This window comes from Podarcis tiliguerta (genome assembly GCF_965153285.1).
Source record: "Podarcis tiliguerta genome assembly, chromosome: 11".
NCBI classification, from domain to species: Eukaryota; Metazoa; Chordata; class Lepidosauria; order Squamata; family Lacertidae; genus Podarcis; species Podarcis tiliguerta.
The window spans coordinates 63,112,689-63,181,736 of NC_139544.1; the positions used below are offsets into that span (position 1 = coordinate 63,112,689).

The following is a 69,048-nucleotide window of genomic DNA, read 5'->3' on the forward strand; positions in this document are numbered from 1 at the left end:
AGATTTTACTTTCTTGGGCTCCATGATTGCCTGCTTCTTGGGAGAAAAGCAATGACAAACCTAGACAGCATTTTAAAAAGCAGAGACATCACCTTGACGACAAAGGTCCGAATAGTTCAAGCTATGGTTTTCCCAGTATGGAAGTGAGAGCTGGACCATAAAGAAGGCTTATCGCCAAAGAATTGATGCTTTTGAATCATGGTGCTTGTGCCCTCCATCTTTCCCAACATCAGGGTCTTTTCCAGGGAGTCTTCTCTTCTCATGAGGTGGCCAAAGTCTTGGAGCCTCAGCTTCAGGATTTGTCCTTCCAGTGAGCACTCAGGGCTGATTTCCTTCAGAATGGAGAGGTTTGATCTTCTTGCAGTCCATGGGACTCTCAAGAGTCTCCTCCAGCATCAGAATTCAAAAGCGTCCATTCTTTGGCGATCAGCCTTCTTGATGGTCCAGCTCTCACTTCCATACATCACTACTGGGAAAACCATAGCTTTTACTGTATGGACCTTTGTTGGCAAGGTGATGTCTCTGCTTTTTAAGATGCTGTCTAGGTTTGTCATTGCTTTTCCCCGAAGAAGCAGGCGTCTTTTAATTTCGTGGCTGCATAGTTGGAGGAGCCAGCCAATGGGGAGGACTCAGAAGAGGTGTGGAGAAAGGGAGGAGGAGGAGCCAGCTCTCCCATTGCCTTCTGGGAGTCACTGTGCCTGCTGCCCATTCCCCCCTACAGACCAGCCACCGAAAGGAACTGTATGAAAGGGAGAACTGCGTTTCCCAAAAGCCACCGCGGTGCGGATTCTGAGCTACGGGTTGCAAGAAGAGGCAAAAGACGTTCACCTGGTGCTGTTCCCCCTTTGGCTGCGCGTACAGGTGTGCAGGCGCAGGTGGTCAGGGGCTGATGCGGGAGGGAGGAGGAAGAGGATGGAGGAGGAGAAGGCCCTGAGCAGCGTGGCAGCTCCAGCAGCACCAGGCCCCATCTGGAGAAGCTCACCCTGGGGAGGCGGAGGTGGCATCCCTGGTTGGCATGGAAACGGCCAAGGGATGGAGCCACAAAGAGCCTTTCTTCCCTCTCCTGTTCATTGCATGGTGCTTCCCTCTCACAACAGCCCTGCGATGGAGGCCAGGCTGAGAGGCAGAAACTGTCACCCACCTCCCTGATCTTTTCCTGTTTCCATCCTCACAACAGCCCTGGGAGGGAGGCCAGGTTGACTGACTGCCTCCCCTAAGGACTCACCCAGTGAACTTCATGGCCAAGTGTGTTTTCTGATTGATTGTTTGTTTTGTACCCTGCCGTGTCCTATGACGGGGACTCAGAGAAATAAGAGGGGCTGAAGACAACAACTCCTATCTCATTCTATACAATTTTACTAATTTAGTTGGGTTCAGATGCCATCTATACATCATTTTCATTAAATTTTCTTTCACTGCCGTGCATGCAGTAAACTTCACCCCCACATTTCATAACTTTGTCCATGCATCATATTGAATATTATGTCCAATATCTATTGCCCATTTAGACATAACTTCCTTAATTTCTTCATCTTTTGTATGCCGTTCTAAAAGTAAATCATTAATTTTTAATAAGATTTTGGTTTTATTTTCTAACAAATTGGTTCTAGCTTTGATTTAGAAATTTCAAAACCATTCTTAATTTTATCTTTTTTGAAAATGTCATCAATCTGGTGATAGTGAAGCCAACCTGTTAATCTGTCCCCTATTTCATCATATGTTTTCATTTTTAACATCTGTCAGTTTTCTGTTAATAACTCTTTTATATGTTGGCGAATTATAACTCTTAATATGTTGGAGAGCCAGTGTGGTGTAGTGCTTAAGAGCAGTAGTCTCGTAATCTGGGGAACTGGGTTCGCGTCTCCGCTCCTCCACATGCAGCTGCTGGGTGACCTTGGGCCAGTCACACTTCCTTGAAGTCTCTCAGCCCCACTCACTTCACAGAGTGTTTGTTGTGGGGGACGAAAGGGAAAGGAGAATGTTAGCCGCTTTGAGACTCCTTAAAGGGAGTGAAAGGCGGGATATCAGCTCCAAACTACTCCTCCTCCTCTTCTTCTTCTTCTTCTTCTTCTTCTTCTTCTTCAATTACCTTTCATATTTTATCTTTTCTCAGAAATAGCTTCTGCTGGGGAGACCCACCAAGGAGTTTTAGGTTCTAATATATCTTTATACATCATCCAAACCTCATAAAGTGGTTTTCTTATAGCATGGTTCTTGAAACCTCTGTGTACTTTAACTTTGTCATACTATAAGTATGCATGCCAACCATATCTATTTCCATAACCTTCTAAATCCAATTCTGTGTTTTCTAGTTTCATCCAGTCCCTTAGCCATGTCAAACAAGACGCTTCATAGTATAACTTTAGATCTGGCAGCGAGAATCCGCCTCTTTCTTTCTTATCTGTTAGAAGTTTATACTTAATTCTAGGTTTCTTTCCCTGCCAGATACATCTTCTTGTTTAGTTGTGTCCGCCTCTTCGTGACCCCCTGGACCAGAGCACGCCAGGCACTCCTGTCTTCCACTGCCTCCCGCAGTTTGGTCAAACTCATGCTGGTACTTTCGAGAACACTGTCCAACCAGTACAGGGACTGGAAGCCATCATTTCTAAAAGGTAAAGATACCCCCTGACCGTTAGGTCCAGTCGCAGACGACTCTGGGGTTGTGTGCTCATCTTGCTCTATAGGCCGAGGAGCCGGCATTTGTCCACAGATAGTTTTTCAGGTCATGTGGCCAGCATGACTAAGCTGCTTCTGGCAAACCAGAGCAGCACATGGAAACACCGTTTACCTTCCCGCTGGAGCGGTACCTAGTTATCTCCTTGCACTAGCATGCTTTTGAACTGCTAGGTTGGCAGGAGCAGGGACTGAGCAATGGGAGCTCACCCCGTCGCAGGGATTCGAACCGCCAACCTTCTGATCGGCAAGCCCTAGGATCAGTGGTTTATGCCCAAATGGATAGAATTGCATTTCTTGAAGGGTAAGCTCTTGCTGCAAGGGAAGACCATGTTGCAACTCTCCAACCAATGAGACCGCCTGTCAGGGAACTGCCATCAGTGCCGGAGGGAGAGAGCAAAATCCAGAGGGATTCCGGAGAGCGTCCTGGGATTGGGAGAGGCAGTCCATCTTCTGGGGAAGAGAATCAGCGTAGCACCAGTGGAGAAGGGGGGCAGATGGAAGCGGCAAAGCGGTCCCATGACTCCTTGCCGGGGACCAGCAGGGAGAGTAGAGGTCCTCCGCTGCCTATGCCCTCCTTGCGCAGAAGGCTTTCGCGCAGAGAGAGTAGGAGGAGACTAGGCATCAAAGAGCTTCTTTGCTGGAAGAAGTTTAAGAAACGGCCACTGACGGATTTTGCCAGCGATTGAGACAGCCACGGGTGAGTGGCTGTCTGGACAGAAAAGGTTCACTCAGGCAACCCAGCCAGGTGTTTGCACCGGCTTACGCACGAGCAACCCCTAGAACCACTACACCGCCCTCCTGCAAGCTCTGGGGGCGCAGCAGCTGCAAGTACATAAGCAGAGTCTGCTGGGTCCAGCCAGTCGCCCAACTAGTCCAGCCTCCTGTTCCCACAGTGGCCAGCCAGATGCCCCTTATGGGAAACCCACAAGCAGGAGTCGAGCCCAAGAGCAGCTTTCCAGCAACTGGGATTCAGAAACATGGCTGCCTCTGACTGTGAAGGCAGAGCTGAGCCATGCTGGCCCGGAGCCCTTGGGAGCCGTGGCAGAGCTCTCCTGCCTGGGCTGCCCTGAGGAAGGGAGAGGCAGAGACCAGGACTGGAGTCAAAAGGAAGCTGGTGGGCAAACTCTGCAAAATAGCTTCCATTCCTTGAGGTCGAGGGAGGAGACCCTGCTTCAGAAATGCCAGCCTTGAAACATGTTGTTATAAATATAGGACAAGATGCCAGGCTCCTCCTTGGTGGCAGGAACAGGGAAGTGGCCAAAAATATCTGGGCTGAGAAGGAAGCAGATTGAAGAAGGAAGGAAACATTGCAACAGACGCAGCCCCAGATGCTCTGCAGGGAGATGGGGGCGCAAGTGGCTGGCTGGCTGCTTGGCAGCATCCTTGGCACTCAGCCCTGCGGGAGTCACACCAGGACCACCCAGGAGTTTCAGAAAAGGAAAGTTCTTTACCCCAGGCCTGCAACGGATGGCAGGGATGTCTGTGAGGGGATTAGTTGTGGTGCTGCAGGTGGCGCTGTGCTCTAAACCACTGAGCTTCTTGGGCTTGCCAATCAGAAGGTCGGCAGTTTGAATCCCCGCAACGGGGTGAATTCCTGTTCCTCTGTCCCTGCTCCTGCCAACCTAGCAGTTTGAGAGCACACCAGCGCAAGTAGATAAATAGGTACCACTGCAGTGGGAAGGTAAAAGGTGTTTCCGTGCGTTCTGGTTTCTGTCACAGTGCTCCATTGTGCCAGAAGAGGTTTAGTCTTGGTGGGCACATGACCTGGAAAGCTGTCTGTGGTCAAACGCCGGCTCCTTCGGCCTGAAAAGCAAGATAAGTGCTGCAACCCCATAGTCGCCTTTGACTGGACTTCACCGTCCAGGAGTACTTTACCTTTTTTTTGAATTGGAGGGCCTCAGAAGAGCCTGCTGGATGAAGCCAATGGCTCATTGAGTCCCGCATCCTGTTCTCGCAGGGGCCAGGAGGCTGGACCAGATGGAGCATTGGCCGGATGCAGCAGGTTCTTCTTATCTTCTTACCCTCCAAGTTCAGGGTCCTGTCCGGGCTACCAGTGCCATCACTGTGCACATTCTGCCCTTGGAAACATGCTGGGCACCAAGACTGGCATCCTTTGGACTGGACCCAAGAGGCCTTTGTGGGCATTGACAGAGGAAGAGCCCAGAAGAGGAGCAGCTCCAGGTAGATTCAGGGCTCATATGTGTTCTGTGTGGTTTTAGGAAGAGAAAAAGTGAGACTACAGACAGTGTGTTGCCTGCACTGACTGGCCACATCTCTCCAGGCACAGCTCTCTCCCAGCTGTTATAAGAAAAAACTGCTCCTTTTCCCATCGCGGGGTACCCAAGAGCCCAAATAGAGTCCTTAAGTGGGTTCCTTAATCGGTAGGAGAAAATAACAGAGGCCAACCAGAGTATATTAAAAGTAAAGTGGCTAGTAAGCCTGATTTTTATTAAAGGAACTGTTGCAATAGGGTCCCCATTCATCATACACAGAAGGGAGAACCGTGAAAAATGGTGCACAAGCCCTTATATAGACTTTTGAAATTGCCCACCCTGTAGCTCAAGACCACCCCAAAAACATCATACATACATCAGAAATCCTGCCTGCCAGGTCACTGATTGCTTCACCTGGGCATCCTGGCCATTCTTTTGTGATGGTAAATACTTTAGTTCCTGAATCCAGGCTCACCCTATTCATACACAATTTCCGCCCTCTCTTCCCTACAGGTGGGCAAGTTTGCAGCACCAAGCAGGGGCTTACCTGGACGGGTGCCTCCCACCTGCTTGGGTTGACCTTTGACCCGCCCTCGGCCAAGGAGGACAGTGGCCGGCTGGCCGGGGGTGGGGCTAAGGCCAAAGAAAAGAGGCTGACCCCTTTGTCCAAGCCTCACTTGGATCCAGTTCACAGGCTCACCCTGTTGTTGTTGTTGTTGTTTAGTCGTTTAGTCGTGTCCGACTCTTCGTGATCCCATGGACCAGAGCAAGCCAGGCACTTCTGTCTTCCACTGCCTCCCGCAGTTCACCCTATTCTTACACAAATACACCCTTAAGACAGGATTTGTAAGCGAAAACACAATGAGAAGGCTTTCCCCATTTTCCTCCCTTCCTGCAGAGAAATATTTGAGGTCACTGGGAGAGTCAAAATGGCTTCAGGATTGCTCTTCTTTTCTATTTCAGACACGTGGTTTATATACTTATGTATGTGTTGGCCTCGTACATTTATGAACATTTAATTTATATATTTGAGACTTTAGAATTCTGATAACACAGCCGGACCTGGAGATGAACCTAGGACCTTCTGCTTGAGAGACAGGCGCTGCGTCACTGAGCTCGGGCCCTTTGACGTCATTTGCGTTCTGTACCCCAACCTGAGATCTCTCCTGATGAAGAGCTGGTTATAAATGGTCCAAGTTAATTAATAACAGGAGCCAGAGGCATTGCAGGGTTTCCATTTCACACTTCAGTCTTGCAGGGGGCTCTGCAAAGGCAGCCTCAGTCGGGCTCTGGGTGCTGCTCTGCACCTGTGCTGGGACCAAGGCACCCAGGGATCCTTCGTGAGGAGTCCAGCCCCCCCACTGACAGTTTCTGCTCTGCCTCTGTGGGTCCCCCTCCATCCCAATGCACCCGAGGGGGAGGGACCTCAAACAGGCCTGGAGGGATTTCACAAAAGGTTTAAAATACACACAGTCAGCTTAATTAATCCATTTAATAGAAGACTTTCATGGAGAAAAAGATGAGGGAGTGAAAGTGAAGAAGAGAAAGAAATCTCATATGTTAATATACAGATGTGTCTAAGCTTATTATTGTAATACAAATATATTTATTGATAACTGTCAGGGTACTGCCATCGGAAGGGGGGCAGAAGCGTACAGGGAGCCTCCAATGTTGCCCAGCAGTAACACTTTGTCAGGGGCTGGGGAGAGGGACGCTTCCGGGGAAAAGAGGGGCGAAGTGAAGCAAAAGCTCACAGAGGGTACGGTGAGCCCTGGCACCGCTTCCAGCCAGGCTGGCAGGGAAACAGACATGCAGCTTCCGTCACCCAGTTTTCGCAAGGGAGTCAAATGTAAAGGTAGGAGGCAGAGACTTGGGGTGTCTAAGTTCTTATGCTGGGGGGACGGGACCGGAAGAACCCACTCCCAGAATCTGCAAGTGACTGAGACAGACATGAACTTTGGGTTCCTGCACTGCACATAGTTGCGCACTTAATGAAACCTGTAAAAGGCAGGTCGGAGTCCTGGCTGTTTACTTGTGAGCAACCACCTGCATCCCTGACAATAATCTAATATATTCTGGTCTGGTCCAGGCAGGGCTCTTCTGGCACTCATCCTTCCTTGTGCTGGGAAGGGGAGAGGACAGATCCTGGCTGGCCTCCCCACTTCCTGGGCTTCCTGTGGGGCTTGTCTGCTGCCCTGGGGCTGCCTGGAGTGGGAGGCAGGCATGGCAAGGACAGTGAGGAGCCAGGGAGCCACCAGCACCCACAAACGGTGGCCTGACCCGTGTCCCTGAGGTGCTCCATCCTGAGCTCCATCAGCTGGGCAGGGCTAGCTAGAAGTCACAGGGCAAATGGGGTTCCTCTTCCCAGCTTGATGGCCTCAGTTTCTCTGCTGTTGTTTGCATCCTGCCCCTGAGGCTGAGAGGCTCAGCTCCAGGTCCTCAAGGAAGGAAGCTGAGCCCCAAGAGTGGTTTTCAATGAAACAGGTCAATAATGTTTTTGATTGGATAACGAGGATCATTTTAGATGGTTTTCATCCCAAAGGCAGGGGGCTCCACTTTTCTAAGTTATTCATTTATGGCACCTGTCTCCTGCCTTTTCCTCCATGGAGCTCAATACACGCCCCCCCCCCCCCCATTTTATCCCCCACAACAAGGTGCGAAGTGGGTGAGGCTGAGAGGCAGGGACTGGCACCTCAGGTCACCCCCAATGCGCTTCATGGCCGATAGGGGGGGTTTGAACCCTGGTCTCTCCCAGGCCCTAGTCCAAATACTCCAGCCACTACACTGCACTGCCCAAGTGGGGCCAAGGGGAAATGCCAGGCCCCTCCTGGCTAGCCAAAGTCATGACCCTCAGGAGAAGGAGGAGGGGCAACCCCAGACAGTTTGCTCTCCACTATATATAACCCAACGGGACGCGGGTGGCGCTGTGGGTTAAAGCCTCAGCGCCTAGGGCTTGCCGATCGAAAGGTCGGCAGTTCGAATCCCCGCGGCGGGGTGCGCTCCCGCTGTTTGGTCCCAGCGCCTGCCAACCTAGCAGTTCGAAAGCACCCCCGGGTGCAAGTAGATAAATAGGGACCGCTTACTAGCGGGAAGGTAAACGGCGTTTCCGTGTGCTCGCCAGATGCAGCTTGTCACGCTGGCCACGTGACCCGGAAGTGTCTTCAGACAGCGCTGGCCCCCGGCCTCTTTGAGTGAGATGGGCGCACAACCCTAGAGTCTGGCAAGACTGGCCCGTACGGACAGGGGTACCTTTACCTTTTATATATAACCCAGATATATATGTGTGTGTGTGTGTGTGTGTGTGTGTGTGTGCGCGCGCGCACACACACACACACACACACACACACACACACATAGAAGGCTTAGTCCTTATGTCAAGGACTCCAAAGGGGCCCAAACAACAGCACAGATGCTGTCCTATAGCCAGGGCCCTCTTGACTGGCAAAGGGGGCTGGCTGCTCCTGTGTGTCTGAAACAGGCAAGGGGTGCCCAGGTATAATGGGCAGCAGCCTGGGCTGTGGGAATTGGGCTTGAACCCAGGTCTGAGAAGAAGACAAGAAGCAGCCGCAGCAGCAGCAGCCGCCTTGCATTCATTGCAAAGGGACAAACTAGTCCAATAACTGAAAATGCCCCTTATGATCCTGGAATTGTACAGTTGTAAAAGATGGACCTCCTCCTATCTTCTGAGAAGAAGTGTGACCTGCAATCTAGCGCTGTGTTTTTTATTTTGGAATTGTATGTTGTGAACCGCCCTGAGATCTGCAAGTAGAGGGAGGTGTACAAATTTAAGAAATCACCACCGTGGTCATCATCACCATTTCTCCTGCCTCTTCCTGGCCTGACTGGCGTCTGGGCTGAGCTCAAGATGATGCCGCCTGCTCAGTGCTGCGGAGCCCAGTGCCGCCCCCCTTGCCCCCCTCCTTTGCCTGCTAAGGAGATGAAAATGTCAGGGGAGAGATTCTGTTCCCAGCCCCTACTTGGGTCTAAATGAACCATGGCTGGAAGAAGCACTAGCAGGGTGAAGATTAAACTGACCATCCATCCATTAACCCACCCCCACCCCTGCGCTGCAGCCAGGACCCCAGGCTTGATGAGTCAGCGCATGGGCCCAGCTGCGCATGACGCCTCTGATATTTCCAGGCCCAGAAAGGTCATGGAGGCTGCCTTGGTGGAGAAGGAAGGCTGCGTGCGCAGACCCTGGAGGAGTCTGTCTGCAGGGGGCTGCCGGTGCAGAGGGCGAGGAGAGGCAGCCCTTTGGGAAGTGGTGCAGAGGCGCAAGCGAAGCTGCCATGTGCATGCCCTCCAACATTTCTCCTGTGGAAATAGGGATGTCCCATTCCATCCTGATAGTTCGACTATACCCACCCATCTGACTGGGTTGCCCCAGCCACCCTGGGCAGCTTCCAAAATATATAAAAACATATTTATACATTTTTTAAAGTCCCTATACAGGATTGCCTTCAGATGGCTCGGGGTCAGAGAACTCCATACCCTCCAGCATTTCTCCCATGAAAATAGGAACATCCTAAGGGAAAGTGGGACATTCCGGGATCAAATCAGAAACCGGGACGGCTTCTCTAAATCAGGAACATCCCTGGAAAATAGGGGCCCTTGGAGGGTCTGCATGGGTGGTGTAGAGATGGACCTCTCTGCCCTGGGAGTCCCAGATACGGCTCAAATCACCCACTGCTCACAATGGGAGTCTCCTCACACCCTCCAGGGCCACTTGCTGGAACAGCCAGAACAGGGAAATGGTGCCAGGACTGATCCCAGAGTTGTTTCTTAAAAGCTTTTGTTGTGATTACGAAACACAAGATGATAGAATCAGCCCTTGAAATGGGCACTACAGAGCACAGGAGTCATTGTTCCCTTGTGAGATAAAGTGCCCAGGTACTCTTCTGGGCTAACAGGTGCAGAGCTCACCTTGCCAAAAGGATCACAGTGAGGAACTGGCACCTTGGGACACAAAACTCAGCCTGGGGAGGGGAGGGGTGGACACACAGGTGAGAAATGGGGAGCTAATGATCCAAACCTCCATTTTGGGGAGTTTCTCTGGCCTATTTGTCTTGGTGAGCAGTTGCTCCCCCCCCCCCAAGTGCAACTGCTGGACTCCAGAGTGCCCACTTTCCAGAGAGAATTTGACCACCCTTTTCCAAGTAGGCGGGACACGGGTGGCACTGTGGATTAAACCACAGAGCCTAGGACTTGCTGATCAGAAGGTCGTCAGTTCGAATCCCCGCTCCTGTTGCTCGGTCCCTGCTCCTGCCAACCTAGCAGTTTGAAAGCACGTCAAGTAGATAAATAGGTACTGCTCCGGCGGGAAGGTAAATGCCATTTCCGTGCGCTGCTCTGGTTCGCCAGAAGTGACTTAGTCCTGCTGGCCAGATGAACCGGAAGCTGTACGCCGGCTCCCTCGGCCAATAAAGCAAGATGAGTGCCGCAACCCCAGAGTCGGCCACGACTGGACCTAATGGTCAGGGGTCCCTTGACCTTTACCCTTTCCAAGTAGGCAGCCTTGCCAATTGTGTGAAGCAGTTGTCTTTGTACCACAGGGTTGGAGTTAGAGTTAGAGCCAGGTGAAGCAGCCTCCTGAACCCCGTGTCTGACATTGTGTGTGGTTTGCACCCGAGAACGAGATGCAGGGCATGAGGCCTTGGACTGGGACGTGGGCAGAGCGCTCCTCGCTGGGTGCAGAACACCCATCCCCAAGCCCAGACTGAAGCCATTTTACGGCGCCTGAGAAGACCTTTCGCTTGGGCCGTGAGGACAATTGCCTCTGTCAGGCGAAATGGCCGAGTGTCAGCAGCGGGTGAAGGGCAGCTGTAAATCTCCCACAGGCAGCCCTGTCCCAGCGCTTGCGGCTTAATGGGGTGGAACAAGCAGGCCTTGGCTTGGAAGGAGTCTCAGGGTGGGGGGAGGGGGGCTGGCATTGCCAAGGGAGAGGCTGCAGCAAAGGGGGCATGGACTTCCACATGGCTCCTGCATTGCATGGCTTTTCTAGGAATGTATTGTCCTTGCCGGAAGAGAGACACCTATCTACATAAGGGAATGTGTATGTATGTGTATGTGTGTATATATATATATATATATATGCGTGTGTGTGTGTGTGCGCGCGTGTGCATTGGCACCAATTGTTCAAAATTGGGAAAGGAGTACGACAAGGCTGTATATTGTCTCCCTGCTTATTTAACTTATATGCAGAATTCATCATGCGAAACGCTGGGCTGGATGAATCCCAAGCCGGAATTAAGATCGCTGGAAGAAATATCAACAACCTCAGATATGCAGATGACACAACCTTGATGGCAGAAAGTGAGGAGGAATTAAAGAACCTTTTAATGAGGGTGAAAGAGGAGAGCGCAAAATATGGTCTGAAGCTCAACATAAAAAAAACGAAGATCATGGCCACTGGTCCCATCACCTCCTGGCAAAGAGAAGGGGAGGAAATGGAGGCAGTGAGAGATTTTACTTTCTTGGGCTCCATGATCACTGCAGATGGTGACAGCAGCCACGAAATTACTTTGGCCACTTCATGAGAAGAGAAGACTCCCTGGAAAAGACCCTGATGTTGGGAAAGATGGAGGGCCCAAGGAGAAGGGGACGACAGAGGACGAGATGGTGGGACAGTGTTCTTGAAGCTACCAGCATGAGCCTGACCAAACTGCGGGAGGCAGTGGAAGACAGGAGTGCCTGGCGTGCTCTGGTCCATGGGGTCACGAAGAGTCGGACACGACTGAACGACTCAACAACAAACAACAGGCACCAGTTGAGAAATAATTGCTGTAATTTAAATAGAAATACAGTACAGCTCAACACAGTGGGGAGGACACCAGGCCACTTCTCTGCTCCCTGGGCCTCCCCCACTCTCCCCCTTTTATGGTTCCTTGTCTTTAAATTGGATTTAGATTGGACAGCCTGTGAGCTGTAGAAGTTTGGGGAAAGGCCATAGCTGAGAGGTGGAGCAGCTGCTTTGGGTGCAGAATGTCCCAGGTGCAGTACCTGCTTGGCAGCATCTCCAGGAGCATCTCTCTCAAATCCCAGAGAGGCATTGCTGCCAGCCAGTGTGGACATCACTGAGTAAGTAGACCAATGGTTTGATTCTTCATTAGGCAACTTCCCATATGGGCCGGACTGAGGTTTGATGTGGCCCTCAGCTCCTGAAGGTAATGGGGCCCTTGATATGTCCAGCTGTCCTTTGTCAACAACAAATTGTCGCTGTTTTTTGTGTTGAATATATGCTCTATGGCAATTTATGAACCTAATAGGTATCTCAAGCCATTTGCACATAACAAAATATGTATTTTATTGTTGAACTGAAATACAATTTTAGGGAGCAGGCTAGCAGGCGGGGCCCATTACTTATATATTGTGGGGGCCCAGGTAAGCCCCACCCTGCAAAATTGATCACATTATTATTTTTATTATTATTTTATCATGTAAAGTTTATTATTATTACTACATGACATTGATCTGCGCACACACCATGTGAATGGGAATGCACACCAACTTTGTGGGGGCCCAGCGCCCTCAAATATTTTATTGTGGGGGCCGAAGCCGCCACAGCCCCCAGTAGTTGGCCCACATGCCTCGCTGCATCTCAGGCAAAGGGATTCTTCAGAAGGTTCCTTCCTTCACCTGCTCCAGCTCCAAGCAATGCCCGGGTCGGAAGCTCCCCACCCCACGCATCGCCATGGCTCTCCACAGCACATTTATTTACTTAGAGACTTGTCTAGTGGGAAGGGACCCTGAGGGTCATCTAGTCCAACCCCCTGCGATACAGGAATTGTGCACTTATTCCTTAAAATATATGTGCATACCGCTGCATCATATCGAACTGGTATACAGCAATAAAACCATAAGGAGGTAGAAATGTTAAAAATGCCTGGGGGAGGAGGGGCTGGGGTGGGAAGGCGCAGGAGGCGCTGGTCTCGATGGGAGCCGCGACCCTCGCGTGCCTCCTGCTACGCGCGGCGAGGGCGCAGAGGAGCCTCCCTGTCCCGGCGCAGTCTACCCCGGAGAGGCGGCAGCCCAGCGGGGCATTTCCTCGGCGTCGCCTCCCTCCCCGCGCAGCCCTCGTGGGGGCAGCTCCTTCTGGCCCCCGTCTTTCTTTTGGCGGGATGGGCTGGGGGGCCGCTGCATCAGGCCCCCTCGGTCTTGGGGGGGGGGTCAGACGAGGGGAAGGCGGAGGGGCAGCGCGCTGGCACCGCGGGGCGACTGGGAGAGCGATGCGCCGCTGCGGGGCGCGTCCGTCCGGGGCGCTGCAGGGCGGCCGGTCCGTCGGGGCTGCGCGGCTCGTGCCCGCGCGGCGGCGGCGGCGGCAGGCGAGGAGTTAAGGGTGGCCCCGCCCGCGCCGCCGCGGCTCCGCCTCCGCCGGTGCCTCCGCTCGCTCCGGGGCCGCCGCAGACCAGCCGCGATCGCCGCGCCGCGCCCGGAGCCCCGACGCCGCCGCCGCCGCCGCCCTCGCTGCCCGCCCGCCCGCCCGCCCGCGCCCTCCGGCCCGCTGCTCCTCCCGTCCGGCCCGGGCTGGCCCGGGCGCCCCGCCCCGCTCTCCCCGCGCCGCCGCCGCCCGCCATGTGAAGGGGGCCGGGGGTGCTGCGGGCCGCCCCGGCGATGGAGCGCGAGAAGGCGGCGTCGGGGGCGCGTCGGCCGGCGCTCTCGCTGCGGCTGGACGAGGCGGGCGAGGGCGGCGAGGGGGCGGCGGCGGGCGGGGGCGGCGGGGGCTGGGCGGGCGGGGGGCGGCTGCGGCCCTCCTCCTACCGGGCCCTGCGCAGCGCCGTCTCCACGCTGGCGCGCATCGACGACTTCTACTGCGAGAAGATCGGCGCCGGCTTCTTCTCCGAGGTCTTCAAGGTGAGCGGCGGCGGCGGCGGGCCGCGCGGGAGGCTGGCGGGGGCCGGGGGAAATCTGACAGCCCCGCGCTGGGCGGGCGGGGGCGGGGTGTCCTCTGTTGGGTGGGCAGCTCCGTCAGAGCAGCCCTGTCAAGCCCTTGGGGTCCGCAGGCGGGGGGGGGGCGCTGTGCCACTTGTGCCCCCCGCCGCCTGCTCGGGCAGTTGGCACGCATGCCCGTGGTCTGGGCCAGGCCCTGTCATGACAGCTGGGAGGCGTGTTGTTGTCATGGGGCTGGCATGGCGCCCTGGCACAGTGTGCTTTGTTCTTTGGGGTGGGGAGAGGGTGTCCCTTCTGGGCGCCCCCACCCGTGCCTGTTCTCCTCTGTCAGTGTGCGAGTGGGAGGGTCCCGCTCTCTGTTGACAGCCTGGGTGAGGTGGGAGGGGACGGTGCCAAGGGGCAGGGCTGGCATTTTTCGGCCACTCCGGAGGGTGCAGCTGGGGCACACTTGGAGAAGCAGCACCCCCTCTATGAGAGTGACCATGTGGGCACTGCCCTCTAGCCCCAGATGTGGAGGCTGGGGTGCCCTGGGGCAGAGAGGAGGCGGCGGCCAGCCACCTGGGGCAGCATGCATGAGGCCCAGGTGAGCTGGGCAAGGATTTTGAGGGGGCCAGAAGGTTGAGGCCCCCACGAGAGACAGGAAGGCAGGCTTGGAACAGGTGGCGGGTTGGTGCCCGATGGCTGGCAGAAGGAAGGCTGCCCCTCTGTGGAGCCTTTGGCTTGCAGGGAGCTCCTCTGTCCTGAGGGCTGGCGAGGCTCCCGGGTTTCACCCTCACACTTCTGGGCCCCTGGCACGAAGTAGCTGGCACAGTGCCACTGCTCGGGGGTCAAAATACCTTCTGTTCGCATCTCCCCTTCCTCCCACTTCCCACTCTGCTCAGAGCATCTGCCCGGCATGCAGAAGGCGCAACTTCCGTCCCCAGGAGAAAAACATGGCGAGCTGATGCTGCCAGTCAGTGCTTGCAATACTCAGCCTGGTGGGCTGTTGCTCTGACTCTGTGCCTGAGCCCTTCTCTCTCAGCTGCAGTGCTGGCCTACCTCGCAGGCTTCTTGGAACATCTCCTGAGGCGTGTGAAATGCTGTTGTCCTCTGAGGGGGGAGCCGAGGGGGGCAGAGGGTGGGCCTGGGAGAGCCAGGGGGTCTGTCCTGCCCTGGTGGAGGAGGAGAGTGGGGCAGGGTGGGGAGGGGCCCGCTCCTTCGGCTGAGGATGCCAGGGTCAGGCTCCGTCCAGCGCTCCCTCTTCCAGAATAGCCAGAGTCTCTGCTGTGCCCGCTCTTCGGTGTGGGACCCCGAGTGACTGGATAAACTCTGCCTGGTAGATCCATCCCTCTGGCCCTGGGGCTCCTCCAGAGTCACCCACGAGGTTTCGGGCACAAAGATGGTCCTGGCTGACAGCTGCTGCAGCCTGGGTGGTGTCAAAACCCTCTCCCCCCACTTTCACCCCCTTGGCAGTGCTCCTCTGCTAAAGGCAAGGCAAGCCGGGCAGGGGCTGAGGGACACATCCTGACTTGGGAGTGGAGACCCGCTGTGTTCTGGACTGGCCACGTCCCTCGCAAGAGGCCTCAATGCAGGCTGTGATCTGACCCTGAGCACCGTCCGGCCTCCTGCCAGTCAGCTGGCCTTCTGCCCATGTGCAAACTTCCAGGAGAGATTCAGGACAGGGAAAAGAAAGCCCTTCTTCACACAGGGCATCGCTGAACTGTGGAACTCCCTCCCACTGGAGGCCACCAACTTGGGTGCCTTTAAAAGAGGATTTAGATTAATTCAGGAAGGGACACCAAGCTCTCAGCGGTTGGCAGCCGGGATGGCTCTGCTGTGCCTCCACGGGGGCAGCCAGGCCTCTTCTGGATCCCACTTTCTGGAAACTTGATGAGGGGTGAGGCTTCTGGTGCTCAGATCCGTGGTGAGGTGAGTCCCCTTTGGCCTGACCCAAGGCTTTCTGTTGGTCTTAGGGGAGCCCTCCTTGCCTGCCTGCCACTGCCACTGGCTTGCCCTGTGGCTGCTTGGGAAGGGGGCACCTTCCACTGCCAGCCCCGGTGCCCAGGAGGCCCCCCCCCGGAGAGGCTAAGGAGGGCGCTTGGCCAAGAGCCACCCTCCCTCCCTTCCCAGGCCTCTCCTGGCCGGGCTCTTTGCACTCAGCCCTGAAGGTGTCCCAGTTGTTGTTCTCTGGAGGGAGCAGTGCATGCTGGGATCCTGCCAGTTCTTGGCAGGACTTTGGGAAGGAGCAGAGGGAACGGCAGAGCGGCAAAGTCCCCGTCGGTGCCCGGGCAGGGGAGGAAGTGGGAGGGCTCTCAATTAGTCCTGGCAGCTGGGCTGCGGGGAAGGGGCAAGGTGCAGTTGCTCGGGAGATTGCATTCTGCACGTGTGTGTGTGCGTGTGTGTGGCATGCAGGATCCCAGGCAGGGCCAGTTGGGCCGGCCAGGGCTTTGCCTCGGCTCCTGAGTCATCCGGCCTGGCCTATCCAGCTTCTCCGCTGCCAGGCAGATGCCACCCGCTTTTCGGCCAAGGACAGAGTTGCCACACGTGCACAGCCTTGCTTTGCGGACCTAGGGCAGGGGGTTCCCCCTGTGTCGGTTCTTGCCAGGGCAGCCAAAGGCCTTTTGACCCTTGAGCTCCTCTCGGCCAAGAGGGCAGGCCAGGGTGCCACTCTGTACAAATCCGGGTGCCCTGAACTCCTGTGTGTTTGGGCTGCCCCAGAGATTCTTGCAGCTGGCCTCCCTCGGGGGATTTCGACCCAGGGTTGGCTGATCACCCCGTGGGGCTGGCGGCTTTGTGGGGTCCTGTGCAGGAGGGTCTCCAGTCACCAGGACAGAGGCAGCTGCTGCTGCTGATCCTTTGGCCTTTTCCAGCCCCCAATCCCCCAGATTTGCCCCACTGTCTCCACAAAGGCAGCTGCGCCTGAGCAAAGGCCCCGTCCGCTTCTCCTCCTCAAAAAAGGACTTGTCCTCTGCAATTCCAGGAGCAGCTAAAAGCGTCACATGCAAATTAAAGCGGCAGATACAGAGTTATGTGTTGTGTATTTTGGGGGGCGGCTGAAACTAGGAAAGGTTTTGCAGGGCTGCGAAGGCCCCATCGAAAGCCCCCTAACCAGAGATGTCTCTTCCTACGCTGAGCCCCAAGGCCTGTAAACTGAGAGCAGCCGCTCTGTGGCGCAGAGCAGGATTCACCAGACTGGTGCTCTCCAAATGTCCTGGACCACAGCCCCCCACCTGATGGGATTTGTAGTCCAGGGGAGCGGCAGGGCGCCCGGTTGGCAGAGGCGCTGGGTGCAGGGCATGCATTCCTCTCTTGGGCCTCTCTGAGCCAAGCGCATTTGCTCCTTGGCTGAATAATCCTGGCACTGGGGAGGGCACTCTGGGGCAGAACCCCAAGAGGAGGGTGGACTAGATGACCGCTGAGGTTCCCCTCATCCTGGGTCCCACAAGAGGCTGGCTTGCCCCTGCCTGCATTGCGCTTGCCAGCCCAAGGGGGCTCTTGGGTCTGATTGGGTCCCCCCCCCCCCCCGTGTCTGCTGGCACTGATCCTGAGCGCCTCCGCCTTGGCTCCTGCCGGCCAGCCAGCGCTTGTTTCCAGGATCCGCCCTTCCTTCCGTCCCTCGCTGGGTCTCTCCTTGGCCTCTTGCGCTTCCCCCACAGAGTGGACCCCACATGCCTGGGCTGCTCTGTGTCTCTGGGCCAGTCCCAGCTTGCTAAAGTATTTTGTAAATACTGGAAGAGATGCTCAGGAGCCCTGGCTTGTGTTTGGGGTCTGGCGGCTGCCTTGGGAGTCAGGAAGGAGGAATTGGCCAAGCTCCAATCCTGGGCCTTTCCCGGCCCCTCGCGGCTTGACTTGCTCGCTCGAGTCACCTGGAGGTCTCTGCCTCTGCTTGCTCTGGGTGGCTTGCTATGGGTCCCCTGGATGCAGCGATGAGGATGCAAACCTTGCCTTGGGGGCAGGGAGGGGGGTGTTCTGGTCTCTCTCGCCCACCCCCAACTACATACAGTGGGGAGCCCAGATTTCTGCCTGGAGGTTTTCTGCGCAAGCCGTGCGCAGGGTTTGCATTCGTGGATTTGTGTCTCTGTGTTGCACACGATCACACTGGCATTTGCTGAAGGGACGCTGCTGTGGGGCTTGGAGGCGCTGCCTACCTCGCAAGGCTGGCGTTGCCCCACAATGAACAGCAAGGGCTCAGCCCTCCACCTCCGGATTTGGAAAACTGGAGCAGAAGCGAAAGCTGAGGTGGTTATTTCCACCATCCAAGAAAGACAGAAAAATCCAGTTGTGATCCCTGCGTTGTGGTGGGTTGGACGAGAAAGATGACCCCTGGGATCCCTTCCAACAAGTAGTCAAAGGAGGCTCCCAGCAGAGAACGGCATTCACAAACACACATGCACTGCACAGCCTCTGCCCCCCCCCCAGGCTCCCCTGCCCCCCTTGGTGCCTGGGCCAGAGTTCTGGGGCCCCTGGGGCCCCAAATGTCACTCGGTTGCTGCTTCCCACTGGGAGGGGTGCCCCAAGTTGCCCAGGCCTGGCCTGGCAGCTGTGCCCTGCGCTGCGTGTGCCCGTGGGCTGGAGTTTGGTCTGGAGGAGGGCAAGGCCTGGTGTAGCCTCTGCCGCCTTGAAGGCTGCCCACCCACCTGCCGGCCGCGAGGAGTGGGCTCGGAAGCCACGGGGTGGGTGGGGAGGCCCAGCTGGGCCCCAGCTGCTGCCGGGAGGGAGGTGGGTGGCCGCAGCAGCAGAGCTTGGCTCTGGGAATGTGCCCGGATTGCAGGCCCCGTGCCAGGAGTGGGTGGCATCGCTGCAGGAATCTCTGCCTGCTCCTCTCGGAGCTGGAGAACATCAACAGCCCCCCCCCCCAGTCATTTACAGAGGAGCAGGCCAGCTCGTGACTCCTGCCTGCCAGCCAGCCAGGGTGTCCCCAGACCGGGTGCCATTTCGGATTCCCCCCCCCCCGTTTGGAGTGTCTTGGCAGGGACCCTGCCCTCCTCTGTGCCAGGGGCCGCTTTGAGGAATGAGCACTGGCCTCTGAGCCTTGTGTGCGAGGTGCCCCTGCCTCTGCCCTCTTGGAGGGGGGCACCCCTCCCCCACTCTCCCCTCCTCAGGCAGACTCTCCCAGCCTGGCCTGCCGCCTCTGATCTCCTTCCCGGCTTGTGCAGAGGGATTATTAGGGTCATTAGGTGCCGCACCCAGCCCAGGGCTCATTAGAGGGGAATTAGAAGCCGGCTAATCTGGGTTTGCCCCTGCTTTGCCCTGGCGGGCAGCCGAAGCCACTCAGAGGGTGCCCACCCACACAGAGGCACCCAGCGGGGGGACCAGGAGCAATAGCAGGAGGCATGGATTTTGGAGTGGGGTGTGTGTGTGTGTGTGTGTGTGCGCGCGCGCGCGTGTGTGTGTGTGTGTAGAAGCAACCCCTTGTGATCTCTGGCCCACTCTGTAGGGTGTGCACTTCTTTGCAATTTGTGGGGCCTGCTTTGGCCTTTTCAGCTGTGATTCCTGCATTGCAGGGGGTTGGTCTGGATGACCCTGAGGGTCCCCTTCCAGCTCTCCCATTCTAGGATCTCTGCTGACAGCAGGACAGACGGAAGAAAGCTGGGGGGGGGGGGAGAGAGAGAGAGACATGCGTGGCTTTTCTAGGACCTGCCGGTTGCTCCCCTGATCTGGGGGTCCCTTTTTCTGGGGATTCCCCCTGCCACCCCCAGCTCTTTCTGTGCTGCCCCTTTGCCTCTGGGGCTGGCTTGCCCCACTAGGAAGGTGCCAAAGTCTGCAGGGGCACAGAAGGCCTTGCCGGGGGTGGGAATGGGGGGTGGGAAGCCCTTCCTGAGCCAGGAGGAGTTCTGAGAAAGCAGCTGGAGGTGAGAGGCCGTGGGTCTTGGCCGAGGGCCAGCCAGACTGGGGAGGGGCTTCCACGCTGCTCTTCCTGAGCCCAGCCCTCCTCTGTTAGCTGCTGCAGCCTGGGCCTGGCCCCTGGGGGGTGGGGAGGGCTGGAGCGTGTGGGGAAGCACAGCCTTCGAAGGGGTGGGGGTGGCAGCCGTGTGAAGGTCTTTGTTAGAGAAGCATAGCACTGGCAGGGACCACGAGGCAGGAATCTTGCAAGTGTGGCCACCTGCGCCCTTTGGAACTCCCTGCCTCTTGACTTCAGGGAGGCGATTTCGCTGCACCCTCTTTTTCGGCGCCTGCTAGAAACAGGTTTTGTTTTGACAAGCCTCCCCAGAGACTGAGAAGGTTGCTGCCGGTTTTAATCCATTTTTATTCCGTTGTTATTTTAGCTTTTTGAAAGTCTTAAATTATAGCTGTCGGTTGTTATTGATAATTTTATTGCTTAATCTTTTTTTTGTAAATGGAGGCTTTCTTGAACAAACAAGCAGTGTATAGATTTCATGAAATAAAGGCGGAATGACTTGACGCAGGAGGCTGCCTTGCCCTGCCTACCCCCTGCCCACTAGCCCCTCCTCTGGCGGCCAGAAGCTCTCCCAGGCCAAAGAGCCTGGCATCTTTTCCTGCTGAAGGTTGCACCCGGGGCCCTTCTGCGGGCAAAGCAGAGACTCTCTCGCTGGCCTGGGGCCCTTGAGCTGCCCTCCGAGGCAGTTTGGCCGCTGGCCCACTTAGCCCGGGCATCTCCTGCTTGGACTGGCAGCAGTGGCTTTGCAGGGTCCCCAGGCCAGCGAGAGACACCCTTCGCCAGCTGGAGAAGCTGCCAGGGCCCTAGCGGTGTACCAGCCGAGGGAGGCTCTGCCCTGTCCTTGCCACCCTCCGCGAATATCAGCGGCTGGATCAAGCCAGCTGTTCATCAGGTTCTGCCACATCCTGGTTTCAGAAACAGGCTGGGCTGTGCCAGTATTTGTCTGCTCTTGCCAACGCCAGTGTGGCCGTAATCAGGTCAATGCAGGCTGGAGCGAGGGGCCAGCAGTGGCAGAGGTTTGCGAGGGTGGCGGAAAGGGGAGGAGGTTTTTAAGCAGAGCTTGGAGGGCCGCCTGAAGGCGATTTTTGAGCTGTGATTTCTGCATTTCAGGGGTGGGCTGGATGACCCCTGGGGTCCCTTTGGGCTCAACGATTCTATGATTCTTCCGCTGTGGTTTCTGCATTTCAGGGGTGGGCTGGATGACCCCTGGGGTCCCTTCCAGCTCTGTGGTTCTAGGCCTCTTTCATGGGGGCTTTTTCCTCACTGTCGCTGTGGCCAGAGCTTCACATGGCAAGACCCGTTTCCCATAATCTTATGCAGGCTGCTAGCAAAACATTTCTCTGTCATGGCAAGTTGATGATCTCTTGGTTTTAATTTTCCTCTGCGGTTTTTATTGCATATAAATACCGTTGCTATAAGCCTCTTTGATTTTTTTTTTAAATGATGTAGCAGTATATACTTTTTTTTACACAAATAAATGAATAAGCTGGTCTCTCCAGAGGCTACTGCCCACAATGCCCATGTTTCACCTCCCCGGTTGGAGGAAGTCCATCTCTGCCAATTATGCCATTTGCTGGGAATCGCATGGTTGGAGAGAGCTGCTTCTGCTGTGCTCAGATCCTGCTTGTGGGATCCCTTTGGAGGGATCTGGTTGGCCCCTGTGAGAACAGGGTGCTGGACCAGATGGGCCTCTTCTGGCCTGATCCAGACTCAGGCCTCTTCTGATGTCCTTATTTTGCCACCAGGGCTGGAGAAACACCAGGGACAGGTTTGAAGCGTCTTTCAGACTCTTGCTGCTCATCGACAGCGTGTGTTTTTTAGTGTCCTGCCATCTTTTCCTGGTTTGTCCTCAAACAGCGACCCAGTAAGGCAGGCCAGGCCCCTTCTATTGTAGGAGCAGAAGAAAACAGTAACTTTATTGCCATAACTCTCGCTTTATTTTGTATTTGTGTACTTAAACCTAGATTGGTTTCTTTCCCTTTTTTTGTTGTGTAATGTTGAATTTATTCTTTGTTTGCTAAATTGTTGGTTTTTGAGTTTACTAACATGCTCTATTTTTGTGTTTTGATGTTTTGAATGTCTGCTGTCAGCTGCTTTGAGCAGAGCTCGTTTTGGAAAAGCGGCATAGAAGTAAAATCAACCAACCAACCAGCCAACTAAGGCTCTCCCGGCTGAGAGCTGGCCTGCCTGAACAGTTTTCACTTATAGCCCACCAACCCAACTCTGCAGCTGGGCAGAGAAAACTACACTCTTTCATCTTCTCACATAAAAAACCAAGAATAAGCCCCAAATACCTGCACCTCCCCAGCTCAGAAGGAGGATGGGGAATCCCCAACATAGAAGCATATTACATTGCCAACCAAATACGCCATATAATCCCATATATACTAGAAGATGAGACAAAACAATGGGTACACCTAGAGAGGGAAACATTTAAAAATACCTGCCCCACAGCATACCCACTCCTCCCAAACAAACAGTTTTCACTTAATGCTTCCTGGATGCGAACCCATCTCCTTCCCGTACGCTGCTGTGCACTATGTTCTGGATATTCAAAGTATTTGCACCAATGTTCAAAATTAGCCAGGCACATGTTGCCCCTGGCTCTCAGCCGCTTGCGACCAAGAGAAGATGCCCATTTGCCCGGATGGCGCCTGACGTCTCCCCCTCTGGAGGCGCCTGCCAGGGCATCCGTGGATCTGCTCTCATACACTAGCAACGCATCCTGTCGAATTTGATCAGTTATACATTATCTGCAGAATCAGAACGAATGTATTGAAAATTACAACTTTCACGTCATCTGGCCCCCAAAGGGCCACCGGGCACTCCGTTTTGGCAGCTGTAACCCTGGTTTGAGGAGCCATTTGGCACCTAGTTTCTATATCTGAGTTTCTATTTTTGTATAATCATTTTTATTAGTTTTACATATAATCACATTGTGTAACATCGTATCTTCTTATTAAATCTTTTTGGCTCAACTGAGCTTAATGGCTTCCCACCCACCTAATAGTTTACAAACTTACATTTTGCATCTTTGTATTTCACTTCCTTTCCTATTCTTGTTATATCAAGTTATTACATTGCTCATCCTGAATAGGTAGCAATTTTATCTTACAAATATTCAGATAACCCTGCTAGTGATGTTAATTGCTTACAGTTGTCTTTCAAACATAATATAAATTTATTCCAGTCTTTTCGAAATGCTTGATCTCGCTGGTTCCGGATTCTTCCCGCCAGTTCTATATCTGAGTTCCTAACTCTGGTTTGCACTGAAAGTCTCTCCCAGAAATGTAAACGCTAACATGCAATAAGCACATCAGTAGGTTAAAAATTCTCTTCTTCCAACTGTTTTGAAATCTCCCCCCAGCTGCGAGGGAAAGGGCACCGTGGCCCAATCCTTTTGCAATCCTCCCAGCCCAGAAGTGCTGACACTCGGCTCCAGCTGGGCAGGACTTCCCTAAGTGAGCGTTGGGCAGCCACCACAACCTCATTAGGAGGCTTGCCTGGCTCCGAGGCTGGAACTTATCTGGGCCAGATCTGCCTCCCTGGTGCCTCCCTGGCATTACAGGAGGTGCCTTCAAAGAGACCTTGCTGGGACAGAGGGGGCCACAAACTGGAGCGGGTTCCTTCTCTGCTGCCCGTGAAGCCGCCTTGTTTAGACGTAAACAGAGGCCCCAATTGTTCCCTCTTGCATGCTTTTGTGTTCCTTGGTGCTCACCTGGTCCCTGGGTGGCGCTGGCTTCGGACGACCTTGAAATGGGACCGAGGAGGGGAAAGGGTCAGGGATGAAGGGAGGTCAGGAGCCGGCAGGTCCCTCTCTCGGTATCTGAATGATAATCTTGGTCATTTGATTGCCCTTTTTACCCATTGTCTTTTTGATTGTATATATTGCTTGTTTTATGTTGCTATGGGACGCTGCGGGTAAAAGCCTCAGCGCCTAGGGCTTGCCGATTGAAAGGTCGGCGGTTCGAATCCCCGCGGCAGGGTGAGCTCCCGTTGCTCGGTCCCAGCACCTGCCAACCTAGCAGTTCGAAAGCACCCCTGGGTGCAAGTAGATAAATAGGGACCGCTTACTAGCGGGAAGGTAAACAGCGTTTCCGTGTGCTGCGCTGGCTTGCCAGATGCAGCTTCGTCACGCTGGCCACGTGACCCAGAAGTGTCTGCGGACAGCGCTGGCTCCCGGCCTCTTAAGTGAGATGAGCGCACAACCCTAGAGTCTGGCAAGACTGGCCCATACTGGCAGGGGTACCTTTACCTTTACCTTTATGTTGCTATGGCCATTGGCTAACGCGAATAAAGTTTATCTATCCGTCTGGCAAACGGGCCTTTCCTCCTGCGTCCGAATGCTGGAAGATTCAGGACAGAGAAAAGACAGTCCTTTTGCACATAGCGCAGAGTTGAACTACGGAACTCCCTCCCACATGAGACGGGGATGGCTGCTGACTTGGGTGGCTTTAAAGAGGATTAGACCAATTGATAGGGGAGAGGGCTACTGATAGCTCTGTCTCCAGGGCTGAATATCCGCAGCTGGAAACCACAGGACTTGCTCTTGGGCCTGAATCCTGCTTGGCGGTTTCCCTTTGGGGCGACTGCTTTGCCACTGCAGGATTAGAGAGCAGGGCTAGGAGGGCTCCCTCTGGCCTGATCCTGCCGCCGGGCTCTTCTTCTCATGTTCTGCTACAGCTAGAGTTTGGGTCAGCTCACATTCTTGACTTCCTTAGGCAAAGTTCTCCCGCTGCTGTTCTGAGCCCGCTCTGCCACATTTATTGATTCTTTTTTCTGCATTTATATTCCACCTTGAGCTCCTTGGAGAAAAGGTGGACCATAGAATTGTAGGAAGGGAGACGCACAAGGTCATCCGGAACAACCCCCTGCATTTCAGAAAATGAAGACAAGGCAACCTGCTGGATCCTCCCTGCCTGGGCTTTTATGGCTGGTGAGGGCTTGACCTCTGGTCCTGCTGGCTAGCTTCCGGCCTGGCTTTGGCACAGCAAGGGGCTGTGCGGGTTGGGATGGATGAGCCCTGGGTGTCCCTTCCAGCTCTACAACTCTATGATTGGAAGGACGAGCCAGATCAAAGTGTCTGCGATCGAGGAACATTAACTCTGTTATCTGGAGCCTGATCAGCCAGGCTGGATTCTGGAACATGCTTGGTTTTATCAGCCCTGCACTTTGGAGCAAATCCTGGAATGTGATTTACGGTTTTTCTATTCATTTCTGTAAGCCCGGAGGACGGGCCCTTCCTCCGAAGGGAGCTGGCAGAGGGGAGGTTCTGGAGAAGTCTCTGCTGCATAAATGTCAGGCTCCAAAATTGGACATCCTGCCTGAATAAACAGGCTGGGAAGGAGGCCTTAACCCTTTCAAGGCACTTGCATTTGAGTTTAGGGGTAAAGCGCCAGACATGAGTTTGGGGTGGAGTTTCCTTCCATGCTGCTGAGGGAGGGGGAGGCCTGGGGAGAGGGGAGGGGAATTGAGTTCACGTGTGTGTCATCTGTCGTCCCCCCCCCCCCCGCAGTCCCAGGAAGATCTGCGTCCTTTAGCAGAAAGGGGGGGGGGGAATCTGGTAGCATGTTAGAAGGTAGTCCTGCTCCATTACTGAGGACTAGAAGGCTGCTGCATGGCTTTTCCTTTGGCCAGACCCAACGGCTGGAGGGTCTGTGGGGCTGGCAGCCTCCTTAGTCCTCCGTCTTGCAGGGAGTCCCTGCCCTGAGGTGCTTCCTCTCTGCTTGCGGGGGGCAGTGGCAGACTCTGATGAAAGGCGACACCTGTGACAGGTGACCTCTGGGCCACCATTTGGTGAGAGAGAGCTCAATAATTGAAGGACTTGGCGGAAGGGATGCATTAGGGAGGCTGGGCTATCGCCTTTCACACACCAGGCCTTGGCAGCAGTTGGTGAGACACACACTCTGCCCCCTCCTCCTTGCCTGGCACCCGAGAGACTCTGCCCTGCTGAGCTCTGGGGCCTTGCAGGACAATGGTGGGAAGAGCTGGCATGGCCAAGGAGAGTCTTGGGGGTCTGTCTGTCCGGGGCACGGAAAATCATTGTGGAAGCACAGAATGGCTGAGTTGGAAGGGACCCCAGGGGTCATCTAGACCTACCCCTCGCAGTGCAGGAATAAATGCAGGTGGCAAACTCTCCTTCCTTGGAGGTTCTTAAGCAGAGGTGGGAGGGGTTTTTTAGCAGTGATTCCTGCATTGCCGGGGGCTGGACTAGAGGACCCTTGAAGGTCCCTCTGTGAAAGGCTGATGGCAGCCCTACGCCCAGCCCCACCCCACAGCATCCCCTGACCTGCGCTGGGGGGGTTAGGCCCTAGCCGATCATGCTGGGGTCGAGCCTTGGCCCACCTTGAGCTGCTCTCACCAGGCAGCCCTGCGCTAGGGGCAGACTCAGCCCCAGAACACTTCCAGGGTGATGTGAAGGCGTCACAAAGCAGAGGGTCCCTGAGCATGTGAAGAGTGCACCTGGGATTTGGGGGCATGGCGGCTGGAGGATGTGCTCTTCCGCTCGGTACAGGGCAGCTCAGTCGGTAAAGCATCTCCGGTTCGGGGGTTCAAGCCCCACATGGGGCAAAAGATTCCTGCATTGCAGGGGGTTGGACTAGATGACCCTGATGGTCCCTTCCAACTCTGCAGTTCTGTGATTCAGCTGGATGGTGCTCTTCTTTAGAGATGGGGCTGCTGTGAGGGGCTTCCTTCCCTCTGGGGTCCTGCAGCCACCAGCCCTGGGTCTCTCCTGCCCCCCACATCTGTTCTGCCCAGACCCCCTTGCCCCCTTCCTCCTCGCCTTCCCTGGGGCTGCAGGGGGGGAAGCAGCAAGAGGCGGCACAGGAGGAGCAGGCAGCCTCGCCCGCCGGCCTTGGAGCATCGACTAAAAAGGGCAAGAGCAGCAGCAGCTGATGGCAGCGGCCAGGAATCTGGGAGGCTGCCCCTCGGAGGAGGACTCCCTGCAGGGGGGAGAAGCAGCTGCTGGGCCTGGCTGGGGGGGGCGGCTGTCTCAGAGGCCTGCAGGTGTGGGCTGGCGCAGACGCCTCTCTCCCCTCCCCATGCCAGGAAGCCCGGGGGGGGGGGGGTCCTTCCTTGGGAGCAGCTTCTGGCTGGGCAGTCATGGAAAACCTCCCTTTTGCATAGCCCTTCTCCCCCCACCAGCTGCTTCCGTGGCATATGGAGAGCTGCAGAACGTGGGGGGGGGGGGCAGTGGCGAAGCTACCTGCTCTGGCTCTGGGAGCAACATACATTCGGGGGCATGGCTGTCGCGCATCCCGGGGGGGGGGTGCGCCACCTGCGGTGGGTGCGTTGGGGGGTGCGCAGCACACGGCACATGTCCTGGGACATTCACAGCGAGTGCCAGGCATCCCTGAAATGCACGGTGAGCACCGAGCGTCCCAGGGGGTGGGGGCAGGGGCAGCGGTGACGTCACCCCGCTCAGATGGCACCCAGGGAGACCGTCCTCCCTGTCCCCCACCTTCGAATACCAGTGTGGGGGGGGCACTAGGCCAGCATCATGTCCTCAAAGTGGTGTAATAGGAATTTTGAGGTCTTAGATATACGTTAAATGTTCATAAGTGTACCAGCCAAGCATGTACATTGATGGTATGTATAATGTATTTGGGGGGTGGTCTTGAGCTCCAGGGCAGGGAATTTCAAAAGTCTTTATAAGGCCTTGCACAGCAATTTTGGGGGTCCTCTTCCTCTCCTGCGTGTGAGGGGAGCACCCTGTTGCAACAGATCAATAAAGATCAAGCTTACTAGCTGCTTTGCTTCTCAATATTCTCTGCTTGGCCTGTTATTTTCTCCTACCAATAGGGAACCTACGTAAGGACTCTATATGGGCTCTTGGGTACCCCATAAGGGAAAAGGGCAGATTTTGTTTACAATAGTGGCCAATGACCCCCCTCTTCTGAGAAGCCCACAAGCCCACACGTATTTTATCAAAGTAATTGTTGCTGTATGTACGTTTTATTTTATTTGTATGTAGGTTTTATTTTATTTGTTTTTTTATCTTACATTTTAGAAATGTCCATTCAGTTGTTTTTTCCTTTAAATTTTTTGGGGCCCCCCAAGAGAGTGGGGGCCTTAAGCCAGAGCTTATTTAGCTTATACTCAGGGGCGAACGAAGGTGTCGTGACACCCGGGGCGGCAAACCGCTATGTACGGCGCATGTGTGGCTTCGCTACGTACGGCGCATGCACCAAATGCAGCAATGCCGCACATGCACTGTACATAGCAGTTTGCCAGTGGTGCCGCTCGAGCACCATATGGACGCATGTGCGCATGTGCAGAGTCGTTACAGACGTATGTACAGTGCATGTGCGGCGTTATTACACACGGCGCATGCATGTGACGCCGCACATGCGCTGTACATCGTGGTTTCCTGCCAGTGCTGGGATCCTCGGCTCGCGGCTGCAGCTGCAAACAGAGAATCCTCTACATGCAGCTGCGGTGGCGCAATGGCTGCTTGCGCCGCCGCAAGTCCCTGTAGGGTGCCTTCTTGTCACCCCCCAGACATGGCACCCAGGGCACCCCGTCCCCCCCCCCCGCTGTGACGCCAGTGCTTATACGTAAACCTGGCACTGAATGCAATAAATGGCAAAAGCTCCCCCCCCTCAAGGAACGGCTCCGCTCTCCCTGCAGGTGAGGCATCGCCAGTCGGGGCAGATCATGGTGCTGAAGATGAACAAGCTGATGAGTAACCGTGGCAACATGCTGCGCGAGGTCCAGCTGATGAACCGCCTCTCCCACCCCAACATCCTCCGGTGAGGCTGCCTCGGTGGGGGTGGGGGGCTCTGGCCAAAGGGGGGGCCCAGTCTGGCCGGAGGGGATTCCAGGTGCAGCCCCCCAACCTCCCCCTTCCATAGGTCTTTCGCAGGGACCTCAAAGAACAACTCCGGCCGGACTCTGGCTTCAGTTCAAAAAAGCCCACTTTTCTTTCCAGCAGAGGAGATGGAAAGGTCTGGGGAGTACATTGAGGGGGGTCTCAGTGTTAGAAAGTGGGGGTTTGAGTGGGCTGGGCTCCTCCTATCCCCCCCAAAAAAGTCTGGAGCTCTGTGTCCTCCTTCCTAGTTGCCAGAGGTGCTGTTCCCATTTTACAGACCGGGGACCTGAGGCTAACGGCTGCTTGCTCTTCTGCCCTGGGCAAGGGGTCGGAGGGGCGTGGGTGCATGAGGGGAGGGTCTCCCTGCGTCCTGACGGGCCCTTCTGTCTCCCCCTCTCATTCCAGGTTCATGGGCGTCTGCGTCCACCAAGGCCAGCTTCACGCGCTGACAGAGGTGAGGCTCACCTGCCTGCCCGCCTGGGCCCACAAAGGTGGATGGGGAGCCCCTGCCATCCCTCGAGGGGGGGCTGGGGGCCGGAGAGAGAGGCCGGGCGGGGGCCGCCTAGAACTATAGAATAGGGAGGTACCCCCAGAGGCCATCTAACCCACCCCTGCCGTTCCCCCCTGCAGTACATCAATGGTGGCAACCTGGAGCAGCTGCTGGACAGCCCCACCCCGCTGCCCTGGCCCGTCCGCATCAAGCTGGCCCTGGACATCGCCCGCGGCCTCCGCTACCTGCACAGCAAGGGCATCTTCCACCGCGACCTCACCTCCAAGGTAGGCATGGGGTGCCCCCCGGCCCCCTCCCCGCCCCCCTCTCCTTCCTCGGAGGCCTGTGACGCCTCTTCTTCCTCCCTCTGCCCAGAACTGCCTCGTGAGGAGTGAGGACAACGGCTACACCGCCGTCGTGGGAGACTTTGGCCTGGCGGAGAAGATCCCCACCTACAGGTGAGGCCGGTGGCCCTTCCTGGCCAGGGGGAGCCATTGGGGGGCCGGGGGTATCCTGCTGGGCTTCGGCTGACCTCTTTCTCCCTTTCTGCTTCCTCCCCAGTGACGGGGGCCAGAAGGAGCCTCTTGCCGTCGTCGGCTCTCCGTACTGGATGGCCCCAGAGGTCCTGCGTGGGGAGCTGTACAACGAAAAGGTAGGACCGTAAGGGGGACCCAAAGGGGGCCCATCTAGCCCCACAGCCCCTCCTCACAGGGAGACCACAAGCAGTGCACGACGGCCACAGGGCTGCCCTCCCAGGCATAGTCAGAAGCGCAGAATTGGAGAGTGCAAGGGACCATCGGGGTCATCTAGTCCAACCCCCTGCAATGCAGGATTCAAACCCACAACTCCTGAAATTAAGAGTCTCAGACACCACCATCTTCAGAGGATACGAAGCCATTGTGGCCAGTTGACTGGGCAATATATCATCCAAAACCGGTTTGATATCATGATATCGGTTTCATAATTTTTGACCTAGCAATATATTGTGAATCTGTGTGTGATTTTGCTATGCAAAAACCACAACACCGGAGAAACCGTAAAGCCACCTGATGCCTCTCCTTGGCTCCATCCTTATTCCAGACATTGTGCTATATCAGTGCATCATGATTAGGTAAACGGTGTTTCCATCACAGTGTCCCATTGTGCCAGAAGCGGTTTAGTTCTGCTGGCCACATGACCCGGAAAGCTGTCTGTGGACAAACGCCGGCTCCCTCGGCCTGAAGCAAGATGAGCATTGCAGCCCCATAGTCACCTTGGACTGGACTGAACCATCCAGGCATCCTTTACCTTTACCTTTTATATTGTGATGTCTAGCTGATGATATATAATACGATATTGACGATATTGCTCAGGCCTAGTGGCTGATGGTCAAGAATAGGCTCACCCTCCCTGGATAAAAATCAAAATCAAAATCAATGTATTATGTATACCCCACCCATCTGGCTGGGTTTCCCCAGCCACTCTTTTAGAGCTACCCAAGTCAGAAGGTCTTTTGAGAGGGAGATCCCTTGTTCATGGGCTGCATGGAGGAATGTCAGGACGTTAGAAGAGCCTGCAGGATGGGGCCAAGGTGGACCCTCGAGTCCAGCCTCCTGCTCTCTCTCATAGAGCCCAGCGAGTTGCCTCAGTGGGAAACCAGCAAGCCAGGCCTGAGGGCAAGAGCAGTGCTGTCTTCTCCTGGGGCTTCCAGCCTCTGGTCTTCAGAAGCATCTCTGCCTCTGACCGTGGAGACGAGGAGAGCCGTCCTGCCTAGCAGCCCCCGAGAGCCCTTCTCCTCATGAATTTGTCCGATCCCCTTTCCCAGCTAGAGAACTAAGGGGGGAAGGGGGGTGCAGAGGGCCAGCCTGGTGTTGGGCGGGGAAGCTGACCAGGAGCGTGAGTGGGCCTGGACCACAAATGCCAGGGGGTATGGGGGGCTCTTCTTCTGTCCCCGGTTTCCCTCTGGGTCTGGGGGAAAGGGGCTGGAGCCTCTTTTTGCGGGGGGGGGGAGTCTCCCCTTCCCCTGAGTGCGCAGGGGCACTTCCTGCCTCACGGCCTCCCTTCTCCCATCCCACCAGGCTGATGTCTTTGCCTACGGCATCATCCTCTGCGAGACCATCGCCCGCCTGCCGGCCGACCCGGACTACCTGCCCCGCACTGAGGTAAGACCCTCCCTCCATGTGGGGGCTGCTTCCTCCCCTTGCAGTGCTAGGCTCCTTCAGGCAAACCACAGCGTTTCTTCTAGGCGTTCAAGGGGGTCTTCTGGAGGCCCTCCGAGACCCTCCTGGCCTCATGGGCACAAGACAGGCTGGTTTTGTTGTTGTTGTTGTTGAGTCGTTTAGTCGTGTCCGCCTCTTCGTGACCCCCTAGAGCACGCCAGGCCCTCCTGGCTTCCACTGCCTCCCGTAGTTTGGTCAAACTCATGCTGGTAGCTACAAGACTGTCCCACCATCTCGTCCTCTGTTGTCCCCTTCTCCTTGCGCCCTCCATCTTTCCCAACATCAGGGTCTTTTCCAGGGAGTCTTCTCTTCTCATGAGGTGGCCAAAGTATTGGAGCCTCAGCTTCAGGATCTGTCCTTCCAGTGAGCACTCGGGGCTGATTTCCTTAAGAATGGATACTGGGTTACACCAAGGATTCTGGGCCAAGGAGGCAAGGCTGACCTCCTACCCCAGATACCCAGATCCGTCCAGGGCTCATCGCTCAGCGGAGAGTAGAAAAAGAGTGAAAAACAGACATCCTTAGATTAGGGCATGAGATGGGCACTTTGGCCTTTATATTTAGCTGCTCAGTCTGCTCAGAATGTGTCTTAATCCACAAATAAAACCTCAGAGCTCTGTGTGGATTTTCTCCCCCACCCTGACATCTGTTTATGACTGTGCCCAACGCAGTGTGTGTTGCCTGCCATGTTCCTCTCTCTAGCTGAGCTGTTCAGTCATCATTGTTTGGGGCAGGCAGGGGGCGTTTTCACCCCACAGCTTCACTGGGGGTCCTGCTCCTCTTTTCTACTGTCCTTAATATGTTCTGTCGAGACGCAGTTTGGTGTTCCTGGCCCGATCCACCTGCTCTTTCAGAAACGCTCCGTTGCGTTTTTGCTGCCTTGGTTGCTCTGTTTAGGAAGGCTGGATTTGCACAGACATCGCAGGCAAATAAATAAACCGCAGAATCACAGGCGGGATCCCGAAGGGTCATCTAGTTTAATGTTTGATCTTTTATTGTGTTTTTCATGTTTTGTTGGGAGCCATCCAGAGTGGCTGGGGAAACCCAGCCAGATGGGTGGTGTGTGTGTGTGTGTGTGTGTGTGTATTATTATTATTATTATTATTATTATTATTATTATTATGGTGCAACCCCCTGCAATGCTGAAATAACAGCTAAGTAATCCCAGAGAGATGGCCACCTGACCTCTGCTTTAAAACCTCTGATATGGAAAATTCTGGGTTGAGAGACTCCTCAACAGCACAGCTCATCGGGGTACCAGTCCCCTGCGGGTCCATGCGGTCAGTAAAAGAAAGAAATTCCAGCCAAGCAATTTGGAGCACAACAGCAGTCAGTAGACTTAGCTCCTTCATTGTTGTGCAACAGGTTCAAACAGCAGCGAGTGAACCCTGAACATGGGGCGACATTGACTTTTAAAACTTTCCCACCATTTCCCAGAATACAGTTCGTACAGCATCATCGATACATCATTGCTACATCACTAAAACCTCAGAAAGGGGAGGGTTACACAAGATTAGCATAGACAGATATGTCAGAGCAAGACAAATAGGTACCACTCCAGCGGGAAGGTAAACGGCATTTCCATGTGCTGCTGTGGTTCGCCAGAAGCGGCTTGGTCTTGCTGGCCACATGACCCAGAAGCTGTATGCCAGCTCCCTCAGCCAATAAAGTGAGATGAGTGCCATAACAAAGAGTCGGCCACGACTGGACCTAATGGTCAGGGGTCCCTTGACCTTTAACCCCCCAGAAGAAGTTGCTCCGCAGGTATTCCCATCCCAGCCTCTGTAGCGCAAATGCATCCCTTCCTGGCTCCCTCCCAGGAGACTTGGGGAAGCCCTTAATTACGCCTATTACCTGTGCAGGTGAGGAAGGAGGTGATAATTGGCCCTCCTCCGCTGCCCCCTGAGGAATGCTGGTCTCCCAGCTCACCTGGGCTGCTTTGGATAACCTGTTCATGCAAACGGAGATAGCTTTGTCTCCAGGGAAAGGCGGAGCTCAGGTGCCCAGGCGGGGACTTTCCCAGCACCTGGTGTCTTCCAGCCGCTTCCGACTACAACTCCCATCAGCCTCAGCGCTGTCATGTGACCATGCTGGCTGGGGCCGGTGGGAGGCGGAGTCCAAGGCCTCTTGTGGTTGGGGGGCACCAGGGGTCATCTCTCCTGGCTGCCCTGTGGGATTCATAGCGCAGGAATTTTGCAGGAAAAGACTTCAAAGCATCTTTGGGGAGGTTTGGTCCTCAGATGGTGAGGGGAGAGCAAAGGCTTCTTTGAGAAGCAGGACTTCATTTCGGAGACAGATGACGCCCAATATCAGTTTCCAGGGCCTGTATAATGTGGATATTTTTGGAACAACTGAGGGCCAAACTAGACATTATGTTCAACGTCATAGTTTGGCATCATGGGACACATTTATTTTTAAAAGCGACTTTGAAGAGTATATTGTAGGAGATGTGTCAGAAATGAGGGCCATTCCATGAGGACAGCTTCCCCCTGCAGTTGTCGAACCCTCTGCCCGATCCTATGAAATCCCCCCCCCCACTGCTCTTTGAACCCGTAGGGGAGTTTCCACTGTTCCCTCCCTTCCATATATAGCAGCTGCAGTGGGGGGGGTGCCCTTTTTTGCACATCTCCAGCGATTCCCCTGGAGGAGAACTGTGCCACTTGCTGCATTGCCTCTTTTCAACAGACAGGGGTTTTTTGGGGGGGGGCCCTCAGTTGCTGACTGCAGTTGAGCAGTTCACTTTAAGGAAGAAGGAGGAAAGGTCTGGGTGGGGGGATTCTGCCCCCCCAGTCACTCCCTCCTGCATTTCACAGAAAGAAAACCTGCTTCTAGGAGAGCAGCCCCTGCTTTGTCTCAGCGGCTTCCCCTGAGCCCAGCACCCCACCCTTTGCCCTTGTGCTTCCTGGGAGTCGGGCCTGGAGCGTCTCCGCTCTCGTCTGGGTTGCCGTGGAGCCGCCTGGCTCAGAACTGGGCCACGGCCCCCTCTCTCCTGGGCTGTGTCCTAATAATAGGTTGCCCCGGAAGGCGGCCTCTGGGTTGGGCGTTTCCGGAATGACAGCTCCGGGACCCAGAACCTCTCCTGGTGCCAAGATGGAGAGGAGCTTCTGCCTGGCCGTGCTGAGCAAGAGAAAGGGGCTTGGGGGGGAGGAAGCCATTGTTGTGGTAGCCCCCTCCCCACCTCTAATTCCACAGCAGCCTTGACTTCAAGGTGAGGAAGGCAGGAGGACCACAGAGAGACCCTCTGGGTTTTCTGCAAGACTTTCCCTCCTTTTTGCTTCCTGAAATTTGTTCTGATTGTGCAGATAAAATATCTGGGAGAGAATTTGGCAGGATGTGTTGCTGGTGGGCGAGAACAGTCCAGATCCAAGGATCCCCAGAGGTGTGCCTTGTTGTAAACAAAATCTGCCTTTTTCCCTTGCGGGGTACCCAAGAGCCCATATAGAGTCCTTACGTGGGTTCCCTATTGGTAGGAGAAAATAACAGAGGCCAAGCAGAGAATATTGAGAAGCAAAGCGGCTAGTAAGCCTGATCTTTATTGATCTGTTGCAACAGGGTCCTCACTCACCACACGCAGGAGGGAGGAGGAACCCAGAACAATGGTGTGCAGATCAAGACCACCCCCAGAAACATCATACATACATCACAGAAGTACAGGAAATCTGAGTGCTTTGTTTACCTCCTGTCTGGCAGGTTACCTGTCACTTGACTGGATTGCCTGGGGAGCCTGGCCAGTCTTTTGTAATGATAAATACTTCGTTCCTGAGCCAGGTCAGACTCACACCCTATTCATATCTTAAATGTGCCCTTAAGACAGAATTTGTAAGGAAAGAGACAATGGGGAGGTTTCCCACTTTGACCTTGCAGAGAAATCATTTGCTCAGTTTGGGAATCAAAATGGTTCCAGGTCAGTCTTCCTGTGCTGATCTATGTCCATGCTTGGTTGGTACACTTAGGAACATTTAACATACTGGTATACCCAAGGCCTCAAAATTCCTATCACAACCTCCAGATGGGGGGAGACGTCCGGTGTCATCCAGGCGTCTTCACTCGGTTGCAAGGGGCTGAGAGCCAGGTGCAAAAGGTGGATTTTGAATGCTGGCCGGTGCCCACCTAGTCCAGGCCCCTGTTCTCCCAGCAGGCAGCCAGGTGTATCTCGGGGAAACCCCCAAGCACAACAACCCTCTCCCCTCCTGCCATTTCCAGAAACCGGGATTCAGGAGCCTGACTGTCTCTTGACCACGGAGGCTCAGCGCAGCCATGGCAGGAGTAGCCCACTTCCAGAGAACTCCAGCCGGAGAAGAGAAGGTTGCCAGATCTGGGGCTGACTTTCTACTCGCCCAGAAAGTCCTTTACATCTGTTTATTGCAAATACATATCCCGTCCTTCCCCTGTATCACACGTGACGCTCTGGAAGCAAGAGGGAGTTCAGCTGCTCAAGTCTCAGTTGGGCAGGTCAGATTCTTGCTTGGAGGAGGATGAAGCCTTGGCTCAGAGGCAGCGGGGATGGAAGCGGCCACAAAGAGAAACCTGAGCCCCCCATCTCACCCCAGTTCAGGACATGTTGAGGGGACTGGTGGGAGGAGATGGCCCCTTGAACAACCTGCTCTAGGCTGCCATCCCCCCAACTACTACTACTGCTACTTCTTCTTCTTCTTCTTCTTCTTCTTCTTAATTAATACCTTCCCCATCTGGATGGTTTCCCTAGCCACCCTGGGCAACTCCCAATAGAATATTAAAAACACTATAAAACATCAAAGAGTAAAAGCTTCCCTAAACAGGGCTGCCTTCAGATGTCTTCTAAAAGTCTGGTAGTTGTTGTTCTCTTTGACATCTGGTGGGAGAGCGTTCCACAGGGCAGACGCCACTACCAAAAGGGCCCTCTGCCTGGTTTCCTGTAACTTGGCTTCTTGCAGTGAGGGAACCGCCAGAAGGCCCTCGGGAGATGGACCCCGGTGTCTGGGGTGGAGATGCTCCTTCAGGTCTACTGGGCCGAGGCCATTTAGGGCTTTAAAGATCAGCACCAACACTTTGAATTGTGCTCGGAAGCATACTGGGAACCAGTGTAGGTCTTTCAAGACCGGTGTTATATGGTCTTGGCAGCCACTCACAGTCACCGGTCTACCTGCCACATTCTGGATTGATTGCAGTTTCCGGGTCACCTTCAAAGGTAGTCCCATGTAGAGCGCATTGCAGTAGTCCAAGCGGGAGATAACCAGAGCATGCACCACTTTGGCGAGACAGTCTGCGGGCAGGGAGGGTCTCATCCTGCGTACCAGATGGAGCTGGTAGACAGCTGCCCTGGACACAAAACGGACCAGCGCCTCCATGGACAGCTGTGAGTCCAGAATGACTCCCAGGCTGCGCACCTGGTCCTCCAGGGGCACAGTTCCCCCATTCAGGACCAGGGAGTCCTCCACACCTGCCTGCCTCCTGTCCCCCCAAAACAGTACTTCTGTCTTGTCATCTAATTTTAGAGTGTCATCCCCCCACGCTTGATGATTGTTTGAATGTTGCCTGTGGATGCCATTGCACAGATAATACTCCGTCCCCAGAACTGCCCCATCATCCCAGAAAGATGCCTGCTCCTTGAGATAAAGGCTGCCGTCCTTCCGCCTCTGGGAAATGCCAGCTGTGGGGGAGCCTCTGCCAGGCTGAGCGCTTCCCCTTTTTTGGGGGGGGGCATGGAGACAGCGGCTGGTCCACCCTCTGGCCCTGCGCAGAAGGCCCTGCTTGCCACCTCGTGGCCGGGAGCTGCGGTGCACAGATCTCTCTCTCTCTCTCGGCGAGGGAGGGGCCTGCAATAGCTGCTCTCGGCAGGATGAGCACAGAGCCGGCTGGATGCGGCCGCTGGGCCCTGCGCACATTTGGGATTCAAGTCGTTTCCTCCCCTCACCAATACTTGTGATCCTTCCATCATTTTTGGCTGTGTCTGCACTGCCCACTTAGCTCAGCTTCTCCAAATGCATTTCATGTTTATAATAATAATAATAATAATAATAATTTATTATTTGTACCCCGCCCATCTGGCTGGGTTTCCCCAGCCACTCTGGGCGGCTTCCATAGAAACAAAAAATACAATAAAATATCACAGATTAAAAACTTCCCTGAACAGGGTCAAGCAGAGAGGTGAAGGGCGACAGAGGCCCAGGAACTGATTTTAGAATGTATTTCAATTAATTGATTGTGATTTTATGTAAACTGTGTTACTTTTACTGTTGTTAGCCGCTCTGAGCCTGGCTTCGGCTGGGGAGGGCGGGGTATAAATAATAATAATAATAATAATAATAATAATAATAACTATTCCTACTATTACTATTATTATTATTATCAGTCTCCAGCAGGCTCTCGGGCAGTGATGGCAAAACTTTTAGAGACTGAGTGCCCAAACTGCAACCCAAAACCCACTTATTTTTCGCAAAGTGCCAACACAGCAATTTACCTTATTTTTCTGTGTTGTTTAGCTTTTTTGGGGTAGGGGTTGCCCAAAGTTTTTTGGGTTGTTTTTTAGAAATGCAGCTTTTTAAAAAAAGAAATGCAGAAAATAACTAATACCACTAAAAACGCTGGAAATCATTTCCGTGAGCCCAGCCAACATGTGTCTCCAACTCACCAACAGCAGACCGCCAGCTGGTTGGCGGTCATGGAACACCACCCAACAAGCGGTCTGCAGAACATTTCCTGCTTGCAGCACCGTGGGGGTGCAACACCCCCCCAATGCAGCAGCGTGTGGAGCGCACTCTAAGGAGCATTTCCCGCTTGCCCTGGGGTGGGGGGAGCAGCTGGCCCCTTTGCATGCTGGGGCGATGGCGCGTGTGCCCGCAGATAGGCCTCTGAGTGCCCACTCTGGCACGCTTGCCATAGGTTCGCCACCACTCCTCTAGGGCAAGGAAGGTCATAAGGACATAAGAAGAGACGGCTGGATCAGGCCAAGGGACCCACCTAGTCCAGCCTCCTGTTCCCACAGCGACTAACCAAATGCCTGTGTGAAACCAGCAAGCAGGATTGGAAGACCAGAGCCCTCTTCTCCCCTCCTGCGGTTTCCACCGACTGATGCACAAAAGCATTGCTGGCTCCAACCGCAGAGGCCAAGCCCAGCCCGCCTGGCTAGTAGCCATTGCTAGTTCTCCCCTTCTCCATGAATTTGTCTAGTCCTCTTTTCAAAGCCATCCAGGTTCCAGTGGCAGTGAGTTCCAGGGTTTAAGTATGTACTGGCTAAAGAAAGACTTTCTTTTCTCTGTCCTGAATCTCCCAATGTTCAGCTTCCTTGACTGTCCACGAGTTCTAGGGTGGAAGGAGAAACTCTTCATTTTTTCCATGTCATGGCTATTTTTTTTAAAAAAAAAACATCTACCAAGTCACCTGTTGATCTTTTCTCTAAATTAAAAAAATCCCAAACGCTGCAACCTTCCCTTTAGGGGAGTCTCTGCACCCCTCTGGAAAATTCTGGTGGCCCTTTTCTGATCCCTTTGCAACCCAGAAATACTCTTTGTCAGACGAGGCATTCAGAACCGGACACAGCCTTCCGGATGTGGCTGCAGATTTGTATAACGAACGGCATTAGGACATCGACAGTCGTCTTCTCGATTCTTTTCCTAGTGATCCCTAGCATGGGCCATTTTCTTCAATTTCATCTTTCTTGGTTCTAAATATTGGGAGCTGGCCTTTCTCGCGGCCCAACTCACCTCCCTCTCCCTTCTTCCCTGCAGGACTTTGGGCTGGATGTGGCCGCTTTCTGCAACCTGGTGGGAGCCGACTGCCCTGCAACATTCCTCCAGCTGGCCTTCCATTGCTGCAGCGTAAGACCCCCCCCAACACCCCCCCCGAGACCTGAAGGAGCCTTCAGGCTGCCAGACCCCCCTGCCAGAAGGGAGCCACTTTGCCCCTCCTGTCTCTATATGCCTGCGAGAGAATCAGCCCTGGCTGGGTGCAGAGGTTTGGGGGGGGGGGCAAATCCTGAGGAATACAGAGTCCCAGCCCTAGCCCCAGCCACAACCACAGGAGATTGGCAGCAGCGATGGGGCAGCTGTTTGGTGACTGTGGCCAGGCAGGCAGGCAATTGGTGCCTGCGGCAAGTGGGCGGGTGGGCTGCTGGTGGCGGTGAGCGGGCAGACAATTGGCGGCTGGGGTGAAGTGGGCGATCGGCAGTGGCTGCGGCAAGCGATCGGCAGTGGCGAGCAGGCGGGTGAGCGATTGGCAGAAGTGACCTTCCCGACGTCCCCAAAAAGCTGAACAACTTAATTTTGGGTTAAAAGAAATAGGGGTTGTCTTATACACGAAAAAATACAGTACTTCCCTTTAGGAGGGACTGAGGTTGGTGAGAACTGTGTACCATGCCCAGAAATCTGTCCTGCTCCCAGCCTTGGTGGGTCTGGGTCTCCGAGGGGAAGACAGCCCTCCCCCGAGGCAGGCTGGACCCCCCACTTTCCTGTTTCCCCTGGTTCCTGTTTCCAGGGGAGGCAGTGGCCCAGCAAGCCCCACCTCAGCAAGGGAGCCTTGGGGCTTTGTTTTGCAAGTGCCCCTCCCCACTGCTGCTGAGCCAGCTGCCTTCTCCCCCCCCCCCCAGATGGAGCCCACCTCGAGACCCTCCTTCCTGGAGATCACGCAGCGCCTGGAGGGCATCTTGAAGCAGCAGCTGGCAGCCAGAGACGCCCGAGACGCCCTGCAGAGCGACAGGACCAGCATCCCGGGGAGCCCGGCACTCTCCCTCCGTGGTACCTTCCCCAGTTTGGCTTTCGATTCCTGTGTCGCAGCGGGTTGGACTAGATGACCCCCGGGTCCCTTCCAGCTCTGCAATTCTTTTTTTAAAAAAAGATAATCTTTATTAGTTTTTTAGTTACATACTGTACATACACATATTACATTACATTTTAGATTTATACTTGCTCCTAAGAGCTGACTTCCCTCCTTCCTTCTGGCTTTTTAATGTCGCCTCTAACTTTTCGCATTGTCTTCAGCTCTGCAATTCTGTGGTTTTGAGCACACAGCCTGTTTGGGACAAAGGCACTGGATTCTAAACAACAGCTTAAAAAAGATTCCTTTGAACCAGCCTTCTGCCAACTCCCTTGTCTTGAAAGGGGGGAAAGTGGCGTATTATTATTATTATTATTATTTCAAATTAGTATTCTATTTATTTATTACATTCATACATCACCTTTTCCTCCAAGGAGTTCAAAGTGGCTTGCATGTTCCTCTTCCGCAACCAGCTTGAGAAGTAAGTTGGGCTAAGCGCCAGGGCCTGCCTGCCTGCCAAGGTCAGATTCCTAGCTGAGTGGGGATTCGAACCCAGGGCTCTCTCCTAGTCCAGCACTCTAACCACTGGGCAACACTGTAATGCCGTGGTAACGCCACGCCTGCTCCACAGGACTCCTGCGCTCCCGAGTGATGTGGGTCCAAGCCACAGCCCTCACTTGGTCATGGAATCAGAGAACGGCCGAGCTGGAGGGGAACCCAAAGGTCACCTAGTCGTTGTGCTTTGAGGTCTGTCCCTGAGCGCCCTTTCTCCCTCTGTTCCAGACAAAGGCGCCCAGGACCCCCTGCTGCCCGCCATGCCGCCCAGCCTGCTGGACCAGCCTCCCGTGCCCCCGGACCAGCGCCTCTCGCGCAGCCAGTCGGACATGGTGCCGCCCAGGGCGCCCCAGGACACCCCGCAGCGAGTCAACCCCTTCTCCCAGCGCCACGACCTCCAGGGCGGCCGCATCAAGCTCTTTGACACGCCCAGCAAGTCTCTGATCTCGCTGACCTTCGACCTGCCGCCCCCCTCGCCCTTCCCGCCGGGCACACCCGTCACCCCGGAGCCGGCCGTCGAGGCCCACTGCGACTTCTCCGAGCCGGCCGCCCTGGCCCGCAGGTGCCGCTCGCTGCCCGCCTCCCCGGAGATGCCCCGCCGGGGGGGTCCTCGTCCCCCCCAGCCCCTCCTGTCCCTGGACTGCAGCAGCCTGGAGCGCCCCCTCCGCTCCCCTCCCTCCGGCGAGCTCATGGACACCAGTCCCGACAGCCCCCCCAGCGCCCTCCTTGCGGAGCCGGCCGCCCCCCTGGCGCCCTCCGTGGCCAACGGCAGCTTCATCCGCACGGCCGTCTCTGGGCTGCAGCCCTGGCCCTCCAACGGGCTGCTCTTGAACAACAACAGCAAGCCCCCCAGCTGGGGAGGGGGCTTCTCGGAGCTGAGCGTGCCGCCACCGGGCTCGGGCCCCCCGCTGGAGCATGCGGGGTCGGCCCTGGCCCTGAGCGGAGGGGGCAGCGTGGGGGTGCTGGAGCAGGAGGAGGTGCTGAGCTGCCCCGCCTGCTGCCTGGGGCCCTTTGGCTTCAGCTTCGCCTCCGTCTGCCACCGGCCCCCCGCCAGCGCCCCCGCCTACCAGAACCTCAACTGCGAAGCCAAGAGCCTGCTGTGCCAGGAGAGGCACCACAAGGGCCCGGTTCTGGCAGAGCCCAGCCTCAAGCTGCCCGAAGCACAGTCCTAAGGCGGGACACACAGAGGGCCCCCCCTGAGCCCGGCGGGGCGAAAGGGGGTCTGCGGACCCACGACGGACCCTTTGGTGCCGCAGCACGTTGAAGGTGGCATAGCCGGTGCCAGCGCTCGGCCGGCTCTCAGGGCCTGGCGAAGCGGAGGAGCCTGTGGGGCCATGTTTTTGGGGGGCGGGAGGTTAAGATTCCACTCTGTGGCCTTTTGTAGCAAAGGGGCTTCCTGGTGCCTGGAAACCCCCTCCCCAGCCCTGGCAGGAGCTGTGGGAAGGAAGGGGGGTCCCTTCCCATGAGCCAGGCGGAAGTGCAATAAGGTGGCTGCCCCAGGGACCCCTGTGCGGTTGGACTGGGGAGGGGGGCCACACACCAGCATCCAAGAGACCCTCCCAAGGTTTCTTTCTGGGTGGGGGGCTTTGCCCACACCAGTGCAGTGCCTCCTTCTGCAAACCCAGGCCTGGTGAGACCTCCTGGTGTGGGCTGGGGATCAGGGGGTCTTGCCCCCCATAATACTTGCCCTGCTTGTTTGCGGGGAGATGACAGAGGAGAAAGAGACTCTAAGGCCTGGGGGGCGGGGTCAGGAGACAGAAATGGGGGGCTTGTTTGCGTGTCACATTTGGGGACTAGGAAACGGAGAGACACAAGTTTGGACCTGCAATGTTGGTGGGGGGGCTCAGCCTCCCCCCTGGGTGCTCCTGAGTGTACAAGTGTTGGAGGGGGCAGGGGGTGGGGTGGGGAGTTGGGGGTGGAAACTGGTTTCTGTTCCCAGCACTTCTCTCCTGCCCATGTGCAATAATGATGAGTACTTATTTCTGGCTGCATCTCCCCCCCCCCCGCGAGGCTCAGCGTCCCCCCCCCCTCCGGCCCCCCTATACTCAGTGCCCTGGTGGGATGCAGCTGCATTTTTAATAACGACAAATGCTGCTTTATGTATTCAGCTTATTTAAAGTGTTGGAGAAATAAAACATGATGGCGGTCGAAATGGCCTGGTTTTTGCCCAAAGCGTCCTGGGATCTCAGATCTGGCCAGTCAGGGGGCTTCAGCAAAGGGTCTTTGGCTTGGTCTGCATCTTCCTTTTTTTGATTTAGAGAAAAGGCGAGGAAGAAGCAGCGCAATAGGAGTTTATAAACTCCGCATGGCATGTGAGAGTGGAGAGAGAAAGCTTGCCTCCCTTCTCTCATAACACGGGACAGGCAGTGAAGCTGGATGTTGGAAGGTCCTGTGTGAGTGTCTGGAGCATAGCTGTCAACCGTCCCTTATTTGGCGGGAAAGTCCCTTATCCCAGCGCCGTGTCCCGCTGCTGTCCCTTATTGATGATGTCCCTTAAATTTCCCGGGTTTCAAAGGAAGCAGCTCCTCTCCCTCCCTCCCTGCCAGCCAGGGAGGAGGGAGGCTCCAGCTGTGTTGCTTGGCTGCGTTGCTCACCCAATAAGGAGTCTAAGAACGACTGGGGGGTGGAGCTTGCATGCCTTGTGCCAATCAAATCGGCCATGTTGCCTGGGGACTTGCCTTTGCTCAGCGCTTCCCAGCGGAGAGGTGACAGTGGTTTTCCTTGCTGCATCCCCTTTGCTGGGTTGCTGCGCTGTGGGAACCACCGCTTGAGGCTTCGTTTGGCTGCTGGCTAGGCTTTCTGCCTTTGGCTCAGAGGGGCTCAGAAGTTGAACATACCTGTGCTCGGAAAATCCCTTATTTCCGAGGCTGCTGATCCCTTATTTTCAAATCTGTAAGTTGACAGCTATGGTCTTGAGGTGGTTGGAGGATGGATGGCAGCTGACAGATTGAGGTTGAATCCTAACAAGACAGAAGTACTGTTTTGGGGGGACAGGAGACGGGTGGGTGTGGAGGACTCCCTGGTCCTGAATGGGGTAACTGTGCCCCTGAAGGACCAGGTGCTCAGCCTGGGAGTTATTTTGGACTCACATCTGTCCACGGAGGCGCAGGTCAGTTCTTTGTCCAGGATGGCTGTCTACCAGCTCCATCTGGTACACAGGATGAGACCCTCCCTGCCTGTGGACTGTCTGGCCAGAGTGATGCATGCTCTGGTTATCTCCCGCTTGGACTACTGCAATGCGCTCTACGTGGGGCTCCCTTTGAAGGTGACCCAGAAACTGCAACTAATCCAGAACGCGGCAGCCAGACTTGTGACTGGGAGCGGCCGCTGGGACCATATAACACCGGTCTTAAAAGTACGTTTCCGAGCACAATTCAAAGTGTTGGTGCTGACATTTAAAGCCCTAAACTACCTCGGCCCAGTATACCTGAAGGAGCGTCTCCACCCCCATCGTTCTGCCCAGACACTGAGGTCCAGCGCCGAGGGCCTTCTGGCAGTTCCCTCGTTTCGGGAAACCAAGTTACAGGGCAGAGGGCCTTCTCGGTGGTGGCAAATGCAATCCCTTCAGATGTCAAAGAAATGAACAACTATCTGACTTTTAGAAGACAACTGAAGGCAGCCCTGTTTCGGGAAGCTTTTAATGACTGATGGTTTAATGTATTTTTAATCATTTGTTGGAAGCCATCCAGAGTGGCTGGGGAAACCCAGCCAGATGGGCGGGGGTATGAATAATAAATTATTATTATTATTATTATTATTATTATTATTATTATTATTATTATTTCCAGGACAGGCAAAATAAAGCCCTTCTTCATGCAGTGCAGGGTTAATACTGTGGAACTCCCTCCCACAGGAGGCAGGGACGGCCACCAGGTGTGACCAGGCTGGTCCAGTGTCCCAATGTCAAGGCCTGTGTTAAGATTAGGGCTGTTCAAGGAATTTTGCTGCCCGAGGATGAGATGGCACCTCATTCCATGCCCAAGATCTGATGGGACCAACAGCTGGATTGGACTTCGGTGCTTCCTGTGGGGCCACATCCTTTCCTGCACCTGAGGGCAGCATGCGAAGAGGCTCAGGCCTGGCAGCTCACACAGGCCGGCCCAATCCAGACACACCCACCCATCCGCAGCCCAAGGTGGCTGCCTCTCTTGGCCTTGCAAACGTGATGGTGATGCTGCCAAGGAGCTTGAACAAGGGATGCCCCTCCCCATGTGGACAGGTGAGCGTGTTGGGAATCTCAGGTGAGATCCCCACACGGTGGAAGTTGCTCCCAGTACCAGGCACCATGCAGCAGCCGAGAAAGTTTCAGATAGTTTACTGTTGCAGAAGATAAGGCTCCATCAGACAGTTCCAAATGTTGATACAGCTGGTAGGCTTTTGCAGATACAGATACAACTACAAGTACAACTGATCTCCGTTGCTCCAAGTTGAGCCATTCGAGACGTAGCATTGGGCAAGCAACACAAATAACAGACAGACAGACAGACTAACTGCAGACTGGCACTCCTGAGCTGACATGCATTAATTACAAATATAGTTGGGGCACTGGGCTGCTATCATAGCAACTGGCTTGGCTGACCTTGCACCTGGGATTAGCTCATCCATGGGGAGATTTACATTCATGAAGGAAAGTGACCCCTTCTCATGTCCAGTTGTTCCATCAGAACTCTGTGGCCAGAGCAGCTCCCGAAGCGCCATCTCCTTCTTCGGAGTCCACCAGTTCAAGGTCCTGAAACGTCCCGATTTGTGTGGCTAAGACCTGCAGTGATCTGCAAATTCCAAGCATTAAATGGATGCCCATGAGGAACATTTCCTAGGTGGCTAGCTAAACAAACAACAACGGACCCCAACACAATATTAGAAATACATTAATGAGAAGAACAAAATGGGTTTTCTGTGGGTTGACATTTGTTCCCATTCAGCAGTAAACAGTGGGTTTTCCCAGAAAAAGCAGCAGGAGGAAAAGAAGCAAAAATCCCCACCCTCTGGACCCGTGACTTGAATATTGTGGGACAAACATCATAATCATTTTATTATTTATACCCTGCCCATCTGGCTGGGTTTCCCCAGCTACTCTGGGCGGCTCCCAACAGAAAACTAAAAACAATAAAACTTCAAATATTAAAAACTTCCCTAAACAGAGCTGCCTTTAGATGTCTTCTAAAAGTCAAAACAAAATAAAAAAATCCCTCCCAGTAGCACCCTAGAGACCAACTAAGATTGTTCTTGGTATGAGCTTTTGTGTGCATGCACACTTCTTCAGATACACTGAAACAGAAGTCACCAGACCCTTATATAGAGTGGGAGGGTGGGGTGGGGTATTTCTCAGAAGTGTAGTGGGAGATGGGTGATTGACTCAATGGGCATGGTAAACTTCTTGACCACTGGTCTTACAGGAAAAAGCAAGTGGTGAGATGGCCAAAAACAGCCATATCATGTTTAATGAGATAAGAATCCAATGTCTATTCAGACCAGGTCTCTCAGTTCTTTATTTCCTTGACATCTGATGGGGAAGTGGGGGGGGGGGGGCTGAGTTGCAGGAACCAAAGAGTAGGAATAAATGCAAATGGTAAAAATTAGAAAGAAGGCCCCCAAGGATCGGGGATTAGGACCTGTGGTTTCTAGCTTGTTCATAACTGATCCAAAGTTAGCAGTGAGGTGACCAAGTCTGCTAATGACACGAAGCTGTTCAGGTTGCTGAAAGAGCTGTGAAGAGCGGCAAGGAGACCTGTCCAAACTGCGCAAATGGGAGGGGAAATGGCGAACGCCGTTCAGTACCAGCCGGGGTCCAGCGATGCACTATGAGGCAGAACATGTTGGTTTCATGTACAAGCTGGTGGTTGTCTGAACTGGAAGCGATGGACCAGGAGCGAGACCTTGGGGCCACAGCAGAGAGCTTGTTGAAGATGCAGACCAAGTGTGCCGTGGCCGCGAAAAAGGCAAAATCTCTGCCGGGGGTCATTAGGAAAGGAATTGAATACGAAACTGCTAATGTCATGAAACTGCCATGATACAAATCTGGTGCAGCGACTGCACGTGGAACATTGTTGTAGTTGCCACACCTCAAAACCGATATTGCTGAGGTGGGAAAGGTTCAGAAAACAACAGCCAAAATGACCGAGGGGCTGGAGCAACTCTGCCTCCCCTAATTCACCTCTTACCTCTCAACCAGGAAATGGCTGCTCAGGGCTGGCTGCCGCCTCACAAATGTACCGATGTGGCGTTTCTTCCTTATCCACTGAGATGAATCCACTCTCCAGTGTTCCAAACAGATAACCCCATCCCTGATGAAGTCTTTCACTTCTGAAAGGTTCAAAAAGCAATTTATGAAAGAACTCAAGGGACAACATCCACCCTAGTTCTCGCTCACTGCACAATGGGCTTCCCACTGTTGTAAACAAAATCTGCCCTTTCCTCCTTATGGGGTATCCAAGAGCCCGTACAGAGTCCTTACGTAGGTTCCCTATTGGTAGGAGAAAATAACAGAGGCCAACCAGAGAATATTGGGAAGCAAAGCAGCTCGTAAGCCTGATCTTTATTGATTTGTTGCAACATTCATATCTAAATGTGCCCTTAAGACAGGATTTGTGAGGAAAGAGACAATGGGGAGGTTTTCCACTTTGACCTTGCAGATAAATAATTGAGGTCAATTTGTTCAGGACTTTTTGTGTGGGGTTTTCAGACATGTGGTTTATATATTTATGTACGTGTTTGCTTGGTACATTTATGAACATTTAACATATATCTAAGACCTCAAAATTCCTATCACAGGGGTGTATAATGTCTGCTGGAGAGCTACCCCCCCCAACACAAACACCCACCAAATGCCTTGCTGGATCTAAGTCCGCCTGCTGTTCTCAGAGTGGCCAGGCAGGCACCTCTTGGGAGCACCTGAGGGCAGCCTCTCCCTGCTCAGGCTCCCGGCCCCTGGGATTCAGAGGGGAAGCTGCCTCTGTCCTCCTCCTGCCCAGCTCAGACCCAGTTCTGGACAGGGAGTCTTCAGAGGACAACCCCGACACCCCACAGACCAGGGAACTTGGGGATCAGGCAGAATCCCATGGAACAGCTCTGGAATTTCTACGGCAGATATCGTGCCACAATCTAAAAAGTCTGGGCTGAGAATTTACAGTTGCTTGGCTGGGAGTTTCTGTGCATTTCCTGCGCTGGGGAAGACTTTAAAAACACAAGGGGCATGTTCAGCTTTCGGCATCACAGAATCCCAAAATTAGAAGGCAGGGAGAAACACAGAAGGGGACGCTTACTGGTCTAAACAGGGAAATGGCTCCTTGTATACAGATTGAAATACTTGTGGGTGGGGACGTCTCTGTTCCAGTTCAAACGGGGAGGAAAGGGGATGATAACAGCTAGACGATGCTGAGATGTGCACAGCAGGTGGAGCCAGAGGCAGGCAAGGGAAACGAAGGCTCCTCTGGTCCCCATCCTCCTCCCTGCAGAGTCATGCAAGGGCCACAATGAGATTCAGGAGGAGGGCTGGCTGGTGGGTCTGGCTGAGGGTCTGGGGCAGCCTCTCCCCTGCCTCCTTGGATCTTGTCTGGATTCCCCTTCAGATTGACCTTGGGCTGTTTTGGACCTGGAGAGAGACTGATACCCCACTGAAATGGATGGCAGGATTAACTCAGGTCTATTCCTTCTGATGGGACGCAGGTGGCGCTGTGGGTTAAACCACAGAGCCTAGGACTTGCCGATCAGAAGGTCGGCGGTTTGAATCCCCGCGACGGGTGAGCTCCCGTTGCTCAGTCCCTGCTCCTGCCAACCTAGCAGTTCGAAAGCACATCAAAGTGCAAGTAGATAAATAGGTACCACTCTGGCAGGAAGGTAAACGGCGTTTCCGTGCACTGCTCTGGTTAGCCAGAAGCGGCTTAGTCCTCCTGGCCACGTGACCCGGAAGCTGTACGCCGGCTCCCTTGGCCAATAAAACAAGCTGAGCGCTGCAACCCCAGAGTCGGCCACGACTGGACCTAATGGTCAGGGGCCCCTTTACCTTATTCCTTCTGATGGCTCTGCTTTGATCAAAGCTGAGTTGGATACAGCCCTCTGTTTTCAAAAATGTGCTCAGTGTAATTCATCTCTCTTGCTTTGCATTGCCTGCTTCTTTTGCCAAAGTTTATGATCTTTTTTCTTTTCTGACGGGGTCTTTTTGCCCTTCATAACTTCCTCAACTCTGCTTGCTACCCACCCTGCCATCCTCTTGGCCCTGATGGTTCTTTTCCTGAGAGGCTGTGGAAATTCTACCTGAGCTAATGTGCTTTTGCCTTCTGGGGGGATTGGATCCTTCCAATCCTGTAGTCATCCAAAAGGACCTTCTCTGGTGCACTTACCCTTCATAAGGGGTGCCATCAACCCAAGTGAAAACCCAACCCGGCTTCTTTGCAGACAATGTTCTTTGCAGACCAATCCAGTATTTATTTGGCTGTTGAGAAAAAAGATTGTTTTTAGCCAGTGAGTGGAGTCAGAATTGTGATGGATGAGTGAGTTATTTGGACAGTGAGCTGTAAGTATCCCTGAAGGAGCGTCTCCACCCCCATTGTTCTGCCCGGACACTGAGGTCCAGATCCAAGGGCCTTCTGGCAGTTCCCTCCCTACGAGAAGCCAAGTTACAGGGAACCAGGCAGAGGGCCTTCTCAGTAGTGGCACCCGCCCTGTGGAACGCCCTCCCACCAGATGTCAAAGAGAAAAACAACTACCAGACTTTTAGAAGACATCTGAAGGCAGCCCTGTTTAGGCAAGTTTTTAATGTTTGAAGTTTTATTCTGTTTTTATTGCTCTGTTGAAAGCCACCCAGAGTGGCTGGGGAAATCCAGCCAGATGGGCGGGGGTATAAAATATATTATTATTATTATTATTATTATTATTATCATCATCATCATCATCATCATCATCCCTGGGGTCCTAAGGAGCTGCTGTTTCCGCTCCCCTTGACTGCATTTGCCCTGCTCCCGTTTCATTTTCTAGTCTCTGAGGCTTCCCCTTCCCCTTCCTTTCTTCCTATCAGCCAAAATGCCTCTTTCCCCAAGTGTGGCTTAAACCCTGCTCACTTTGGCAGCTTTACATTCAAGGTCCTTCCTGAGTCAGGGATGGGTTTTCACTGAAAGGCTGGCTAAAACGGAGGAGGAAACCTTTCCTTAGCAGTGCCTTGCAGGGACGTTGTGAGGTCAGGTGGAGCCAAACGGGCTCCCCACCCCTAGTGCCGAATATCCTTTCTTGTAGACCCCTGGATATGCTCTGCAGGTGGTGGGGCTATCCCTAGGAGCTCCCCCTGGTCCACTTACCCATCATCAGAGCAAGTTGTGGGCAATGGCTGACTATGAATGAGCAGCAGGCCGAATCATTCCTGCTTCCCTGCTCCCTTGGAGGAGCAACAGGAGAGGAAGCCAAGCTGAGCGCAATGTCTGGACCGGGGTCTCCATTTGCCAGCTGATTAGGGTTTCTTCAGGGCAGGCGAAACATACCTGTCTTGGTTCAGAAGCAACTGTTTGTTCACAGCAAGCCAGGAACCATTGCTCACAGCCGTGTGTGAACTGGGCCACGCTGCACATTGCTCGCTTCCTGTGTTCTCATTGCTTCCACTTCTGTGATTTTGACTTCCCCTTCTATGGTTTGGGTCCCCAGCAGTGTGAAATCAATGGGTTTCATTTTGGGCGGAACGGGAGAATAACCTGCTTCTGGGTTTCTCTTACTGGCCAGTAAGGCTTGACTCTGGACTCGACGTCCCCTCCTCCCCCTCCACCCCCTTGCATTATGTTGGAGCTACTTGTACCCTACAGTTATTACCTCCTCATCCCTTGCTATTACACCATCCCATAATTCCCTTGCGCTCCAGGGCTTTACAATAAGCAGCTGAGATGATCTGGCTTGGCAGGCTTCTTCGCTGTGTCTCCAGCTCTTCCTTTCTGACGAAGGTGAAACCCACAGGCATTTCCACCTGAAGATCTTCCAGCCATGGGGACAGCAGCCTGGGGGAGAGAAGGTCAAGGGAGCCGCTTTCAGCTTCTGAGCAGCTGGGACTGGCAGGTGGCCTCAGGCTGGCAGCCAAGCCCTGGCGGGACACGGACTTGTCCTGCCAATCTGCTGAGAGCCTGTGTGCCCCTCCAGGGCATCACCATTTGGGGGGTGAGATTCATAATAAACAACTATCTGACTTTTAGAAGACATCTGAAGGCAGCCTTGTTTAGGGATTTTTTAAATGCTTGATGTTTTATCGCTGTTTATTATTATTATTATTATTATTATTATTATTATTATTATTATTATGTTGGGAGCCACCCAGAGTGGGTGGGGTATAAATATTTTGTTGTTGTTGTTAATATTATTATTAGCATCCTGGCAGATTCCGATTTGGCGCTCTTCAGCAACAAATCTTATTTGTTGCTTTGCAGAAGAGAATCTGTGCGAGGTCCAGTTCATGCGATATTCTAGAGCAGCAATGTCCAAGCGGCTGACTGTGATAGACGGTAGATGGCCGGAGCCAAGAAAGTGACCCCTGTTGCTCCTTAGCGCTCGCGACGTGCCCCACCCCTGGTGCTACATCCCATCGTTGCTTCTGATGCTGCTTAGAAATGTTGTATTCCCTCCCCTCCGCAGAGTGCGGGGAAGGAGGGAGGGCAGCGGACTATAGGACAAGTGTTTTAATTCAATCCTTCCCCCAAAAATTTCAACAACTAATGCCAACTCTGGTTTGTCCCCCTGAAAAAGCTCAACAACTATGGGCAATGCCAATGGGCAGATCACTGCCCGTTTTATTATACTGGGAGTAGATTGCAGTCTCTATAGAGCTGGACGTGCCTGGTATAGAGAACGAGTGATGATTGGTGGTGCATGGTGGCTGCTGGGCACAAAAAGCAACATGTGACCTGGGAGATGCGCCCCAGAGGCTGTGCGAGAGTTTCAGTTTCATTTTGTGTGTTCCTGGGATGTGGTGAATGGATCACACAGAGCGCAGAGATGGGGCCCGAGGTTGTGGCACAGTTGCCATAGAGTGGCACCAACAAAGTCCCCTCCCAGCCCATCAACAGGCCACACCCCTGAAATAAATGCTCATCTGTCTAAGCAATGAAGAGGGTCAGGGCTCCCCCAGCCCCCCATGCGGGATGTGATACATAGATAGCAGTCAAGTACAACATTCCTCATTTTCCTAGAGTGGACATGCAAGGGGATGTTTGGTCCAGACAGTCGGAACTTCCTGTTTCCTCCTGGCTGAGACATACTTCCTTTTGCAAGTGACTAGAGATGGGCATGACCTTACCTGACCAGGTAACAAAAGGACAAGGCACGCAGCTCTCTCTCTCTCTCTCTCTCTCTCTCTCTCTCTGACTTCCTCCATTGTTGGAGCAGCTTTTTAGCTAGAAATGTCCTGTTGGCTTTCAGCTGACAGAGGACAGTGGGATTATCCCCATATGGGATAGACCCACATGTATATATTTGTAACTAAGTCTGCCTTCAGGGATCCATCTGTGAACTGATAATGTGAGTAAACTTCTTATATATATGTGTTTATGGCGTGTTTATTCTTTTAAGAGGGATCTAAGGGAACTTACCAGGAACCTAACAGTGAGAGGCTTACACAAGCCTGCAACCAGCTACCTGCTGTGCGTTTAAAGGGGGAATGTAAAACTCTGCCAAGTAAAGGAACTTGCTAGCGCAAGTGAGGAAGGCTATTAACAAACCATATATCCTCTCCTGCCTCCCTGAACATTCCCACACCACAGACCTACCCATCTGCTGGCAAGAGGTGGCTTCGCCCAGCGCTCTCTCGACTTGCTCCTTCTCCCGCCTCAGATGCGTCAGGTTGCGGTCTGCTTGCCTCACTTGGTCTCCCAGCTGCCGCTGTGTCCTGTTCCCATCCCTCCAGCTCTCCTCCAGGGCCTTCCGGGTGAGACGGAGATCTCTTTCAGCCTCGCGGAGCAGCTCCTGAGAACCGGACAGGCTCTCCTCCAAGGTGCTGAGTCTCTGGGCCAGGAGGTTGCTCTGCGCCGCGTGGTTTTGGGATTCCCGCTGGAGCTGCTGGGAGAGCTGCCCATCTGCAGAGGAGAAGGGGGGAGGGACACCAGGCTGGGCTCTTCCCCACCAAGAGCAGCCAAAGCAGCTGGTCTCCCTTGATGGCGTTTTCCCAGGGGGCCGCCCCCCTCAAGGCGGGCCCCATGAACTACTTTATTCAAATGCACCTTTTCATGCCCAGAGCCCAGGGCAGAGAGGGCACGCTGTGAGCCAACTGTGATCCCTCCCCAACTGATTGGCTTTTCCCAGGGTGATGGATTTGGGCAGGGGGCACCCGCTACTCACATCGGACCCCCAGTCCTATGGCGGTGGCGAGAAGGAAGAGGCAGGTGGCCAACAAGGCCAGGATGGCGGACCAGGTCCGACGGTCTGACTCTGAAAGAGAAACTCACTGGGATCAGCTGGGGGCTCTTCCTGACTGCTTTTAGCCCCAAAGCTGCCCGGTTGCAGTTGGGAAATGACCACTTGCCCCTGGTCCCTGTAACAGCTGGCGCTCCGAGGCATGTTCAGGACTGTGTGTCTGTGCTGTGCAGGGATGGATCCTGCCTTCAATGCCCCTCCCTGTGAAGGCCTTCCTGAAAATGTTGAATGAATAGTTGCCGAGGAGTGAGCATGCTTTGAAATGGGTGCAGCCAAGCCTCATCCTCTGGGGAGTTTGGCCCATCCAGTCATTGTTCTGTAGTAAAACTGGGAACTGGGAAGAGAATTAGCTGAGTGGCGGGACAGCCGCTCTGCATGCAGAAGGTGCCAGGCTCAGTCCCTGGTGGCATCTCCAGGGAGGGATGGGAGAGGCCCCAGTCTGAAACCGTGGAGGGCTGCTGCCAGCCCGTGGAGACAATGCTGGGCTGGGTTCCCAAACACTCTGTGCTCCAAAATGCTGTGCTTCTTGCTTGTATGGAAGATGTCTGGAATCTAGATCCCAAGTAGGAAAATGATTAGTCTCAGAATACAGCTCTCCCCCTAAAAGGCAGCGATCCCCACCTCTCAGGCATCAATGATGATAACTCCAGTCTTTCCCCTCCATCTCCTCGGCTGTCTTCACGTTGCCCAGGGAGGAGAAGCGAGAAGACTGGGTGGTGCAGACTGAATGATGGAAGCAAAGGGAGAGGGAAAGATAAAGGACCGGATTCCACGAACCCAACACTGAGGCGCAAGGGTTCCGGGGACTGTATTGGGATCCCCCTCCCTTGCCTCTCCCTGGGCTCCCCAAATCAGCTCTGGGTGGTCAGGAGAACCCCCAGGACCACATGCAAAGGGAGGAGAGCGGGGAGAGTCATTCAGTCTGGCAAGCAGAAATGCTTGTGAAGAACAAACAGGTCTCTGTTCTCTGAAGGATGGATGGTATTGCTGTTGATGGATGTGGAGGACAAGGGGCTGCAAGGAGGACTTCAGCCTGGGGCCCGTGGATTTAATGGTGAAGATACCTGGCACAATACTCAGACTGCCTTACTTTACAAGGTCCTTGTAAGCGAAACTCTGAATGCTGAAAGTCACATGCATGTGGAATATTATTGTTTGGCTTATTATTCATTTTTTGAGCCTACAAAACCAGCTGGACAGATGGGTTTTTATTGGTGTTCCCTGTCCAGAAGACAAGGCAGGTCAGAAATCTATTGCGATAAATACCCCTTTCATCATCTTGAACTTGTATTTTAAGTTTCTCAGATAAATGGAAAATCTTTCTTATCTATGCTGTTTTCTTACTTCTGCAAAACACCAGAATGAGTCATATTCGCTTGATAAAAAAAGTTCCACTTACAGTAAATAAGGAAAGTATAATGCAGACTTTGCATCTTAAATGTCAGTGGTCTCAAGAGGTGCTGATTTGCTAAGCAAAGTGGCCCTTGGTGGAAAGGGAAACTGGCTTGGGCGACTCCACGCAGTCCGTTTGTTGAGTATTTACTTGCGCCAAACTTGGGTGAACGTATTTATTCAGCATTTAGGTAGAGGTAAAGCATTTGTTCTGCATTGTTTGTGCTTGCTTGCCCTTAGTCATTTGTTCACCCTACACTTTTCAATGCGTTCCCCTTCACTTTCCAAACCAAGAAAACTCAGAATCTTGCAGGTTGTACAGGATTTCTTTCCCTTTTAAAGTCTGATCCTTTTAAAAAATGGATTTGCTGCTGTTGGATGTCAGAGTCCCGTAATCTGTGCAAACCTAAATGTCACCTGCAAATCAGTGGCAACCTGGAGGGACCCTTTGCTCACTTGTTTACTTAGAAGAGTTCTGTAACCAGGGCACTTCAGAATAGCACAATATTGCATAAAACCAGTCATCATCCTGAAACAACCTGCTCCTCTCCTGCAACATGTGGAAGAAAATGTGGCCCTTACTTTTAAAGCTGAGGTTTCGCACTCCCAGATTTGGAATTATATTTTGAAGCTGCCTGCCTGTGTCGGATAAAAGACTGGATACTGCTGGAAAAGACACAGCTGCTAGATTTGGAGGGTCCTGATGTCAAACATGGCTGGCATGCTTGTATCTGGTATGGCAAAGAAGGAATATGTAAAAGCTTCGCCAACCATGTTATTAGAAAAAAACTTAATTAGGGTATGGGGAAAATACAATACAATACAATAAAATAGAAAACAAAACGCCAAGGTGGTTATCCCCAGTAGAAGCTGAGTCAAGGAAATATATGAGTGGTGACTGGGGTACCCTTAATGATTTGTTATACTTTTCAGGAGAAAAGTATACTTGTTATACTTTTCAGGAGAAAATAAAGAGATTAAAGAATTTGTTTCAGACTAGCTAAACTATCATTCAAAATGTAAGCTGAATAAGAAATGGGGATTTGCAGAAAAACTATCATAATTTGAAAAAGAAATATTAAGAACTAGAGTTAAATTTCCCCCCTCAAATGTATAGGATATTATTAGATTGGGAAACTAAATAAAAAATTGTGAAATCATCTGTGATCAAATGGGCACAGGATGTGGGCCACAGTATTGATCTGAACCTGTGGGAACATTTGTGGAAAATAAATTTAACTGTTTAAACTGTTTAAAAATGATTCACAGGTGGTACTTGATGCCAAGTAAACAAGCTAAAATGTTTAGAACTAAAGGTGGCCTATGCTAGAAATGTAAAGAAACAATTGGCACATTTTATCACTCATAGTGGTCTTGTAGAATAATAAAATAATTATGGGAGGTGGTTTGTAACGAATTTAGGAAAATGTTTAAAAGAACTTTTCCTAAAAATCCAGAAGCTTTCCTTTTGGGAATAATAACAATATGGTTGTTTAGTCGTTTAGTCGTGTCTGCCTCTTCGTGACCCCCTGGACCAGAGCACGCCAGGCACTCCTGTCTTCCACTGCCTCCCGCAGTTTGGTCAAACTCATGCTGGTAGCTTCGAGAACACTGTCCGACCATCTCGTCCTCTGCCGTCCCCTTCTCCTTGTGCCCTCCAACTTTCCCAACATCAGGGTCTTTTCCAGGGAGTCTTCTCTTCTCATGAGGTGGCCAAAGTCTTGGAGCCTCAGCTTCACGGTCTGTCCTTCCAGTGAGCACTCAGTGGAATAACAATATAAATCCCCCAAAATCAAGCTATTCTATGGATGTGACTACAGCTGCCCAAATTCTGGTTGCACGAAAGTGGAGAACAGATGCAGTACCATTAAGAGAAGAATGTATAGAACTTGCCAGTATGACAGATTAAGAAATAAAGACCCTATAAATTTATAAGGAAACTGGACATTATATATAGAATACATGGAAAAACATTTTAACAAAAAATAAGTGTAACAGACTGAAAAAAGAATGCTCGGCAATGGATGTGACAAAGTGGGACAGTGGAAATAATTTAGTAGTAGAAGAAAACACAGTCAAAAAGACAACCGACATTTTGACTGCGTCAGACCAGCACGTTTACCTACCTGAATCTATTATTACAGTATATACATTATTATTATTATTTCTCCCCCCCCCCCTTCTTACTATTATGGGTCTGACTTTAACATATTATGCATTGCTGATATGATAAAACAGAAAAGCAAAAAAATTTAAAAACCACTAAGTAGGCAGCGTAGATAGACACCATCCTACGGCCCCCATGCTTTTTAGGGAGCCCATGGCAAAATAATAAAATTGGTTCGTTAAAATGGTTGGTTGGTAAAATAAGAAAAGTATTAGGACATGATTTGTGAGGCCCTCTCCGCCCGAGGTTTTGACTACCTGGGGGCCTCCACAGGGTTTAATCCAGCACTGGTGAGGAGCCTCCATTTGGTGGAGGAGAAGGAGCATCTCCAGAGTCCGTCCCCCCCTTCCCTTCCCTCCTTCCTTCTCTGGCAGCATCCTCCTAGTGGGGAGGGTACCAGAGACTCACCTCTTGCATCTTCCGGTTCCCTGGGGGTCTCCTCTTCCTCCTCTTCCTCCTCCTGCCCCCTGGGCCTGGGCCTGGGCCCCTGGATGTTCTCATAGGTGATCTCCCCATCATTTGGCTCTGGAAGACAAGGTGGTGTGAGGAACAGGTGGTGACGTGGGGTGGGGGGAGCTGGGGGGGGGAGATCTGGGCTGGCTGCGCCTCTACCTTCCTCCTGGCTCTCCCTTCGAGGGACCTTCACAAATCTCAGGTCAGCGTAAGTCACACCCTGAGACATCCTGGGAGTTCCAGCCCCGCTCTCAAGATGCCCCTGGGGTGGGGGAAGCAGGTGCCTGAGCCTCACATGCTCTGAGCGGGGAGAGTGGGGCTGGGCCACTGGTCCCCGGGAGCAGGTGGGACCCACGGAGCATCAGATCCGGACTCCTGCTGCCCCCGCTCTGTCAGGTGGGGTCTGGAAGGGAACGCCCTCCCCTGGTCCCCAGAGGGCAGGGGTGCTCGCCGGCTGTCCCTGCAGAGCAAAGCATGTGCTGTGTGCTCAGTGTGGGGCCACAGTTCACTGGTTAAGTGTAGACCTCGTGCGCATGAATGAGGACGTGGGTTCATTTCCTTCCTCTTCTAAAGTACAGCCATTCAAGCAGACTGCTCTAGAACAACTCTGGTGAATGTTCCTGCCACATCAGAGGCAGGAGTATGAGCTACCGTATTTTTCTGTGTATAAGACTATTCCCCCCCCCCCATTTTTTTTGAAGTTTAAAATAAGGGGTCATCTTATACACAGAAAGTGCATACCGCATTTTCTTAATTTTGTACCCCCCAAAATATTTATACACTGGGGCGTGTTATACAAGGGAAAATACGGTATATACAAAATATTAATTGAGGGAGAATTTGGCCATCTTACAGCCACAAATATTCCCTAGGAAATGAACTTTCAAGTAATAATCGCTATTGAAAATTATTATTTGAAAATCACTTTCACCACTATTATTTATAACGGTGTTAGAGGTCCTTCTGAATTCAGTAAGACAAAACGAAAACATAAAAGGGGTTACGATAGGTCAAAATGAATATAAAGTTAAAGCATTCGCAGATGACCTGGTGGTTACAATAGAAGAACCTACAGTTACTGCTAAAGAAGTTATAGAGGAAATGGACAAGTTTGGAGAAATGGCAGGTTTTAAATTAAATAAGAAAAAAACTAAAATGATTGTGAAGAATATGGATCAAAGTGCAATCGAAATAATGCAACAGCAAATTGAAATAGAGGCGGTTAAAAAGGTGAAATATTTAGGAATATGGTTGACACAAAAGAATATTGATTTGTTCCAAAATAATTATGTACCAGTGTGGAATGCAATAAAAAAGGACCTGGAAGAGTGGGGAAGAATGAAATTCTCATTTTGGGGAAGAATATCTACAATTAAGATGAACGTATTGCCAAGAATGCTGTTTCTGTTCCAAACTATCCCTATAATTAAGGGGATTAGACATTTTAAAGAGTGGCAAAGAGTGATTTCAAGATATATATGGCAGGGCAAAAAGCCGAGAATTCAATTTAAATTATTAACAGATGTAAGAGAAAGAGGAGGCTTTGCCCTGCCAGATCTGAAATTATATTATGAGGCATCATGTCTTTGCTGGTTGAAAGAATGGATAAAACTAGACAATAAGGAACTGCTGGATTTAGAAGGATATGATAATAGATTTGGATGGCATGCGTATTTGTGGAAGGATAAAAAGAAGGTACACAAAGGTTTTGGAGACCACATTTTCCGAGGCCCACTAATTGAAGTTTGGGATAGGTATAAAAACCTATTAGAACCTAAAATACCACACTGGTTATCACCACTAGAAGTTATGAGTGTAAAGAGAATCAATATGAGAAGTGAATGGGTAACATATGGCCAACTCTTATTCAAAGAGGGTGGAAAGTGGAAAGTGAAACCATATGAACAAGTTAAAAAATATGTATATGATTGGTTGCATTATTACCAAATAAATGAAATGTTTAGGAAGGATGTTAAAGAATGTGGCTATGCAGACAAAGATTCAGTATTCCAGTCTGAGATAGTAAATAAGGAAGGTAAAAACTTGTCGAAAATGTACAATTTGTTATTAGAGTGGAATTTGAAAGATGAGGAAGTAAAATCGGTTATGATACACTGGGCCAGAGACATAGGTTATAATATTCAGTTTGAAGATTGGGAAAAACTTTGGAAGGAGAACTTAAAATTCACCGCATGTACGGCACTGAAAGAGAATGTCATGAAAATGTTTTATAGGTGGTATATTACACCAGTAAAATTAGCAAAAATGTATAAGACTTGCAATAAGTGTTGGAAATGTAAAGAAAAAGATGGTTCATTCTATCATATGTGGTGGGAATGTGAAAGAGTGAAAGGCTTCTGGGAAATGATATATAATGAGTTGAAAAAGATTTTAAAATATACTTTTACAAAGAAACCAGAAGCCTTTCTGCTAGGTATCATAGGAAAAGAGATTAAAAGAAAGGACAGTAAGTTTTTCCAGTATGCAGTGACGGCGGCAAGGGTGTTACTGGCACAGAAATGGAAACAACAAGAAATACCGACAGTGGAAGATTGGAGATCAAAGTTGTTAGACTACGCTGAATTGGACAAGATGACAGGAAAGATTAGATACCTAAGAGACCAAAAGTTTACAGAAAACTGGGGAAAATTTGTTGATTATCTGGAAAATATAAGTGAAGGCGAAATAACGCTAGAAGGTTTTAAAAGAGCACTGTGAAAATATGAGAGATATTGTCTAAAGGAAACGAAGGGAAAAGATTCAAACACTGACAATATAAAGGACAAGAAATGCATAAACTAATAAAGACTACGAAAGATTTATGGAAAAGTTGAAGGAAGTCCAAAAAAGAAAGACTTTGAATATTTGAATGTGAAAATATTGTATATTTTGTTTTGTTTTTGTTATGGTTCTGGGGATTGCTTGTGCGTAAATTGCCTTCACTCCTGGTGGTCTGGCATGGCTGAACCCCTTTCTGACAGAGCAGCCTCTACCCCGTGGCTGCCTCAGTCGCTGGCAGAATCCGTCAGTGGGCGTTTCTTAAACCTTCTCCAACATAAGAACTCCTTTACTCCCAGTCTCCTCCCTCTCTCCCTACGTGACAACTTCCTTCGCAATGTGGGAGCTGGCAAGGGAGTACTGGTTCCTTCTCCGCTTGTCTCTGGCGCAGAGTCTTGGAGCCACCTCTCCGCTTCCTCTATCTCCTCCCCTTCTCCACTGGTGCTACGCTGATTTCCTTCCCCAGCTTGCGGGCTACCCCTCCTTCTGCTGGAGGCTTCTCTGCCATCATCCTGGAGCCTTCTCAGCTCCTCCTCCTCCTCCGATGGCAGTTCCCTGACATCCACCTCCCCCCCAGGACCCCCTCCACCCCCGTCCCGACCTTTTGACCTACCCTCGTCACTATTCTCGGCCGACGATGCGGGGAATCCCCAAAAGGAGCTGTCGTCATCCCCCGATGATTCAAACCCTGCTTCCCACCCACCTCTGCACCTCTCTGTGGGTGGAACCCCCCAGTTAGCTTCTTCTTCTTCGGACACCCCCCCTCCCTCCTCCCCGGAGGCCGGGAAGCCGACGAAGTCCTCCTCGTCGTCGGTGGTGCCAAACTCCTCCTCCCAGAACCTCACTGGCGGTTTGGGTTTCCTCGGGAACAGGTGGTGGAACTCTTCCACAAGGTACTCATCCTCGACTGCCTCTGCTGGGTCCCACGTGTTCTCTGACTCGGGTTCCCCTTCCCAGGCTACCAAATACTCCACCTGGCGGCCTCGCCACCTGGAATCGAGTATTTCCCTAGCTTGCATTTGGTGTTCCCTTTCCTCCACCTGCGGGTGGTTGGTGCTCCTTCCCCTCTGCCCTGGAACATACATTGCCCCCCTGTAGTACAACAACCCTCCCTTTTCTTCAAACCCCCCTGGGTTCTCCCTTCCTTCTCGGAGTTCTCCGATTTTTGTTTGGGCGAACTCGTCATTTCGAGTGAGTTCCTCCAGCTCCCTTTTACCCACCAACGCTCCCCCGCACACCCACCGGTCCTCAGGGATGACATGTCGTGTCTCAGGGGGTCCCTCTGTGTCCATGTACTCCGGCTTACGGGAGAGCGCATCTGCTCGTATGTTTTCCTTTCCCGGTATATACCGAATTTCAAAGGAAAACTTGGAGAATTCCTGCGCCCATCGAATCTGTCTCTGGTTGAGTACTCGCGCTGTCCTCCAGTATTCTAAGTTCTTGTGGTCAGTGCAGACCTGAATCTTGTGTTGCGCCCCTATCAATAGATGTCTCCACCGTCGGAACGCCGCATAGATCGCCAGCAGTTCTCGGTCATATACGGTATAGTTCTGCTCCGATTTGCTCAACTTCCTTGAGAAAAATGCACACGGTCTCCACTCCTCTTCGGCCCCTCCCCTTAAGAGAAGGACCGCTCCAATGGCTCGGTCGGACGCGTCGGTTTCCAATCTCATGGGCTTTGTCAGGTCCACATGCAGAAGCTGCTCCTCTGAGGCAAATGCCTCCTTCAGCCTTTCAAAGGCCCGCTGGGCGCTTTCTGTCCAGACGAATTTCTTCTTGCTGCTGAGACAATCGGTGATGGGCGCTGTCAAGTGGGCGAAGTTCTTGATGAACTTCCTGTAGAAGTTACTGAACCCCAGGAATCTCTGGACGTCCTTCCGGGTTTTGGGTGCCTTCCACTCCAGCACCGCCTGCACCTTGCTCGGGTCCATGGCCAGCCCCTTGTCCGACAACCGGTACCCCAGAAATTCGACTTCTCTGGCATGGAACTGGCACTTTTCCAGCTTAACCCACAGCTGATGCTTATGCAGTCTCTTTAGCACTTCCCGGACGTCCCTGACATGTTGCTCCTCATTGTCCGAATAGATTAAAACGTCATCCAGGAAAGCCACACAATTCTTGAACAGCAGGGGACCCAGCACGTGGTGCATAAACGCTTGAAAGCAGGCGGAGCCTGATTGTAATCCAAAAGGCATAACTAAGTACTCAAAGGCCCCCAGGGGGGTGAACATGGTGGTTTTCCATTCGTCCCCTTCCCTTATTCTAATCAGATTGTACGCTCCCCGGAGATCCAGTTTGGTAAAAAAATTTCCCCGCCTCACTTGCGTTAAAATGTCGTCAATCCTGGGCATGGGGAAGGTCACTGGTTCTGAAATCAAGTTCAACGACCTATAGTCCACGACCAATCTGGGCTGGTTTGTCTCTTTTTTGTCCACAAAGAACACTGGACTGCCCCCTACCGCCTTTGATTCTCTTATGAACCCTCTCTTCATATTCTTGTCAATAAACTGCCTCAACTCCTCCATCTCCTTGTCAGACATGGCATACAATTTTCCCGCTGGTAATTGCGCCCCAGGCACCAGGTTGATTTGGCAGTCAAAGGGCCGGTGGGGGGGTAGTTTGTCCGCCTCTTTCTCGCTGAATACCTCCCTTAGGTCAGCATATTGTCTTGGCACCTCCCCTTTTGTTCCCACTGCCAGCCCAGCCACCCTGGCCACCGTCATTCGGGGGTTTTCTCCCCCCAAACAGTGCTCCAAGCAGTACGTAGATCCAAAAGTGACTGACTGCTGGTGCCAAGACACTACTGGGTCATGCAGGGCTAGCCAGCTCATTCCCAGTATGATTGGAGGTCCCGCTAGCGTGGCCACATGGAAGGCAATGGTTTCTGTGTGCTTGGACACCCTCATTCGCATTGGGGGGGTCTGGTGTGTCACTTCACCTCCCAGAAGCTCCCTCCCATCTATGGTGCTCACTTGCAAGGGAAAGTCCAAAGGTAATAAATGGAGTTGGTGCTCTAGGGCAAAATCCCTGCTGAAGAAGTTGCAGGAGCTGCCTGAATCCAGCAACCCTTCCACCTTGACTGGGTACCCGTTTGGGAGTTCTAGTACCACTTCAACGGCTATGGCTGCTCTGGGGGGCTCAGGTTGGGGAACTTTTATTGGTCATTTGCCTGGCTGCTCTCTCTTTTGCTGGGCAGTCAGGCTCTCCCGTTTCCCGGCATCTGCTCAGGCTCTGGCTGTTCCTCCCCACTGGCAGCAGTTCCAGCCATTCCTGGCCATGGTTTCCTCTGAGGACAGACCCGGGCAAAGTGCCCTGGCTGCTGGCAAAGAAAGCATTTTTTTCCCGCCTTCCAATCTCTCTTCCGACCTTCCCTGGGCTTCAAAATGCTGCTGGCCCTCCCCCCGTCCACTTCCATCGGATCCCCAGGCTGGGAAAGCTCCCCTGGTATGTCAGGAATGCGGTAGTCAAGGCAACGTTCCCCTCCCTTTCCCTCGCGCTTCTCCTGAGCGCGCGCTTCCTGACGCACTCCAATGGCAAGCACAGCTTTGGTTAGTTGATCCATGTTCTGGGGACGGGGTGCCCTTGACATTTCGTCCCTGACGCTGCCCGAGAGGCCCTCCTCAAACAGCATTTGAACCGGCTCCGCGTCCAGCGACCACCCAAGACGGTGAATTAACATAGCAAAGCGTGACCAATATTCCCGGACTGATTGGCTTCCCTGCTTGCATCTCATCAACTCTCTCCTAGTCACGCTTTGTGCTATTTCATTTGAATACATAGCATCCATGGCTTGGAAGAACTTCCCGAGATCCTTCAGGGCAGCATTCTGCGTGGCCATAAGGGGCCTAATCCAGTCTCTAGCCCTGCCCTGAAGGTGCCCCACCACGTAAGCGACCCTCTCTGAGTCGTCTGCGAAATCAGCATGCTGCAGATCTAGGGCATATTCTATTTCTGTTCTGAACGCATTATAGTCCTGGGGGTCCCCCCCAAATTTCTGCACCAACCCAGGTACCTTCCTGGCGATGGGGGTGGGTCTGACCTGTGCATCCTGAGCGCGCCTTTCATCCAGCCTCGCCGTTAGGAGAGCTATATTCTGTTCCAAGTCTCGGTTTCTCTCTAGCAGACTCTGTCCTCCAGCTGTGCCCTCTGGGGCTCCGGCTCCCTTGGTCACGCTCATGCTATGTCTCCTCCACGCCGCGCACAAGCAATGTAAGGGACTGACGGATTGCTGTTATGGTTCTGGGGATTGCTTGTGCGTAAATTGCCTTCACTCCTGGTGGTCTGGCATGGCTGAACCCCTTTCTGACAGAGCAGCCTCTACCCCGTGGCTGCCTCAGTCGCTGGCAGAATCCGTCAGTGGGCGTTTCTTAAACCTTCTCCAGCATAAGAACTCCTTTACTCCCAGTCTCCTCCCTCTCTCCCTACGTGACAACTTCCTTCGCAATGTGGCAGCTGGCAAGGGAGTACTGGTTCCTTCTCCGCTTGTCTCTGGCGCAGAGTCTTGGAGCCACCTCTCCGCTTCCTCTATCTCCTCCCCTTCTCCACTGGTGCTACGCTGATTTCCTTCCCCAGCTTGCGGGCTACCCCTCCTTCTGCTGGAGGCTTCTCTGCCATCATCCTGGAGCCTTCTCAGCTCCTCCTCCTCCTCCTCCTCCTCCGATGGCAGTTCCCTGACAGTTTTGTTGTAAATTAATAAAAATTATTATTTAAAAAAAAGAAAGAAAGAAAATTAAAAAAAACCCCGGAAGACACTTTTCAGGCTTTTAAAACAGGTTTGGTCCAATGAAGGGAATCCTTTTGAAACTCTTACTTAGCCCAGATATTTCCCCCTTGTGAATACCCCACATGATCCCAGGGGCCACATCAACCTGTGGGAGGGGATGTGGGGAGACGGGATCTTACAAATGTATGTGGTAGTTTTGCAATTCCGCTTACCCATTCTGGGTTTGGGTATTTAAAGAATTGAGTTTCGTCTTGCTGCCGCCTGCCATTCCAGCCTCCAAGCAGTGGGAGATTCCAGGGTCCCTGGTGCTTGCCCAGGGTCCGGTTTCCTCACAAAGTGGGGCAGCAGATTCCTCCTTGTGGCAGCAGATACGGAAACAGCCATGCAATGGCGCACTGCCTTGGGCTTGAACATTGAGCATGGGCAATAGCCCTGGCTGAAAAGCTGATGTGCTAGAATCATGCAGCCAAAGAAATTCTAGCCCCCGTCTTTTCTATGATGTGTGGTAACCATTTTTGGATTACAATCATACCTCATGTTACGTTTGCTTCATGTTATGTTTTTTCAGGTTGCGTCCCGTGGCGACCCAGAAGTACTGGAAAGGGTTACTTCTGTGTTTCGTCGCTCACACATGCACACAGCACAAGCGCTAAATCACGCTTCGCACATGCGCACAAGCACCAAATTGCACCGCGCACCTGCACAGATACGGCGCTTCAGGTTGCGCTCTTTTCATGTTGAGAACGGGCCTCCAAAACGGATCCCATTTGCAACCAGAGGTACCACTGTATATGTGTCAAAAAGATTGTGTTTATAACCCCCCCCCCCCCCAAGATTTCATAGTCATATGTGGATTGTGTGTGTGAACTGCAAAAATCTGATATGTTTAAGCAACATGGTTGACGGCCTGTGAGTGATGTTGTATATGGGGGGAATGAATATTGCTAAATATTTCCCCCAGAGAGGGAGTTCCAGAGTTTGGGCACCACCTCTGCATCATCCAGGACAGCTGAGGTTGTTTTTTGGGTGGGGGGAGAGGACCCAACAACACATACCTGGGATTGGCTTTTCTTGGAATGAAAGTCCTTGGAGTTGGTAGGCATTTTCTCTGATAGAATTATTATTATTATTATTATTATTTATTTCCATGCAGGCATGCATGCTAGTCTCCCAGCATTAGCCAGCAGGGCAGGGCAGTGGCCTCGGCAAGCAGCCACTGGGGGTGAGCTTCTACAGCAGTGGTGCTCAAACTTTTTTCAAAGAGGGCCAGACTTGATGAAGTGAAGGGCCATGAGGGCCGACCAAAGGGCCAACCAAAGTTGTTGACCTTTTTTAAGGATTGAAGTTATTGGGGTTTTTTTTAGGATTTTACTCCAGGAAATAAACTGCCATGCCTGATTAAACCAACCAGTGGGCTGGATTAGGCCCCTTTGACCATGCCTATTCTATAGGATCCAACCATTTCCTTTCTGAGTCAGGCATTATTCCGGCCCCTGTTTGAACCCAAGCTGTTACATTACGTAAACTTATCTGGATTGCATCATACAATGTTGCGTGGGTCTTTCTAAGTGGTTACTTCTTGCCTTCAGGATTATTTCAAATTGTTCCTAATTTCTCTTCATTGTTATGCTTGTTGATAGTCCTTTGATACATTTTTATCCCTTTTGGGCCAGTTTTGTGGGAAAGTGGCATGGAAATGAATGGAAGTCTCTCTCCCTCCATTGTGTCTGGCATAGTTTGGCCGTTCCCTGGGCAGCTGGCGCTGATGGCGCACGAGGCCACTGAGAATTCCAGGAGCCCCCGACAGGCTCAGCGTCACTGGGCCAAAGCAGGTCTGCAGCTCAGAGGCTTACAATTGCAGGTTAACATTGGGTCTGGAACACAGAATTTTTATTTTTATTTTTTGAAATTTTTATTCATTTTTCATTTTCATTCATTACATACACCTCAAATTCTTAACGTTTACTATATATTCCTCCCTCCCTCCCCTCCAAGACTTCCCCCAACTTGCATTCCTGGTTTGTTTCTATTTTCATCCACTTTGCTATCTCTCAACAGAAAAGGTTATTAATAACATAACATCAAACCTATAAAGATAAAAATACAAATTAACTGGAAATGGAACACAAAAATGGAGATTGAACACAAAAATTTAGTCCCCATCCGTCCCCCTCAATGAGTTCTGCAAGGGGGCAACACTGAGGATGAGCAGAGGAGGAGGAGGAGGAGGAAGCTAACAGCCAGGACCACCCCCTTGGGCAGGCCAGTGGGGAGCTGGGTGGGGGGAGACGGAGGTTGGTGGAGCATGGGAATGTAGAGTGGGAATCTAGCCCAGCCGCTGCAATGCAAGAACCACAGCTCAAGAATCCCTGGCAGACGGCCACCCAACCTCTCCTTGACCACTTCCAGTGAAGGAGAGTCCACCAGCTTCCAAGGGCGGGGGTGCTAACTTGAATAAAATAATGTAGGGACCCAGGTCCTGCCCCACACGATCGATCACATGATGCAGTGCACACACAGCATTTGAATGGAGATGCCCATCAGCTTTGTGGGAGCCCAGCCCCCTCAAGTAACCCCCTAGGAGTTGTCCCCTATGTCCAAAGGAGTCTATTCAACTGCTGAATGGCTCTTATTGTTCTTCCCAATATGGTTGGAATCCCTAAACTCCCCATTTGGGGACTAAGAATCCCCCACGTTCGATATTGGTCAGAGAAGAATGAGCAGGATCCAGTGAAAGCAAGGCAGATCTTTATTATTCTCTTGCAACAGCAGTATCCCCTCCCTTGGTAGGAGGTGAGGACCTAGAACTAAGGTGTGCAGGAACTTTTAAAGGCTTTAGAAATTGCCCAGCCCCTTAGCCAAGGACCACCCGAAAAGGATCAAACTAAGAGGGGGTCTACCACAGAAATTTGAGTCTGTGGCTTTTCTCCTGTCTGTCAAGATATCCAATAATTGTGTGCTGTATGTCCTATCTGGCCAGTCTGGCTAATTCTTTTGAAATAATAAATACCTTAATTCCTGAATCCCATTCACCAATTTTCTTCTTCTTTGGCGACCCCTCATAGCTGAGTAAGATTGTCTTCCATGAACAGGGTCTTAACAGTGAGTCTGTAAGTGATTGTAGAGGCCAATTCTGGATCCACATGTCCTTCCACAGTGGGAACATTGGTTTCTGGGCGGGAGTGGATCACGGTGAAGGTTGGCCAAACGTACCTTTCTCTTAGCATGTTTCTCCTGAATTCAAGCGTCTTCAGAGCCCATGACACCTTTGACAAAGACTGTTCTCCAATTGGAGAGCTCACAGGCCAGAGTTTCCCAGTTGTCGGTGTTTATACAGAAGATGCTCTGCTGACAGGTCCCCTCTGCTTAACAGATATTTGCCAGACTGGTTTTGCAGAGGGGTAAGCTCCCGCATTTCAAGCAGTTTACAGTTTACAGAAGTTTATTTACTTACAGGATTTACACTGAAAAAGAACAATCTGGAAAGTCATTCCCCCCTCCCCAATATACTTCTTGTTTTTGCAGAGAAAGATTTCAGGTCATTTAAGAGGGACGCGGGTGGCGCTGTGGGTTAAACCACAGAGCCTTGGGCTTGCTGATCAGAAGGTTGGCGGTTCGAATCCCCACGACGGGGTGAGCTCCCGTTGCTCGGTCCCTGCTCCTGCCAACCTAGCAGTTCGAAAGCACGAAGTGCAAGTAGATAAATAGGTACCGCTCTGGTGGGAAGGTAAACGGTGTTTCTGTGCGCTGCTCTGGTTCACCAGAAGCGGCTTAGTCCTGCTGGCCACATGACCTGGAAGCTGAACGCCGGCTCCCTCGGCCAGTAAAGCAAGATGAGCGCCACAACCCCAGAGTCGGCCATGACTGGACCTAATGGTCAGGGGTCCCTTTACCTTTATCTTTAAGAGAGTCTGCACATAATCTGGCCCTACTGAGCTCTCTATGGGCATGGATATCGAGCTTTCTTCTCGCAGATAAATCTCTTTACATTCGAACACTGACACTGTTCCAGGGCTCCTTGGTTCATTTGAATGCAGTAGCCTGTATGACTACAAGTCCCAATATGTTCAGTTCTAGAAAGACAAAGATGACTGTCAAGGCAAAAAGGCCCAATCCCTCCTCGCCATTCATTGTTATCTCAGGTCTCCCAGTCACCCCAAAATGAGTCTCTGTGGAGCTGCCCACATTTGCACCGGCCAGTGGTGGTTATAACAGCCAGACATGGCCAGTTTAGGAGGAGCCTGTTGGGGGGGGGGGATCCAGATCAGTCCAGAGCAGCACAGTATTGCTCTGCAAAGGTTTTTAGGCTTCAGTTCCCTTCATCCCTGTCCATTTCCCCTACTGACTGAGGATGATGGGAGCTGAAGTCCAGAAGCCTTTGCAGGGACCCACATGGCCTCTGCCAGGTCTAGACATGATGTCATGTGACATCATGAAGCAGGTATGGGGCAGGTAAAAACTGTTTGCTGCACTAAACAGATCTTTGAAAGGGGATTCTGAAGATGTGTGCGGCCAACAAAAGGACACCCTGTGACGTCAGGAGACAGGGGTGGGTACTGGTAAAACCTAGCCTGTGAGCAGGTGGGGAGAAAACAATCCAGTCCATCAGTCCCCCCACCCACCCCCATTCGACATGAAGCCTCTGGGAGTTTGGGGCTGAGATGTCGTCAGTGTGCAGGTTGCAAACAGTTCTCCCTTCCCTTTTCCATCTTCCAATTCTAGG

General features: G+C 52.8%; 3 protein-coding genes across 4 annotated transcripts in view; 1 reads left to right on the plus strand and 2 right to left on the minus strand.

The window, feature by feature from the left end:
• The first annotated feature begins 13,484 nt into the window (after window positions 1-13,484).
• On the plus strand, window positions 13,485-42,589 carry TESK1 (testis associated actin remodelling kinase 1). Its single transcript, XM_083402871.1, has 10 exons — window positions 13,485-13,739; window positions 28,285-28,406; window positions 28,871-28,919; window positions 29,096-29,242; window positions 29,331-29,413; window positions 29,517-29,607; window positions 31,013-31,096; window positions 38,859-38,948; window positions 39,716-39,863; window positions 40,666-42,589. The coding sequence occupies exons 1-10, from the start codon at window positions 13,500-13,502 to the stop codon at window positions 41,607-41,609; spliced, it is 1,998 nt and encodes a 665-aa protein (XP_083258997.1). The 5' UTR covers window positions 13,485-13,499; the 3' UTR covers window positions 41,610-42,589.
• A 2,147-nt stretch (window positions 42,590-44,736) lies between these two features.
• Window positions 44,737-57,386, minus strand: LOC310659503 (B-cell differentiation antigen CD72-like). The gene is made up of 8 exons (XM_083403155.1): window positions 56,984-57,386; window positions 56,780-56,896; window positions 52,738-52,827; window positions 52,170-52,475; window positions 50,230-50,411; window positions 48,777-48,868; window positions 46,599-46,740; window positions 44,737-45,206 (listed from the first exon to the last, which is right to left on the minus strand). The coding sequence occupies exons 1-7, from the start codon at window positions 57,051-57,053 to the stop codon at window positions 46,602-46,604; spliced, it is 996 nt and encodes a 331-aa protein (XP_083259281.1). The 5' UTR covers window positions 57,054-57,386; the 3' UTR covers window positions 44,737-45,206; window positions 46,599-46,601.
• Window positions 57,387-67,056: 9,670 nt separating this feature from the next.
• LOC310659490 (B-cell differentiation antigen CD72-like) overlaps window positions 67,057-69,048 on the minus strand; it is an 11,798-nt gene continuing 9,806 nt past the window's right edge. For both annotated transcript variants that reach the window (XM_083403128.1, XM_083403129.1), the window contains one exon: window positions 67,057-68,398. In XM_083403128.1, the coding sequence (XP_083259254.1) occupies window positions 68,266-68,398 (133 nt within the window). In that variant the 3' untranslated portion in view covers window positions 67,057-68,265. The remainder of the gene's footprint in view (window positions 68,399-69,048) is intronic.

What these genes read in the sequence shown, in the direction of transcription:
- LOC310659503 (XM_083403155.1), bottom strand. Translation starts at nt 57,053, where the DNA reads ATGTCTCAGGGTGTGACTTACGCTGACCTGAGATTTGTGAAGGTCCCT. An exon ending in TAATAGCAAGGGATGAGGAG is followed by an intron (nt 48,869 to 50,229) that starts GTAATAACTGTA and finishes TTTTCTCAACAG; the next exon opens with CCAAATAAATACTGGATTGG. An exon ending in GATGGCACCCCTTATGAAGG is followed by an intron (nt 46,741 to 48,776) that starts GTAAGTGCACCA and finishes TGAACCTTTCAG; the next exon opens with AAGTGAAAGACTTCATCAGG.
- TESK1 (XM_083402871.1), top strand. Translation starts at nt 13,500, where the DNA reads ATGGAGCGCGAGAAGGCGGCGTCGGGGGCGCGTCGGCCGGCGCTCTCG. An exon ending in AGCTTCACGCGCTGACAGAG is followed by an intron (nt 28,920 to 29,095) that starts GTGAGGCTCACC and finishes TCCCCCCTGCAG; the next exon opens with TACATCAATGGTGGCAACCT. An exon ending in GAGAAGATCCCCACCTACAG is followed by an intron (nt 29,414 to 29,516) that starts GTGAGGCCGGTG and finishes CTTCCTCCCCAG; the next exon opens with TGACGGGGGCCAGAAGGAGC.